We start from the raw sequence: 55,254 nt of genomic DNA, 5'->3' as shown, positions 1-55,254 counted from the left end.
ATGCATGTTATAAATAAAGAAGAAACTACCTTATTAAAGAATAAGCATAATCTATCTTCGGTTGGCACGGATCGTCCACCTAACCAGTAAGATGCGGTACGATCCGTCTTCCCTAGGTATAAATTATCAAATTCTTTAACAGGATACATACAATCAATGAATAAGTGTAACCCATCTTCGGTTGGCACGGACTGTCTACCTAAATTACACTAAATTAGGGTGTAGTACAATCCGTCTTCCCTAGGCACGGCCTATCAAATCCTATTGATCATATGTCAATTAAACCCATTGTATAACCATCATCCTTACAATCACATAAAACAAGAATGATTTGAGATCAACAAAAGTAAAATACTTTCTAAGACAAGAGAAGAATTTCACAAATATTGATTTTGGAATTTAAGAACAATTGCATTTAATAATTAAGAACATAATCAAAAGGTAGCAATTCTCATAGTTATACAATCAACATGCAAAAATTAAAAATCTAGAAATTAAATACAATCAAACCATTGTGCTTAGATAGGGTTACATCAACACCCCACAAAGGGGTTTAGCCGCTCATGATCTTCTAAGGTCCAAAGACAAATTTCTGATTTCTAACTCTAGGAAGCAGTGTGTTTTTTTTCTCAATGCTTAGAGGCAAATTTTTAAGGATTAGGAGAACCCTAGAAGCCCTAAGAATCCTAGAAAAATCGTAATTTAGTCTCCCAGTCGGATTGGGAGACCTAGAAAAGCTTTCCTTATCAATTTTGGAGTCCTTGTTGTCTTTGCCGCTCGTGTGCACTCGAGCGCACTGTAGCTGCGCTCGAGAGTACTGTAGCTACAGTAACATGCTACAGTAACCTGCTATAGTAACTTTGCTATAGTGTGCTACAGTAACTTTGCTATAGTACTTAAAATGCATTTTGAGCCCAAAATCAATGATTTTCTTGTATCTTTATTAAACACCTGAAAACACAAAAACAAAACAAAATCAAACAAATAAAATAGCTAAGGAATTAACATGGGCAAATTAAGGGGCTTGAATGTGCAACATTCGACGCTTATCACACCACCAAACTTACATATTGCTAGTCCCTTAGCAATACAAAACAGAAAATAAACTGAAAAACAAAAAGATAAATCCATCTTTCTTGGGATGTATGATTGCATTTAGCGTACGCAATAAGCCTTTTAAACCCCTAAGCATTCCCTAGAGGATGAGTGAAGTCTTGTGAGGGTTTTCCAAGAATGATACCCATAAACATTGTCATCATTATGTCATTCAAAAGGATAAAGCATCACAAAAATAATGGTTCTCATTCATTAGCAAGCTTAAAATTATAAACTTCATCTTCAAAATTCCAAGGAATTTACAAGTCAAATCACCTACAAATGGTAGATTGAGATACACAAATTTCAATTAGTGCAAAGTGAACTAACACATAATCATGAGGCTTCAAAATAATTTCAATATGAAGAAATCAACATCTCAGAATTCATCGGACTTCATATCAAATGAAACAACCAAGGCATACATTTTTTTTTTTGTAGGCTTTGCAATGCTTAGCTCCATTAAGCTTTCTAGTTGACCCATGTATCGAGTGTTAGGCCAATGTCACCCAAACCAAATGGCTTTAGGGCACTAGGTGTAAAGACACCCCTAAGAACTTACTAACTCGAGTCAAAAAGGCTATGAAGCTAAGCTAGCCATTTTATTAATCAACCCAAAATTTTCACTTTTTGACGCGAACACTCACTGCTTAATGAGGCAAGAGGTTCGGTTACTCAGCGAAAAATTCAAAGTTTATTTTTTTTTTCATGCCAAAGTTATTCATCTAATATGTCACCCAACAGAATTCAAGACATTGAAACAAATATAATTGGTCTCAAAGTTCATACCTCACAGACATGTGCTAGTGTGCTCAAGATAGATTTAAATTGAAACAAGAAGCATCTCATGTTGCCAAAAGTAAGTAACAAGACTCAAAATTCCTAAGTCATATGATCATGTGTTCATAACTTTAAGCCTATCAATGAAATTTAAACCAGAATCAAAGCTCAATCATATGCTTAAGAATGACATAACAACAAAAATGGACCGTGTTTTGTTTTCCCATATCCCCAAACTTGAATCATACATTGTCCCCAATGTATTTATAGAACTCAAAAATAAGTTCAAGAGTATAGGAATACCTGAATGAGCGGATGTGGGAATATCATACCCCCAAATTTGAATGCAAAAACACATGTCCTAAAAAAAAAGGGAAAAATATAAAATGGCCCCCCAAACTACCAGTCATTTTTAATTTAGCCCTCTAATGTTCAAAATGTAATAAAGTAGCCCTCCAAACTACCAACCAGTTGCAATTTGGCAACTCCGTTAGTCATTACCGTCAAAATGGATGGAAAATTCAAAACGACGTCGTTTTGTTAAGATTAAGGTACTAAAATGCCATTTTTGGAAAAAAAAAAAAAATCAATTAAAAAAAGGCCCACAAAACGTTATCGTGTTGCTTTAAAAATCCCTTCTGGTGAAAAGGGAAGAGCGAAAGGAGCAGGGGATTCGCGAGTAATGCTAGGGACCGCGGAAGTTTTCGGGAAAAATCCGGAGTCATCCCAGACAACCCACGAGCTCCTCCCTCTCCTCCCTTCAACCCACAACCCACGAGCTCCTTCCGTCTGACCGACAAGCCAGGCCACAAAAAAATAGGTAAGCTTTTTTTCTCTATTCTTTTCGTCTGTTGATTTTAATTCCCTCTGGCAATTGATTTTCAATTTTAATTCCCTCTGGTAACTGACTTTCTATTTGGTTATTGTTTGGCAATATGGATTTCTGGTTGTTGTTTTACATGTTTGTTTTTGGATGAGAAGTTCCGGCTAAGGGATTTTTTATTGGAATGCTGACAATGGGGTGCCCACCTATCACATGTTTCTGGAGGCTACCAAGATGACGAAGACCATGGAGAGTGGTTTCTGTACATTGGGAGGTTTGTTTTCAGATTACTGCTTGATTGAATGGTTTTGGTTTTTGAAGCAATAGTCTGCATGTGTTTTTTAGATTGTGGGTATGATTTCTAAACCTCAATCTTGTCCCATTTGATGTTTTTGAAGAGATTTAAATCCTAGGGTTTAGAAGTTGGGTTTGCAATTGAAAATTCGAAATTTCTTGTTTTTCTTTGTTATTTCTCTTATTTTCTGTTGTGGTTGAGTTGCAAACTTTGTTTGCTTTGTATCTAGGCTTAATTTTCGAAAGCTAACGAACTCTTCTCTCTTGCCTAAATTGCTATGCACACCTTGTGTTCGGCAAAATGCCTAACCGACATTTTTGAGCTATGTTTTCAAAGAAAGGTAGGCCTTTCTTTCTTCTTGTCATTTTTTCCTTTTGATTCTTCTACTTATAAACCCACATTTTTTCCTTATTCTCTTTGCTTATAAATCCACATTTGAGAATGTTTGACATCCATATATTTCTTTTTTCTTTATGCCTCTTATCTGGGTTTTAAAAGGTTCCGTGATGTGGTTTTATGGGTTTTTTTAGGTTCTTTTCTTGTAGCTTGACCAAGTGATTTTTGTTGAGAAAGAGGAATTCTTGGGTTTGATTTTAGAGGGCAGATTGTGAATTTAGAAGAATTTGATTTTAGTAATATTGTTAATATTTGATTTTATGGTTTAACTAAATTATTCTTCAATTTTATTAAGCTATTTTCCTTGTTATTAACAAAATTCTCCTTGTTTTCCATACAGGAAATGCTTTTGGCAGGTATTGTGTAGGAAATACTTTTGGCAAGCACTTGCTGCATTTGTTGCATTGACTGGACTAGGTTTCTTACTAAGGAGAGAAAGAAGTGAATATGTATTTGTAGTTTAGATCATTCTAATGTAACCCATGAAGTGATGTTTAACTTGGACTTCCAATGTAGAATTATTGTGTAAATATCAGCTGGCTCAAGTTGAACCAAGTGTTTTGTTTAGATTTTTCTTGTTTCTTCTCTTTTTTCAAGCCAAGTATCCATATTGTTAACTTGGCATATTAGGTGGTTATCGACATAAATGAACATTGTTTATGAATATAGAAATCAAATCTTATTGTCAAATTGGTTGTGTTGTTTTACTTGAATAAGGAATAGGCTCCTCTTCATTTCAAATGAAATGGAAATATTTCCTTCTTCATGGAAATAATCCTTCTCCATATACTTATCAAAAAAAAAAAAAAAAATTCCTTCTCCATATATGTACACACATTTTGCCAATACAAGTGCAATCACATCTACACTACTATTTCAAAAAGACCATCAACAATACATGCGTTCCAACCAAATAACATACTACATTACCAACTACATGCTTCTATAATGAAGCATACTACATTACCAACTAGTATGTATCTCCATGATTGGATACAATAGCATAAAAATGTGCTAAAAACATTACATCAGAAAAATTGCATGAACAAAAAGAAAAAAAAAATACATCACAAGGCACTTCAAAAACAGCAACCCAATACGTTGAAATGTAGACGTTCCTTTGATCTTCGAGTAAGTTATCACTTTGGTTCACATTTCAAGGTCATGTTCAATTTGAGCAGGTTTAGCTTCATCCATCCTGAGGCAAACAAGAAACAAGAATCAGCTTCAACTTTGGTTACTTAATAGCATACACAAACAAGAATCATAACTTACTGAAAACATAGCACCCATAAGAATTTCATAAGAATGTTGTATGACATTCTAAATGGCATTTGCTGCATACTATATTGAGGCTTAAAAGTCCAGATACATGCAGCTCATTTTTGTAACAAATGTTAGTCAGCAAGACCAATGAAATTAGTATCAAAACATCTTAAAAAAAAAAAAAAAAAAAAAAAAAAAAAAAAAAAAAAACCACAGTTTAAGAGAACAAGGTATTATCAATTTTAAAACTTCATGTAGGCAACTCATCAAACACATGGTATGCATATAAAATTGAGCATGTTATAACCAAAGTTACTCATGCTAAAAATTCACACTAACACATCCTAAACACCATAGGCATTTAGCAAGAGCATTTTAAAACAGGAAACCAAAAACTTCTTTGGGTGTTTTTTTGGGTCTCGGGTGTACGGCATGGTGTGGGTTGGGAGCGCCGGTGCGCTCGGAGCTCGTGGTGGGCGGAGACGGAGTCCCTAAAATTCTTACTTATATTCGAAATCAAACAAAACAACCACCAATTGTAGATAAACAAACAAATCCAAACCCAAATCAAAACAAAAACCAAAGCCAACCCATTTAGGCAAGTAAATCAGAAATAATGAAAAATCTAATCTTTATATGTAAACAAGTAAACATACTTGTCCAAGCCAGTGCCATGGTGGGTGGGCGTCACCGATTATTTCAGTAGCAAATCCATTTGGGTTCTGGAGGGCGAGAGAGAGAGAGGAGCATTTGAGGAGAGAAGCATCGGATGGTGGGACTGTTGGTCATTGTCCTATGGTGGCATCTCCGATCTAGCTTCCGGTGTGGGTGGGGGAGAGAAATTGTTTCCTAAGGGTTGAAGGGAGAGAGAGAGGGAGACAATGTTTTTTGGGCTTTTTTATTGATTTTTTTTTTCAAAAAGGGCATTTTAGTAACTTAACCTCAACAAAACGACGTCGTTTTCAATTTTCCATCCATTTTGAGGGTAATGACTAATGAAGTGGCCTAATGGCAACTGGTTGATAATTTGGGGGGCTACTTTATTATATTTTGAACATTTGGGGGCTAAAGTGAAAATGAATGGTAGTTTGGGAGGCTATTTTATATTTTTCCCCAAAAAAAAAAAGTGATACTCCAACCAAATACCAATCAAGTGCATACATTGTTGTAAAAATATAATCAAATAATGAAGCAACAATGGATAAAATAAACCTAGATGGAGATTGTAACATCCCCAGCCCGTTAAGGCTGAGTTTGCCACTTTTCTTCTTTTACAACAAAAGTTTTTTTGCAAAGATCTATAAGGTCTATCAGAGTACTTGATTTTAGAGGATACGAAAAATGTATAAAACATTATTCAAGAGATTTTATTACAAGCGAAATTAGAAAACATTAAACTTTAGTTGCGGAATATCATATCATTACAATAACTTATATGAAAAGACTTTGAAAATTAATAATTATTCCCACCCCATTCCGGCCTCCTATTCCAGCATCCTTTCTACCTGAAAACAAGAAATAAAACTGAATGAGCCCAAAGGGGGCCCAGCAAGTAAAATCCACAACCATAAATAGTTTTACTCCTTGTTCTCAGTTTTGAAAATCATTTTCGCAAATAAATATAATTCTAGCCATAATAATATCTGTATGTACGGTTGCATCTCCCGTAACATATACATACTATTACATCTAGTAATAGATCATCGTTGTAAATCATCTTTATAAATCATCATCATAATGCATCATTATAAATAATCTCTGTAAATCATCATAGCATATCATCGTTGAAAATATAGTATCATTTTCTCATAATAAGGCCCATGTACACTATTACCCCTGTGCACGAGGGTTGCGGGTCCTTGTGACCATGGCACTGAACTGTGGCCACAGCCATGCCCGACCGTCAATTAACTCTTTCTTGGTGCACTCAACGGTCTAGTTGATGGAATACCACCTTCTGGCATAGCCTCCTTCAGTGGTTTCGCCTCCATCCGAGTATCGGTACCGAACTCTCATCTTATCTTATCTTGGGGCCAAAAATACTCTCCTCCATACATGTGCCCTCATTTCATAAACATTTATCTCATCTCTTGTACTTTTCTTTGTACTTCTTTTGATGCATCTTAAGGCAACATGTAGGAGGGTTTATCATCATTTTTCTTTCTTATAATCATCATCATTTCTCAACTTTCTTTTCTCAAAATGGAAACCTTTTCAAATATAAACTTGTCGTGCTTAGAAAGCGTTTAAAGAAATAGAAACTTTCTAGATAATTCATTTAGAAATCCTTCATGCATGCAACATAACTTCATAATACGTAAATAAAATAATCATTTACAATTTACTAAAGAATGAATAAATAGCATGACATGAAGTAACTTTAGAAGGGGTAGTGAATTTACTTACCTCTAGACTGAAGCTAGAAGTGGTATGAAGGAATCTAGTTGCTCCAATATGACTAACACCACTAGTATAACTTTTGAAACTAATTTCTAAAGTCCGCTATCTCTTGTGTTCTTTCTTTCTTGTAGCGCTTGGTCTCGCCCTTTCTCTCTCTGTTCTGAGTAAACACTCTTAGAAAGAAGAAAAACCGAGTAAAAAGCGGAAGAAGGAAGAATATATGCAAGAGATGGGAGAGGAGATGAGTGGTGAAAATTCTGAAGGAGAAGAGCTCTATTTATAGGAGAAAATCAAACACTATTCTACCTTCAATTTACAATTATACCCTCATTTTACTATTTCACCAACCCTATACTATTTCACCAACCCTATACTATTTCACCAACCCTCTACTATTCTACCAACCCTATACTATTCTACCTTCAATTTACAATTATACCCTCATTTTACTATTTCACCAACCCTATACTATTTCACCAACCCTATACTATTCTACCAACCCTATACTATTCTACCTTCTTATTCTACCATCCTTATACCTACCATTTACTATCCTATTATTTCACCAATTATTACAATCATACTCCAAATTATACCAATCAATCATCAATTATCATATCTCTTAAATCTCCCAATAAAATAATCAATATAAAATCATCATCATGATATAATAACCTCAAATCAATATTCATTCCAATAATATTTATAAGATCTAATAAATTCCTCAAGAATAAATATTATTACCTAATATCATCAATAAATATCTCAACCTCAAAGTAAATGCCATTACCTAATATGAATATTGATATAATCATAGCATCAATTTAATATCTCTAAAATAAGACTTTAAAAATCTGGGGTGCTACAGAGATCATGTACCCTGGTGAAGTGAGGAGTCGAGTGCATAGGGCCTGTACTCGATCCTATGAGGTATTTCTCAATTGAGGTACGAGTTCTGAAGGATCTTACCTCGATCATTCAGAAGTCCAAGCAAGCTCTTCCATCCCTTCTTCTTTATGATCATGTAGCACTCCACAAGGAAAAGGATTCCTTTTAACATCCCAAAACTGCTTCTCCTAGCTAATAGGTCTTGATGCTTCCCATGATGATGTTTAGGGTGTTTGTCCCAAACTGGTTTCATGATCAACCTCTTGTCTTTATTGGAGTTCTCAAAAACTAGGGTAGCCAGGGAATTTGCCAAAAAATTTTACACCCCAATGAAATTCACTTCAGCAACCTCTGGATGAAATATGTCCCCTGTGGGGTTGTCATCAGGTGGTGTCCAGTAATTGATGCATGCATTGGCTGTAGCGAGGAAAGGACGCCCAAGGATGACAGGAATCTGCTTCTCTGGATTTAAGACCAGTTCTGTGTACGGAACTATAAAATCAACTGGATAGTAGAACGTATCCACCTTGATAATGACATCTTCCACAATCTCATGAGGTTTCTTGATCAAGCAGTCAGCCAATTGCAAGATAGTACTTGTTGGTTTCAATTCCCCTAAGCCCAGTTTTTGATATACCGAGTATGGAAGCAAATTAACACCAGCTCCTAAGTCGAGGAGAGCTCTCTCAATCTCAGTGTTTCTGATGACGCACGAAATTATAGGCATTCCAGGGTCTATGAACTTTGGAGGAGTGTTATTCTGAATCAGAGAGCTTGCTTGCTTGGTGAGAATGACCTTCTTGGGAATGTGCTTCCGATTCTTCCTCTTTTGAGTACACAAGTCCTTGAGAAATTTTGCATAGGCTGAAATTTGCTTGATGGCATCAAGGAGTGGGATGTTGATTTGAACCTACTTGAAGGTTTCCATCATGTCTTGTATCTTCTCTCCTTATTTCCTGAAGTGGGAGGGTGCCTTAAGCCGCTCTGGGAATGGGACCTGAGGCTCATATGGTACCTTAGGAGTGGGGGCAGATGGTGAAGATGCCAATATGCTTACTTGTTTAGCCTTGTCCTGATGCAGATTCTGTGGGGCCTCAATTTGCCCATCCTTCTTTTCTTCCACATGATTGTCAACCAGTCTTCCACTTCGCAATGTGGTGATGGCTTGAACTTGCTCCAGATCAGATATGCTTCTTTCTACCACGTATAGTCCCCTAGGGTTGGTCACTGGCTGACTTGGAAGCTTTCCTTCATCCCTCTTGTTGAGGGCATTGGCAAGTTGTTTGACTTGAGCTTCTAGCTTGGCAATAGATTGGGAGTGTGAGTTCACTGTCTCCTATTGAGATTTCATGGACTGACTCATCTCGCTCACAATTTTCAATAGGTGATCCTGACTTTTCAGTATGTGATCTTGGAAGTCAGAATCCAGTCAAGGAGATGGTACGGCCTGGTGTTGCTGCTGTGGAGGCCAGTAAGTGGAATGAGGTTGGTAGGGATGCCTGTTGGATTGAGCTTGATTGTGTGGCCCTGGGGCTGAGTTGCTCGAATTTGGATTCTTCCACGAGATGTTGGGATGATTTCTCCACCCGGGGTTGTAGGTATTAGAATACGGATCATTACCCGGTCTGGAGAAAGCTGCATTAACCTGGTCATTAGCAACATCAATATAATTTCTAGCAGTAGGGCAGTCATTTACATGATGCATAGGACTAGAACAAAATGAGCATGGTTCATGTGAGCAGTATTAGGAGCAAAACCAGCAGTCATCAAAACTTGATCTAGCTTCATGGTGATAGCCTAACTACTTGGGTGGCCATGTTTGGGGAATGTCTTGCTTCATAAAGACTCTCTGTCTTGGGTGTTTTAGATGCTGGTGCCCTTCGTTTGGTGGAAACCTGCTGAAGAGAATTATTACTCAAATTTTCAAACATAGACCTTGCTTCATCTTCACTTTTCAACATGAATGTTCCCCCACAAGATGCATCTACCATCTTTCTATTGGACTCGGTCAAACCATCATAGAAACTCTGCACAAGCTGCCATTTTAGGACAGCGTGGTGTGGGCATGATCTAAGTAAGTCCTTCAGCCTATCCCAAGTCTTATGGAAATCTTCTTCTTCATAATGGGAGAAGCTAGTGATAGCTCTCCTAGTGCCATTCGTCATTCCTATGGGAAAATACTTCTTAAGAAATTATTGTTGCAATTGAGCTCAAGAAGTGATAGAGTCAGGTGCTAAGGATTGGAACCAATGTTTGGCTTTTTCCACGAGGGAGAAAGAAAAAAGATGCATTCTTAGGGCATCCTCAGTGAATAAATCCCATCATTTTAATGGTAGAACAAATTGCTTCGAAATCACTGAGGAAGTCATAAGGGTTTTCAGTGCTAAGCCCTAGGAAAGAAGGTAAACTCTGCATAGTGCTGGGCTTAATCTCATAGTGGGCTGCCATAATCTCCTGCAGCTAGAGACATGTGGGGGTAATGTAAGTGGTAGGGAGATAGTGATCTCTCAAAGCCACGTGATTAGCTTCGCCCATGGTCTCAGTGGGACACTCTTCCAGCAAATTAGGAGTCCTTTCGGATCTAATTTGTCTAAGAGTGCGTTCAAGTTCAAGGTCGCAAGGAATTAATGGAAAAGACAAAGAACGGCGACCTAGCATAAAAAGAAAAACAGATAGTAAAAAAAAAAAAAACTAAACTAAAACAGAAAATTAAAGCTCACAAACAGCCCTTAGATGCGCTAGGATTTTGGATGCAGGCTGTTGCTGGTGTGCTCGATCGCATGGCAGGGTTCGCTCGAGCGTACTGCCGCAGATGGGTGTGAGTGCAGTAGTGGAGGGCTCGAGCGCAGCTGGCCTAATTCCTGCTGGAGTGCATACGTGCGCTCGATCGCACGCGAGCTGTGCTCGATCGCAGTCATAGAGATGGGCAACTACGAACCTGTTTGAAAGTTCTAAAAAAATTAAAAAGAAAACACAAAAACAGAATTAAAGTTAGCAATGTAAAACAGAAAAATCAATTATTAAGCTAAAATTAATCCTTAAAATTTGATAATGAAACCGTTAAGCAGTCCCCGGCAACGACACCAAAAATTGATGTGGTGTTTTTGGGACCAAAAATATCAATTATAAAATTACCACTCGCAATAAGATGAATCCCGTAGGATAGGGCTATATTGAGGGTGTCGAATCTCAAGGACTACAGGGGTTTGTTATCAAATTCAAAAGATCAAAATTAACTTAATTAAAAAGAGAATTGATTTAATTTTCTTTAAAACTAAAGTGCATGAAAATAAAAGAGATTTAAAATAAGAAAGAGAGTGTAGGGTATTGACTTCACCTCTATCCGCACAACAATGACTAATCATAAATAATCCCAGAAATTCATTCTATGCATGTTATAAATAAACAAGAAACTACCTTACTAAAGAATAAGCATAATCTATCTTCGGTTGGCACAGATCGTCCACCTAACCACTAAGATGCGGTACAACCCGTCTTCCCTAGGTATAAATTATCAAATTCTTTAACAGGATACATACAATTAATGAATAAGTGTAACCCATTTTCGGTTGGCACAGATTGTCTACCTAACTTACACTAAACTTGGGTGTAGTACAATCCGTCTTCCCTAAGCATAACCTATCAAATCCTATTGATCATATGTCAATTAAACCCATTGTATAACCATCATCCTCATAATCACAGAAAACAAGAATTATTTGAGATCGACAAAAGTAAAATACTTTCTACGACAAGAGAAGAATTTCACAAATATTGATTTTGGAATTTAAGAACAATTGTATTTAATAATTAAGAACATAATCAAAAGGTAGCAAATCTCATAGCTATATAATCAACATGCATAAATTGAAAATCTAGAAATTAAATACAATCAAACCATTGTGCTTGGATAGGGTTACATCAACACCCCACGAAGGGGTTTAGTCGCTCATGATCTTCTAAGGTCCAAAGACAAATTTCTGATTTCTAACTCTAGGAAGCGGTGTGTTTTTTTTCTAAATGCTTAGAGGCCTATTTATAAGGATTAGGAGAACCCTAGAAGCCCTAAGAATCTCAGAAAAATGGTAATTCAGTCTCCCAGTCGGATTGGGAGACCTAGAAAAACTTTCCTTATCAACTTCGGACACCTTTTGTCTCTGCCGCCCGTGTGCGCTCAAACGTACTGTAGCCACAGTAACGTGCTACAGTAACTTTGCTATAGTACTTGAAATGCATTTTGAGCCCAAAATCAATGATTTTCTTGTATCTTTATTAAACACTTGAAAACACAAAAACAAAACAAAATCAAATAAATAATAATGCTAAGGAATTAACATATGCAAATTAAGGGGCTTGAATGTGCAACATTCGGCGCTTATCAGTATTCTTTTATTTTGCTTTAAAGATTGGATTTTTATGTGGGTTTGCTGTTTTTGGCTTGTGGGTGTTCTTGTTTTCATTGGGTTTGCTTAATTGCTTCAGAGGGGAAGATTTAGATTGTGGGTGTTCGCATTTATGAGAAGTAGTTGGAAGAAAAGGAAAAATGAGTGACATAGTATTCGTGAAAGAAGAACGAAAAATAGTTGAATAAAATGCTCAAAGTGATTTTTACAGTGGGGGGAGGTAATGTTGTAATATATGTGTTACAAACAAATAGTTTTCTTCTTTTCTTTCTTCATAAACCTTTTTATTCCTTGTTTGATATTTGCTAGTGGTTTTTTTGAGAAATAATTTTTGTGACAGTTTGGTCATTAAGGGCATTGAGTTTCTCCATGCGTTTTGACCCTTAGTCATCAAATCTATTGATTTTCACTTTTATTGTTTCTAACCGTTGGCCATTAACAATTTCATGGGTTTTAATTGTTCAACAGTTTTGACCTTTAGCATTAACAAGGTCTAAAGGTATTTGGCTTTTATGGTTTCCAAGCATTTTTGACCGTTTGGTCAAGAAGTCATTCAAGGCTTTGGATATTAAAAGATTCTCTTTAAGATGGAAACCGTGAGCTTCATTTCTATATATTAAGCCAACCTTCTTGTCAATAAAATATATAAAAAATACAAAAAAGAGCACTTGAGATATATCTATATATTTTTATATATCTTACCTCTATATTTTCAATTATGGAACTGTTATTCTACAATAAAATATTTGGGTTGTTCTATTAGTCTTCGTTCTTGGAAGTGCGTCCTTAACGAAAGTAGACGCTATAGTCTAATCCTGGGAGGTTGCGTGTCAAAGGATCCGATCGCACCGAGTTATACACTCCGGGAGGCACGAATCAACCTTTAAGGACAACGCTCTTGCGTGATTCTATAGCACATTGTGAGATCTTTCCATACTCTACTTTTCATCTCTTGTATTTTATTTATTTTATTGTTAATTTTTAGATTGTAATGATTTTATATCAATGAGAATTTGTGCACCATCCAAAATTATTTCCAACAATCTTAAAGGTTGATTATGATGGTTGCACAAATATTTTGATTAGAGCATAATAATAGTATTTAAACTTATGAGAAGTCAAATATATAAGAGTTTGTAGTATACAATTTGCATATAAGAAAGATGAAATCAAATATTGAGTGGAAAGATTTTATATTCATTTATCAGAAAAAGAATTTAATTACATGTGTAGTTATTGAAAGTGAAAATATTTTGATTGAAAGAGTTTTCAATTATTTGAACTCAATTTATTGATTGTCAAATAATCTTTTATTATTGGGTTACTATTCTTACAATAAAAAGAGTTAAGCCTTTTTATGGATTTTTTAGAACTTAGCATTTTTTTTGTTATGTTGTGCTAAGCTTGGCTGGAAAACATCCATGTAAATTAATAATAATAATTGTGAGTGATTACTCATTTTTGTGATGGAGAAAATACATAGGTATTGCTAATTGTGTACCAAGAATACCACTTTGCTAAAGATTTTTGTAGGTAAGCACATAGTAAGAGGAAGAGATGTGGTGCGCGTATTGAGTTGATTGTTTCTCACAACACCTAATTGGTATGTGGTGACGACAATCTATTTTGGAAGATCTTGGAGTAAAGCTGTTGGCTCCGCTGTGAGTTTTAAACTCTGATTCATAGGTCTTATTTTTTAAGACATAATATACATTTCATTTATTAAAATGAAAGAAAATTGAAGTTATAATGGTGCTCCTTGATTGAATTAAAGCTGATGCAAAATTTTATAATTACATGAAATTTGTATATGATAAGCGGTAGCTTTTATTGATTCATCTATTTCAAAAAAGAAATAATATCTAGCATTTATGTTAGCTATGACATGCTAGATTAGCATGGATACTTTAAAAGTATTTGCTAATTTTTTATCTATATCATTTAGCTTTCCAGTTTTCATGACATGCTGATTATGAATAATATATATGTGATTATTGATGTTCTTATTGAAGCTCAATTGGTATTTGAGAAATTTATTGTATCATAAGATTGATACCAATGACATACTTATGACAATGAGTCAATAATAATTTATTGTTATATGGTTGAGCTTGATACTTTGCATATTTATTGAAGCTTTAGTTAAAATGATTTTATGTTAATATCTTGATATAACTTGTGATATGCAACTCCTATATATAAGAACCATGCATGTTGAAAAATCACAAGCCGTGATTAGTATTTTTTTAAAACAAATAAATGCTTCAGAAAATTGTCAATTGAGAGAAAAGAAATAAAAGAAAATGACATATCATACTTAGAGAAAGATGAGCCCATGGAAGTAATTTCTTAAAGTACTTGTGTGCTATTATTGGAAATATATGTTATTGTGATTAATTGGTCTATTCCATTAATGTTTGGCATTATAGATTTATATATGTAAATCTTGACTACATCAAGAAAATGAAAAGAACTTGTATTTTAAAATAGTAGTCGAAATTAGAATATTGGAATAAATTACGAATGGTATGATTGTCAATTTTGGGCTATCCACCAAAGTGTGGGGGGAAGATATTATTTTGTTTGTCACATTCATAAGCATTGTTTGGAATACCTCGAAGTGTGGGGGTATTTGGCAAATGTTATATTATCCGAGCCTACAAGGAAGAAACTTGGTTTTAAAACCTATGATTGTGATTTTATTAGTTTTACATGTAATAGTTCATGTTATAGATTCCCTACTATCAAGAGTGATGTTTTACATTGCAATGCTATTATTGAATCTAAAAATGCTATTTTCTTTGAGCACGAGTTTCCTTTGAAAAATAAGGAAAAATTATTTCATGAATTTTATGTTGCTTCTAATAAATTGTTGATGATGTGTAAGAATTGAGAAGAAGCAAGCGAACTAGAAGGAAAAGGAATCTCGGTATGAATTTTATTGCTTGTATTGTTGATGATGATCCAACATATTATGATGAAGCAATTAAATCTCTATTTGATGCATTTATTGGTTAGAAGCTATAAATAGTTGAAATCAATTATGTCTAACCATGCTTGGAAACTTGTTGAGTTACCTCCTAAAACCAAATCAATTGGTTATAAATAGGTGGTTAAGAAGAAGCTTAAACCGGATGATATAATAGATAAGTAGATGGTAGACTTGGTAGCTAAAAGCTACAAGTAAATGCAAAATGTTGATTATTTGATACTTATTTTCCGGTTACTAAAATTGCATCTATTGGAATGTTATTTGCCATTGTTTATATTTATAAACTTGTTGTAAATCAAATGGATATCAAAGTTATTTTTCTAAATGATGAAGAGATTTATATGGAGCAGCCCGAGGGACTAGTAATCCCCGGTCAAGAACCTAAAGTGTGCAACTAGTGAAATCCTTGTATGGATTAAAACAAGCTCCTAAACAATGGCGTTTGACAAGGTGATATTGTCTAATTTATATTTGATTAATGATGCAAATAAATGCATAACAAGTTTTACAATAATGAATGTGTCATTATTTGTTTATATTCATGACTTGCTTATTTTGTGAACTAACATTGATGTTGTGCATGAACTTAAAAGATTTCTTGCATCTAATTTTGATATGTAAGACATAGGTAAAATGAATGTCATGTTGGACATTAAGGTTATTAGAGATAATTATTAGATTATTTTATCTCAGATATATTATGCTTGAAAGATGCTTAAAAGATATGAGCACTTTGATTATCCACCTATGTTTACATCATATGATTCAAAAATATATTTGGTTAAAAATCACGGTGATTGTGTTTTGCAAGAAAAATATGCACAAATCATTAATAGCTTGATGTTTTGACAAACTGTATATGCCTTGATATATATTACATATATTGTTAGTAGATTGAGTAGATATACTCATAATCATGGTATTGAGCATTGAGATGCTATCTCTAAATTGTTGAGAAACTTTAAAGGCACAATTAATTTTGGTTTGTCATGTTGTGATTATCCTGTTATATTGAAAGGATATTGTGATGCTAACTGGATTTTTGATTCAGAAAAGCAAAGCCTACTAGTGGTTATGTGTTTACTCTGGCTAAGAGAGTTATCTCTTGGAAGTCCTTAAAAAAGAATTGCTTAGCAAGGTTTACTATGGAGTCAGAGTTAATTGCCTTGGAGAAGGCAGGAACTGAAGATGAATGGCTAAGAACCTATTGGTTAATTTATTTGTCTTTATAAGCTAACACAGTTCCTCCTATGTGTTTATTGTGATTTTCAGGCTGCCAAAGCTCGAGCAAATAATTTATAATAAGAAAGTGCACAATATTGTGAGGCAGCTTATTGAGACCGATATATGTCCATGGACTTTGTGAGGTCATAAAAGAATTCTACAGATTCTTTGACCAAGCCACTAGCAAGAAGGCTAGTGAGAGAAGCATCGAGGGGGATAGGACTGATACCCAAATCATGACACTGTGATTGATACCCAACCTCTGTGATTGGAAATCCCATGAATGAGGTTTAATGGGAAACGAAGTCACAAGTGAAATGAGGTATGGTACTGTCAATTTATGTTTATTAACTATCTTGTTGAAAAGATTAGTTATGAGTCCATCCCTATGGTGTAAGACAGTACAAGATGCAGAGTGATTAAGGATGAGCTTAAAGCTCTTAATGGATCCATAGTCCCTACCTGTTGGGATGGGGTGTTTCCTGCACACACTTTTGATGGATACCACCTATATGAGTGTGGAGGTGCTATCTCCTATGAGACTTGGGTAGGTCTCTAGAGCGCTCATGAAAGCCATTTTATGGTGTAATAACAAAGATGCAGAGTGAGTAAGGATGAGTTTAAAACTCTTAATGGGTCCATAGTCCCTACTTGTTGGGATGGGATGTTCTCTGCACACATTCTTGATGGACACCACCTATGTGAGTGTGGAGGTGGTGCCGCCTCCTATGAGACTTTGGCAAGTCTCTAGAGCACTCATGAAGCCCAGAGGCGCATGGCCTGTATAAGGCGCCAACCCGCTATAGAACAACCCAATTTTCTTTATTTGATTTGATTTGACTTTTGGTTTATTTGATTTGATTTAATTTTTTGTTTTTGGAGAAAGTTATGTGGATAATAAGTTTGTTTAACTTGTGGATTTGGTTAAAAGAGTTTAACTCTACCATGATTCATTAAGTTCCTACTTATTTATCCTAGGTGCGGTTAAAACCTTCGGGTACCACATCGATGCATACTTTCAATCTCATTTATACTATTGTTTGTAACATGTGGGGGATTGTTGTAATATATGTGTTACAAACAAATTGTTTTCTTCTTTTCTTTCTTCATAAACCTTTTTATTCCTTGTTTGATATTTGCTAGTGGTTTTTTTGAGAAATAATTTTTGTGACAGTTTGGTCATTAAGGGCATTGAGTTTCTCCATGCGTTTTGACCCTTAGTCATCAAATCTATTGATTTTCACTTTTATTGTTTCTAACCGTTGGCCATTAACAATTTCATGGGTTTTAATTGTTCAACAGTTTTGACCTTTAGCATTAACAAGGTCTAAAGGTATTTGGCTTTTATGGTTTCCAAGCATTTTTGACCGTTTGGTCAAGAAGTCATTCAAGGCTTTGGATATTAAAAGATTCTCTTTAAGAAGGAAACCGTGAGCTTCATTTCTATATATTAAGCCAACCTTCTTGTCAATAAAATATATAAAAAATACAAAAAAGAGCACTTGAGATATATCTATATATTTTTATATATTTTACCTCTATATTTTCAATTATGGAACTGTTATTCTACAAAAAAAGATTTGGGTTGTTCTATTAGTCTTCGTTCTTAGAAGTGCGTCCTTAACGAAAGTAGACGCTATAGTCTAATCCTGGGAGGTTGCGTGTCAAAGGATCCGATCGCACCGAGTTATACACTCTGGGAGGCACGAATCAACCTTTAAGGACAACGCTCTTGCGTGATTCTATAGCACATTGTGAGATCTTTCCATACTCTACTTTTCATCTCTTGTATTTTATTTATTTTATTGTTAATTTTTAGATTGTAATGATTTTATATCAATGAGAATTTGTACACCATCCAAAATTATTTCCAACAAGGTAATGCTTCTCTGGGTTTTGTAGAACTAAATGGAGTAAGAGTTGCTGATGTTTCTTTGGATTCTGAAGAACTAAATGTAGATGTTGATGTTTCTGACTTTTATTGCAGAATCTGCTGTAAGTTTATTTCTTAGCCCGCGTCAAGAGTTAACGTTCAAATAGAATAAATAATCTTAAAGCAGATTCTGCAATAAGCGTTAGAAGCAGGTTTGGCAATATTACTGTAGCTATTTGTCTTGAGTATCATGAGCTTGCTTGTGCATATGATTTGACAAGTGTTTATTTCCTGTGCAACACATTGCATGTGTACATGACAATATATGGTTGTCTTCACCTTAGAATTGGGATGCCTGTCAAAAAGCAAAGACCAAATGAGGTGGGCTGTCCGTTGAAACATAGTCATGTAGTTTTTCTGGTTGGTTAACGGCATTTGTGGTTTCCTGAAACTACAGCAGCATTGTGCCTTTGGGAATTCCTTTCAAATACACTCTATGGTAATAAGATGTCTATAAAAGTTTATAGGGGTTTGATGGGCATGTATGAAATGCTGGGTTTGGTACTGACATATGTGATGGTTATAAGATGAGAAACACAGAACTTATGTTGAATTGTAAACAAATGAACATTACAAATACACTCTATGGTAGTAAGATGTCTATAAAAGTCTATAGGGGTTTGATGGGCATGTATGAAATGTTGGGTCTGGTACTGACATATATATGATGGTTATGAGATGAGAAACACAAAACTTATCTTGAATTGTAAACAAATGAACATTATTGATGTTTTTCTATCTAAGACACTGTTAATAGGTTAGAAGAAGGGGTGGCTGCCAACCGACAACCACCCTTTGGGGAAGGGGTGGGTTCGCGGCCTCTAGGGTGGCGTGTAGCCCTCCCATGGGCTAGCTAGGGGTGGTTCCCAGGCCACCCTTTCTTTTTATTAAAAAAATAAGTAATTTTTAAGTTTTATATATTTATTTATTTTTATTAAGAGAATCAGGGTATTATATGAATTTAATAATAAAAAAGGGCATTTTTGATACACTTTGGTAGTTTGATGTATCACTTTAGAATACTTGTCACTTCATAGGCTATTTTAAAAACGGTTGTTAGTTTAGGGATTTGTTTTAAAAACAAAATTCACAATTAGTGAGAGGTCCCTCTAGTTGAGATACTCTATTAGCTGATTGTTGGAGACTTGGAGTATGATTAGAAGTACATGTTTCAATATGTATGTCTTTGTACTAGTTATTTGTATTGTTGGACGATGAGACCAAGAGTTTGTAGTTTCTAAGTATATTGGACCTAGATTGTGCTACTAGGAGAATATGTCTTAGAGACGAATTGGGATTTTTGATTTACTGTGTTTGACAATTATGGAGTACTTTAACAAGAAAATGTATTTTGTTATTAAGTTTTGTTGGATTATTTATAGATCTCTAATTGATGTTATGTAAGTAATTTGGTAGTATAAATAATTGGTTCTTGGATAAAATAGAATTGTAAGAAAATGTTACAATTAGCTTGAATGTTAGTTCTAAGTATAAATATTATTTATTCTTCAATACTCTTTACCTTTGGACAGCTTTGTTTGTTTTTCCTAATTTGCTTAGTTTTCAAGGTTGTTATTTTTTGTCTCTTTCTAGCTAGGTGTTTCTTTTGTATAATTTCTATGTATCTGGGCTTCACTTTCGCTTTTTAATGATAGTGCGATTACTTGTAAAAAAGTATATAAATTCTTAGTGGGCATATGTCTTGCCTTTGGCTTGGGGCGTGACAATTAATCCAAATTCTTTTTCTAACTGTGACAATATCATTAACTAGGTGAAGGTCAGAGAGGAATCAATGACAGAAACCGTTGTGACCCTTGTCATCAACGAGCTTGTTCAATTGATCACTCATGAATCAAAACTGTTAAGAGGTGTCTACCAGGAAGTTACTGGAGAGCATCCAATGTTTTCTCAAAGACGCAGATAAAAGAGACCTCCAAGATGGCATCATAATGTGGGTGAAACAAGTGAGAGAAGCAGCCTATCATATAGAAGACATCATAGATGAATACGTTTTTCACATGGCACAATGTTGTCATTTGCAAGGTTTTATTGCTTCCCTCCATAAAATTGGCTGCTTATTTAAAAAAACTAAAACCACATCACGACATAGCTACCAAGATTCAAGATATCAAAATGTCAATTCGTGAAATCAAGGAACGAAGTGAAAGATATGGTTTTAATTCCTCAGAGAAAGGATCAAGTAGTAGTGCAACCAGTGTTACATGGCATGACCCTCGATTGGGTTCACTTTTCATTGAGGAAGATAAAGTTGTAGGCATTGAGTTTATGAGGGATGAACTCATAAGCTGGATGGTTGGGGGTGCATCTAAACTCTATGTGATTTCAGTGGTAGGCATGGGTGGAATTAGTAAGATAACTCTTGCAAAGAAAGTATATGAGAATGAATTAGTGAAAGGACATTTTGGCTGCCGTGTTTGGATCACGGTGTCCCAGTCATACAATGTGCAGAAGATACTCATGTCCATGTCAAAGCAAATCTACCAAGCAAAAGAAACTATTCCTGGGCAAATAGACATGACAGACGAGATTGTACTAATTAGCCAGCTGAGGAAATGTTTACACCAAAAGAGGTATGTTGTGGTCTTTGATGATGTTTGGAAGATAGAGTTTTGGGAAATTGTGAAACATGCTTTACCATGCAATGATAGAGGCAGCATGATTATCTTCACAACATGCTGTGATCTCATTGGTGTATCTTGTAAAGAATCATTATTCAATCAGGTCCACAAGCTATAACCTTTGTCTCAAGACAAGGCTTCAGAATTGTTTTGTAGAAAGGCATTCTAGTCCGAGTTTCAAAGGTGTTGTTCCAGAGAGTTGGTGAGACTGTCGATGGACATTGTCAAAAAATGTGAAGGCCTGCCTGCCACTCGCAATTGTTGCCATAGGTGGTCTTCTATCAACAAAGGAGAAGGTGCCATTAGAATGGCAAAATTTGCATGATAGCTTCAGTTTTTAGCTAGAAAGTAATCCACACCTTACAAGTATAACAAAAATTCTCTCTCTCAGTTATCATGATCTTCCGCCTTACCTAAAGTCTTGCTACTTATACTTTAGGTATGTTTCCGGAGGACTACTCAATCACTAGTGCAAGATTACTTTGGCTATGGGTAGGTGAGGACTTTATGAATGGAAAGAAGGGAAAAGCATTGGAAGAAGTAGCGGAAGAATACTTGATGGATCTCATCCACAGAAACTTGGTTCAAGTTTCATTTGGGGAACTTGATTATGAGAAAGACAAAAAGCACTGAATCCATGATTTGTTGCCTGAAATCATCGTATTGAAGTTTGGAGAGTTGAACTTCTCTCAAGTTCTAAAAGCAGGTGACACCACTTCCCCTGGAAAAAGTCGGTGCCTATCAATCCATTGTGCTAGAGAAGATTTTTTTAGACAAGATAGTATTCTCGGGTTCGTTTTGTTTTTCTTTTCAGCATTAATGTAATGCCCAGGTCTTTCATGGTTAAATTGTTCAAAAAGTTCAAGCTTTTGAAAGTGTTAGATTTTGAAGATGCTCCTAGTGATTGTCTTTCTCAAGAAGTGGAGAATTTATTCCATTTGAAGTACTTAAGTTTGAGGAGAACAAAAGTTAATATACTTCCAAAGTCAATGGGTAGGCTACAAAACCTATAGACTCTGAATGTCATGGAAACCCCAGTGCGTGAGCTACCAATTGAAATATTTAGGCTTTATAAACTGAGACATCTTTTGGCTCATTATCATGACCTTGAAATTGAAAGTAGTTTATATGCAATGAAAGGAGTAAAATTATGTGATGGGGTTGGATGTATAAGGGACTTGCAGACGCTAGCACTTGTAGACGCAAATCATCAAGGTGTTGGTCTATTCACAGAGCTGGGAAAGTTGAGTTAGTTGAGGACGCTTGGCATTTCAAATATGGCAGCAGAAAATGGGAGGGATTTGTGTGCCCCCCTAAATAATATAGTCCAGCTTAAGATTTTGGTTTTAAGCTCAATCAGTGAAGAAGAAATTTTAGATTTACAATCAATTTCATCGCCGCCTCAATTTTTAGAACATGTCTTTCTAAGAGGGCAGTTGAAAAAGTTGCCCAACTGGATTCTTGGGCTTCATAATCTGGTCACATTAGGCTCATGTTTCTCATTTTTAGTGGAAGATCCACTAATTTGTGTCAAGACTTTGCCTAATTTAATTAATCTTACCCTTCGCCAAGGGTATAATGGTGAACGGCTACATTTTGGGGAAGGCGGTTTTCAAAAGCTTAAAAAGGTCAAACTGAAAGAGTTGAACAGATTAAAGATGGTAGAAATAGACAGAGGATCACTACCCATTCGTGAGCAACTAGAGATTGGGCCATGCCCACAAATGAAGGAGGTACCCTCTGGAATCCAGCACCTGAAAAGCTTAAAGATTGTCGACTTCTATGAAATGCAGAGGGAATTTTTGCTACATTTGCATCCAGATAGAGGCAAAGATTATTGGAAAGTCAGGAAGGTAACTATTATCCGTTTCGGCTATAGGATTAAAGGAGAACAATATCAAATATACAAGCTAGGTGAGTCAGACTTGTTAGAGTGTCTGCAAGTGTGAGTGATGCAAGAATATGACAGAGTATAGGCTACAACCACATTGTAGTTCGTTGCTTTTATGATTCTGCAAGGTCTACGAATCTACAATTATCTACCATCTAATTATTCCCCCTTCATCTTTTGTTAGTAGCATTAGGATTATTTACGCTCCTTTATGAATAAGCAGGTAGCTGTATAAGCTGTAAACAAATATCAATTGAATGAAGAGATAATTTTTAAACCATGTGCTTGAGTGAGATGCTTGCTTTTGTTCAAGATGAGATTTCTATGCTTGAGCGGTTTTTGATTTACTTTTTTTTCCCCTGTTTTTGTGTTCCATGCTGAAATGCCATTCTTTTATCAGAAGGTACAAAGAACTTAGTTTTTGACTGTATTTATAAAAGTTATTTTGTAAAAGGTACAGAAAAATACATAGTACAAATCTTCCAAATCTGAAAGGAGTTGCAAATATTAATTGCTTGCGTGCATCCTGGTTCAGTTTTCTTGTGAGCTGATTAGTCTAAGGCTCAGTTTACTTCGACGTAAATTGGCTTCAGTTGGAAAATATTTTCAGGGAAGTCATTTTTCGTGAAAATGTTTTTCACCGAAAATATTTTACGGTGTTTACCGCGCGCACGGAAAATCAATTTTTTCTTTAAATACTTTCATTTATTTATATTAACCTATAAAATATAATTTTTATTCAAAATATAAAAATATTAATGTAAAATAATTTATGTTTGATTGTTAAAATTCGACAAAAACAATCAACCTATTTGAGAATATTTTTAGATTTTCTATTTTTTCAGAAAAAAAAATAGAAAAAGTATTTTGAAAGTACTGTATCTAAAAAGTCCATACATCAATATTACGAATATTCCGCATCTAGGAAGGTTGATATATATGAAAAGGCAAGTAAGTTACTTTTATCTTGCTTGAAAAAAAAAAAAAAAAAAAATTACCATGAATTCTAAAATTCTACCACAAATATTACAATATTTTGGCCAAAGAACTACCATCCAAGTTCATTAGTATCTGACTACATATCGATAATACTACATATAAGTCCCTCTTTCACACTCTCAATTAACATGAGGTTCCCTATGTAATACTCTCCTAGATCTAATATCTTTTAAGATTACAAGCCCAACAGCAAGAACAAATGCAACTGTGGTCGTAACTGTCGAAAGAATTGTTTCATCTATCTACAAACAACATAAAAATAAGCAATAAGCAATAAATCATATATGCATTGTTTCTCTGTGACAAATGATTAACAAATTCCAAAAAATTTAAGTCTCACATGGTGCAATAAGCAGTGCAATAATATGACATGTTGAAAAATGATAGAAGTTCGGCAACCAAGTGCAAAAAGCAGTGCTTGATACTAGAAAAGTCTTTTGATGTATTTTTTAGATCCAACTAAAAAAATGTTATGTCCTGTAATTAGGACGATTTTCAACTTTAACAAATAAAGAAAACTGTAGCTTGATATTTCTTTTAATCTAGGCACACAAAAGACTTTCAGTACAGTTGGATAGCCAAAATTATTCCATCCCAAATAGTCACAATCAATCAAAACACTAGATTATCAATACTATGAACAAACTTAACCAAAAGCTTACAAACAAACTAACCAAAAAGCAGAAACGTGGCTATATAAACTAACAAGCAACTATTAGCATATATATTAAGGGATTTGATTTTAGACATTTGATTGTATTAAAATCTGATATTGATTGTATTCAAATCCCCTAATATATGCTAACAGCAACAACTACAACTTTACAGCATATAGCAGCAGCAACTTGATTTCTCTACTAAAAAACAGAGAGAAACAGAGCAAAAGAAACCTTAACAACCAAGCAGAAAAGACTCAAAAATTGCTTAAACACCCCAGCAAACCACTCCACAACAACCAAAATCAACCCCAGAGAACCTATATATGTTGGAGATCCCACATGAAAGAATGAATGTTAATAGTTTATGATTGATTGGAGTTGCTCTTCGTGTACTTTTGAGTTATGAAGCTAACAACAAACACTTGGAGTCTTGGACAATGATCATTAATTATCACCAAACCATTTTTAAATTGCTAGTAAATTAAGAAGCAAAGACAAAAGTGATCTAAAACCAATGACAAACTGTTAAGATTAGAGTTACATAACAGAGCTCCCTTTGTTGTATAGAGACAAACCAATTAACAATCTCATTGTAAACTCAGATTTTAAATTTATAAACTTTAAAACTGGAATATGAAAGTCAAAAGTAAGTAAAGCATAGGGAAGTTTCATAATTATTAGAATTCAATAGTTTCATAATTATTAGAATTCAATGTTTTTGGTACCATATCTTTAATGTCAATCCTAAGGTGGAACTTCAAGACTAACATGGAGAAGGCAATGTCTTCTTCAGATAATGGGCAAATTATGCTGGTTGGCTTTATTGCAGGGTATGACCAAAAAAGCATATGACTATCCCTTTGGATGTTCATAATCCTGGCTGGGGGACCAGGTGTACGTTAAAGGGTCAATTAATCTCGTAATCTTGCTTTATTGCTAAACTAAATCTCCCTTTTTCAACCAAGACTACATGAATGCTGATGATAGTAAAACGAAAATCCAACCAAAACCTCACATAGCAAAACACCAAGCAAAGAGCCAAGAGCCACCGAAAACCCACCCCAATCTGCCATCACACAACCAAAAAATCAAAAGGAAACAAAAACCCATTCGGTTGAGGTTCATCTCAAAGTCAGAACTTCCAAGAATCAACAACAAAAACAGCCCATAACAACAAAGATTGCAGAAGTTCATATTTTCCAAAATCCACACCCTAGACCCAAAACCAAAACCGCAAATTTGATACATTAATAGGGAAAGAAACCAAATTCAAAATCGCTTCACGATTTCCAGTTGTCCAACAGAGAAAGAAACCAAAATCAAACGAAAATTACCAAGAGAAATTCGTAGATTTGAATCGCTCCATACATACGGTTCAACAAAGAAAGAGAAAGATGAGAGTACCTACGTCGGGTTTGAAGAGTGAAACTCGGCCGAGAGAGAGATGAGCTATGCAGGTGAAGGAGAAGCTGCAGCTGTAGCTGTGCGTGAAGGTGAAGGTGAAGGTGAAGGTGAAGGAGAAGCTGTGCATGAAGGTGAGGAGTCGGGGTTTTTTTTTTCTAATCAGAAAAGCGTTGGGTTTTTTTTGGGTGGAGCAGGGAAAATGGTTTACCAAATTAAAAAGTGGACAACTCTAAATTGGATTTGAGAAATTTCTTTCAACTTACTATATAAAAGTGACATGTATCTATTTTTTAAAACTCATGTGAGATACACATGAGTTTTTAATAAAATTTATTCCAACTTTGTCTCTGCTATTAAAAAAAACATGTGCGTTTCACATGTTCAAAGGACACATGTCACTTTCATATAGTTGGTTGAAAGAAATTCTTCAAACCCAGTTTGAAGGAAAACTTTGTCCTTAAAAAGTGGGAGTGTAAACAATTTTCCTAGAAATGTAAAGGTTTTTTTTTATCAAACCAAAATTATTTTCTATTTGACCACTATTTTACGTCATAGTAAACATCGTAAAAAGTAAAAAATATTTTTTGAAAATTATATTACGTCGAAGTAAAGCCTAAGAGTAATCCGGATGTTCTCACTGCACACTGCAGCTAGACTTCTCGTACTTATTGGACAGAAATTTCCTCCTCCAACGTACTCTCTAAAGCATCATACAAATATGGAAAAGAAAACTAGTTAAGAGTCAATAGAAGAGCAAATCAGAAGCCTATATAATAATACTCTTATGTGTGGTTAAGCTAGCATCACTTGATCACCATATAGTTATGTAAAGCCAAGACTCCCTGTATTTTGTCTGTAACCTTTCCATATTTTTAACTGAAACTGAAGCTAATTTTTCCATCGTTTGGGCTAACCACACAAGTTAAAAACAGAAGCCATCTTACCATCATAGGAAAAGTTAAAAGGCAAGTAGATCCTCTAAATTTCAATGCAGACTGCATATGAAAATATCTTACCTACATCGTTAACCTTTGCATATTTGCATCTATATTGCGTCCAAAACCATCATCCAAACTGTTAAAACAAGCTCGTACTCTAGATTTCAATGTTGACTCATCGGAAAATACTTTACCTAGGTTGTTAAACTTAGAATATTAATTTGCTTCTATATTGCATTCAAAACCATCATAGGAAAAGCTAAGACAAGTAAATCCTCTAAATTCCAATGCAAACTCCATCTGAAAATATCTTACCCATATTGTTAAATAAGTTAATTAAAGTTTATCATATTTTTAGATGACCATGACGTGAAACTAACATTCAAACATCAATTGCTTACCATGCCATGGACAAAACAGCAGCCACCGGCCAAGTCTCCAAATCTTCAACGGTCTTGGAACCACGTTAGTTGGGCCCATACGTCAAGATCACCGTCTCCTTTACGATCAGTAGTGGAAAGAACGCGTGGTTATGCGATGGCTTTTGACTCTTTTGGTTTTGTTTTTTCTTTGTGAAGGACTCGCGTTGTCTCTGCCACCACAAAGCCCAAACCAAACCAAACGGAGCTTGACCTTATTACTTAGCCGACCATTTTTATCTTGTTTGACGGTCAACCGAATAATATTGGACCAGACTTTTGGTTGGTCGAAGGAAAAGAGGAGATTGTAATGCTTATTTGCTGTTGAAGACTATGATAGACCAGAAAAATACAGCTTAGTATTCTCTTTACCCTCTTCCAAATCTTAAATCTCTTGCGTGTATCCTGGTTCAAGTGACTTTTGAAGAATATGAGAGACTAGAAAAATACAGTGTAACACATGGAGCATTCACATAATTGGCTTCAGCAAATTGGCTTTTTGGCTATTTTTAACTAGCAATGTTAAAAAAAGTATTTCACATCTGGCTCAATGAAATGATTAAGGATTTGTTGACTTGCTAATTTGCTGAACGCTGTAGCTTAACAAATCCTTATTTATATTAATAATAAAAGTAATCTTGCTCTTTGGAATAGGAAAAATACATAAATAAATAATATTTTAAATAGAAAAGTGAAAGTAAATAGCTAAAATGTTAAGCCGATGTAGGTCATTTAAAAAAGTGGATAGCTAAATATTTGTTAGGCTGGAAGTAAATGCTCTTAAAAAAATCCTAGCAGCCAGAGAATTCAATCTAGGAGGAAGGAAGGAAGAAACCTCTCCCAACTTTTTTTGTTTTGAATAATATAGTGATGAGACTGTTGATGTTCAGGCTCTACAACAATTATTGTTTGTCTTCTTTCTATATATGTTTTCAATAGTGATCTATGGGGTGAAGTTGTTTTTTTTTTTTTTCAACCTGTCTTTAGTTTTTTATTTGCTTCTTTTCTGGGAGCAAATCATTAACCGATGGTGAAAGAATTATCAAGCATATAGAATAAATATATGTCACTAATGGTATAGGCATCGAAGGAGATTGTGTTTGGGAATGCACTTATAGCAGACATGAAAAAGGCAATAAATACTTTTTAGTTGAGAAAGTTGTGATGTACTGGGCATCAGCCAAAGACATGATTTGCCATAATATGCTGCAGATTTGGAAATTGATTGGGACGGTGACATTCAAAGAATTAAACAAAGAGAGATTAAGTTGTAGCCTCTCAAAAATCTCAAAAGAGTTGCAAACATTAGTTACGTGTATTCTGGTTCAATGGGCTTGTGTGCTGATTAGTCAAGAGCAAGAAATGGTTAAGTGGGAATGAGTTTAATTTCCAAGGAGAATTCCTTAATTGGACAGAAATTTCCTGAGTGGACTAAATTTCTCCAACCCACTCTCTAAGGCATCAATATGGAAAAAGGAAGTAGTTGCATGAGCCACTAGAAGGCCAATAATTCAGAAGCCTATATAATAATACTCTTATCATCACACCACCGTATAGTTGTGTAAAGCCAAGACCCCTTGTTTTGTGTCTCTAACTATTCCATACTTTTAACTGAAACTGAAGCTAATTTCTCCATCGTTTGGGCTACCACACAAGTTAAAAACAGCGGCCGGCCATTTGTCAAACTCAATCGGCCATACCCAAAGTAATTCAAGGTAAAAGCTTCAAATTCCCCTAGTTTCTGCAGTGTTCCTTTTTTAAGCATAGATTTTTTTTTTTCGGGGGTGTGTTGAACATGACTCTTCTTTTTGGGAATTCTTTTCTTTTGCTTTAAAGATTGGATTTTTATATGGGGTTTCTTTTTTTGGTTTGTGGGTGTTCTTGTTTTCATTGTGTTTGCTTGAGAGGGGAAGATTTAAATTGTGGGTGTTCTTGATGCTTTTCTGGGCTTTGTAGAAGTAAATGGAGTAGAAGTTTCTGATGTTTCTGACGCTTATTGCAGAATCTGCTGTAAGATTATTTCTTCTATTTGGACGCCAACTCTTGACGGAAGCTAAGAAGAAGGCTTGGCAATATTATTGCTGCTATTTTGCTCAAGTATCATGGGCTTGCTACTACATATGATGGGAGCTGGCTTAATAGATTTTGAAGTCTAAAGCGACAAACAATAAGGTATGACCTTTTTTTTTTTCTTTTCTCCTTTTATTTTTTTATTTTATTTTACATTATTCTTTCTTGCTTTTTGGCCTTAATGTTTTTTCAAACAACTTGCAAAATTCATATTTGTTATGAGACATTTAATTTCAACAGATGTCATATTTTGTGTTAAGTTACATTTAATTCCTTTTATGTATAATTTAATTTGCACAAAACGAAATTTACTTTATTTTAAAAATCATTTTATTGAACGAACTTAGCCAATTCGTTGGTTTTAAGTTGAGGTGAAATTATGAATTTAGTAATTACTTTAGGAGTACAATTAAATAGGGCTGGCAAAACGGGTAATCGGGTAGACCCGATTAGGACCCGTTAAGACCCGCGACCCGATTACCCGAAACACGAACACGACCCGTTTAGCTAAACGGGTTAGCGGGTTTGACACGATTATAACACGAAAAATATCCGGGTAACCCGACACGACCCGCTTAACCCGTTTAGCATAACCGGGTCATATCGGGTAAACACGACACGACCCGACACGACCCGTTAAAAAAAAAAAAACCTTAATCAAAATTGGAAAAAATAATTTAATAAAGGGATCTCTTAGGCCAAAGAACTAGTCAAATTTATCCTAACCATCCAAGAAAAATAAAAAATTTTAAAAGAGAATGTTTTAATATATAAATAATGATTTAAAATATAATGTTTTAATATATAAACTCACATATAAAAAGTAACGGAAAAACAAGGAATATGCCAGTGAAGTGAAAACTGTGAAGTCGTGAAATGAAGCCGAGAGTGAGTCAGTAAGTGTTAGGGTTAATTTAGTTAGAATTTAGACATAGGCTTTTTTATAAAAAAAATATAATAATAATAATAAAAAAAATAATAAAAAATTAAATGGGTCTGGCGGGTCACCCGAGACCCGCCAGACCCGATTGACCCGTTAGACTCGGTTGACCCGCCAAACCCGATTGACACGCCAGACCCGGTTGACCTGACTGACCCGCCAGACCCATTTATTAAACGTGTCTAGCGGGTCGACCCGCAGACCCGACGGGTCGACCCGCCAGACACGAATTTAATCGTGTCTTAATCGGGTAGACCCGATTAAGACCCGAACCCGATAAGCCCAAACCCAATACCTGTTAACTTCGTGTCGTGTTCGTGTCGGGTTCGTGGGTCGTGTCAAAATTGCCAGCCCTACAATTAAAGTGACTTTCTGTTTTTCTCTTTCTTTTATTTTAAAGTCTTAATATTTTGGATTTCAATTCTTTATGTATATGTTTTGGAATGGATAAGATTTTTGTTGAGCTGCTATAATGATTGGCTATATGAATAAAAAAAGTAATCTGGTTCTCTTTCTTGTTTGGGAATAAGAAAAGTTGACAAAGAAATAATATTTTAAATGAAAAAGTAGGTAGCTTAAATAGAAAAATACAATCCAACTCTTAGAGCATTCCTAATTTTTAAACTTGTGTATTTTAAAAAATACACAAGTTTATAAAGGTTAAAAGTTGGCTAACTTTTTAGTAAAAGAAACTGAGCTGCTCAGAAGAAGAAGAAAAAAACACAAGAAATTGAGCCACTTATAAAGCATTCAGAGTTGTCATTGTGGCTTGTGTACTGTTGTTAAGGGTGGTGAAGGATTGGGAACTGGGAAGAAATGGGGTGTTTTGAAAGAATTTGTAGGAAGTTTGCTTGGAGGGGGATTTATTCAGCTGAGCTGATCATTTCCGTAGCTCAATTGAGGACTTCTTCTATCATCAATTATCTACCATCTAATTATTCCACCTTCATCATCTGTTAGTAGTATTAGGATTATTTACGCTCCTTTACGAATAAGCAGATTGCTCAATAAGCTGTAATGTACTCCCGAAAATATCAATTGAGTGAAGAGTTATAATTTTTATACTATGTGCTTGAGTAAGATGCTTGCTTTTTTGTTCAGACTTGCTGTTATGGTTTCTGTGCAGGCTGCTTGTTCTATTTCTACCTTGCTCTTCTTCTTGAAGGCTGTTTTCCTTTTTGGAGAGGTTTTTTAGTGTTGCTAATGGTGTTGAGTAGTGCTTTCTGTTCTCTGTTTCTGCAGTTGGTTTGGTTTGTTATTTGGTTTTAGACCCTGTGTGGTTGTTTTGCCGCAGGTTTGGTTTTGTTTGTTGTTTCTTTGTAGAACAGTCCTGTTTTGGACTTCTTTTGGTAGTGTTGGCTTGCCAATTGTATGTTGTATGCATTTGGCTTGCTTGGAGTATGCTTGAAGCCCTGCGTGGCTAAGTTTTAGACATTTTGAGAAGGCTTGTAATTGGAATATCTTTGTAGTTTGGATTGTTTGTTTTTGAATGAAATTCCTTATTCATCAAAGAAAAAAAAAAAAAGAAAGATGCTTGCTTTTGTTTGAGATGAGATTTCTATGGTTGAGGTGTTTTTGTGTTCCATGCTGAGATGTCATTCTTTTATTGGAAGGCAGAAAGAACTTAGTTTGTAACGGTCTTTATAGAAGTTATTTCCTTTTCTTTCGGGTCTCTGTCACCTCAAAGCACAAACCAAACGGAATCATGACCTGTGTAGCCGACCCTTTTTTCCTTGTTTGGTGGCCTACTGAATAATGGACCAGCCTTTTCCTTGTTTGTCAGAGGAAAAGTGGAGGTTGTATGCTTAATTTGCTTTTGAAGAGTATGATAGACCAGAAAAATACAGCATGCTATTCTTCAAAGTTACCCTCTTCCAAATCTCAAAAGAGTTGGCAAACATTAAATTGTTTGCGTATATAGACCCCTGTTTTTGTGCCTATAACTTTTCCATACTTCTAACTGAAACTGAAGCTAATTTCTCCATCGTTTGGGCTACAGCACAAGTTAAAAACAGAAGCCATCTCACCACCCGCAAGCTACCTTCCTCTGCCAACATTTTTGTCAAACTCAATGCAGCCATACCCAACGTAATTCAAGGTAAAAGCTTCAAATTCCTCTAGTTTCTGCAACGTTCTTTTGAGCATAGATATTTTTTTTTGTTTTGGGTGTCTTGAGCGTGACTCTTCTTTCTGGGCATTCTTTTCTTTTGCTTTAAAGATTGGATTTTTATGTGGGTTTGGTTTGTGGGTATTCATGTTTTCGTTGGGTTTGCTTAAGAGGGGAAGATTTAGATTGTGGGTGTTTTGAGTTTATGAGAAGTAGTTGGAAGAAGGAAATATGAATGACATAATACTGGTGAATAAAGGATGAAAAATAGTTGAATAAAATGGTCAAAGTGATTCTTACAATAGGGGGAAGTGATACTTCTCTGGTCTTCGTAGAACTAAATGGAGTAGAATTTTTTGATGTTTGTTTGTTGCAGAATCTGAACGCTTAACTCTTGACGCAGGCTAAGATGCAGGTTTGACAATATGGTTGTCTCCGCCTTAGAATTGGTATGCCTGTCAAAAGCAGAGACCAAATGTGTGACTGCTGAAATAGAGTCATGTAGTTTATAGGGGTTTGATGGGCATGTATAAAATGCTGGGTCTGGTAATTAAAGAATGAGACTTCCATTGGCTGGTGAGTTTCCAACCTAAGCTACAAATTGAAATGTTACCACAACCATTTACACTTTAAATTGTGTTCCTTGTTATTTTTTAACATCTATTTATTTGATATTTTAATTTTTAATCACTAAAAATAGTTTGATACTAATCTATGTTCCAACAAGGATCTAGCAAGTGTAATTAGACTTGGGCCATCACCGAGTGTTAGTATTTTTGTTTCCTCAATTCGGTTCCAAAATGCAGAGGCTATTGTTCACGGGCTCAAACACTGATATAAAATGCTCAAAATCAAACCTCCATAGTTCATAATGTAGATTCATGTGTCGTGAACGTCCCTGCAAAGTTTCAGCTCAATCGGACCACAAACACCCATTGATCGAAGCTGTTGATCAAGGACCGATGGAATTTTCAAATTGTTGATGATTGCTGATTTTCACCCTTTGTAGTCCCTGTCCAGACAGGTCCTCCCCCTATCCAGACAGCAGTTTCAGAAACTCTGTTTCTGCTCCACTACCCTGCCCGGATATATATATCATTATAGAAGAGAGAGTCACGAATTTTAGAACCCTAGAATTTGTGTGAGGCTGTGCTTGAGTGATTATTTTGTTGTGAGCCAAATTGATTCCTCTTAGAGGATTTTTGTTAGTTTTGATTATGTGCTTAATTGAAGTCTATCGGAAAGGTCGGATAAAGGAGAATCACGTTGGAGAAAATTGTGAGCGAGGAGACAAGTTGGAAGCTTGTCGATCTTACAAAGCCAAGGTCTTGCAAAGGATTGTAAGTGCTCCTAGTGTCTATAATCTCTGTATAATCTTTTGATAGTGATTTCTTAGGTTTAGCTGCCCCGGAGAGGTTTTACTTTTAGAACATTTTCTAAAAGATTTTTTCTTCGTCACCAAAATCTTTGTGTTTGATTTTACTTGTTTTTTGTGGTTGTTTGCTTAGATTTAAATATCCGTTAATTCCGCATAAAATTGTTATATTTTCTCTCTTAAGCATCTTTCACATAGGATCTCTTATAATAAAAGCTTAATTATTCTAGGGATTTTGATGTCATATGTAACGGGTCATGTGGGCTTTGAAAGTAAGGTGTTATAATGCATAGTTTATTAAGTACAAAAAAATGTAACTTGTATGTCACAATATGATATTAGAGTATTTCATAGAAGAATAATATTTTTGATGTATTTCCCCATAAATTGGAAATATTAGAATGAGATTACTCAAAACAATATTACATTATAATATAATTGCAGGTTTAATAACCAGGATGAGGAACTTGAAATGCATTCTAATGTACAAATTTTTTTTCCTTATTTCTCTTTTTCCACTTGTTCTTATTGGTTCCTTGGTTTGACAACAAATCTTTAGTTCATGGCGGGGGAAGCAGATCACTGATGTTGTTCAAAATCTATTTCTCTGATTTCATGAACCACGAAACAATTGCAATTTTCGTTATACTCTGTTATGTGGCACAAATCATACAACAAGGGAAAGTAAGACGTAATCATGCAGTTGAAGGGCTCTTGGAATAAGAGGATATCTCCTTAGTAGAATTCTAGAGTAAAAGGGTGTCTGCTCAACAGTTACTAGGAGTAGTAGTTATCAATATATGTAGTCGTAATTCATCTAGTTTGTTCTTATTGTAATGCTTATGGGATTGGAATCGACGAATCATATTATCAAGTATTACTATTATAGTTATTCAGTTTTTTGGGAGATTGACATAGCGAAATCGATAAATCAAAAATGTGAAAAGAGAAACTGTGTTCTAAATACACAAAATCAGCACACACATTGAGAAAGAAAATTGATAATGTTACTCACAAGTCACAGCAAAAGATCTGATTATGCCAATACAATTGAACCAAATTTACAGTGTAGTATTCTCTTTACCCTCTAAAAAATCTCGAAAGAGTTGCAAACATTAGTTGCGTGTATTCTGGTTCAATTGACTTGTGTGATGGTTAGTCAAGAGCAAGAAATGGTCAAGTGGGAATGAGTTTAATTTCCAAGGAGCAAGAAATGGTCAAGTGGGAATGAGTTTAATTTCCAAGGAGAATTCCTTAATTGGACAGAAATTTCCTGAGTGGACTAAATTTCTCCAACCCACTCTCTAAGGCATCATAGGAATATGGAAAAAGGAAACTAGTTGCGTGAGCCACTACAAGGTAAATCAGAAGCCTATATACTAATACTCTTATCATCACACCACCATATATATATATATATATATATATAGTTGTGTAAAGCCAAGACCCCCTGTTTTTTGTCTCTAACTTTTCCATACTTTCTAACTGAAACTGAAGCTAATTTCTCCATCGTTTGGGCTAACCACACAAGTTAAAAATAGCAGCCATTTGTCAAACTCAATGCAGCCATACCCAAAGTAATTCAACGTAGAAGCTTCAAATTCCCCTAGTTTCTGAATTATTCTTTTTTTAAGCATAGATTTTTTATTTATTTTTTATTTATTTTTTATTTTTTATTTTTTTATTTTTTGGGTTTGTTGAACAGGACTCTTCTCTTTGGGAATTCTTTTCTTTTGCATTAAAGATTGGATTTTTATATGGGGTTTCCGCTTTTGGTTTGTGGGTGTTCTTGTTTTCATTGGGTTTGCTTATCTGGGCTTTGTAGAAGTAAAAGGGTAGAAGTTTCTAATCGAAAGATTTGATGTCGAATCAAAGCGCTAAGAAGAACAACTGCAAAAGACACAAGGAAAAACTATTATACATGAGAATGCATTGCAAGCTCCTCACCATGATTAAACATTGTCTACTCAAGATGCCAGTTTAGCCAAATACATAACCCTTTTTTTAAAAGCATTTCAGCGTTGTTTTAACATTTTAGTCTCTGTAGTTATACTATAATTAATCCAATGTTATTTTAAGGAAATTTTGTTCTATTATAATGAATTGGATAATGGATGGTGCGAGTTTGAAGGTCATGAATATTTTCAATTTATGGGGAAATATATCATAAGTATTACTCTTTTACAAAAATACTCCAATGTCCTATTGTGGCATACAAGTAACAGTTTCTTATACTAAATAAACTATCCGTTATAACACATTGGTTTCAAAGCCCTCAAAATGGTTACATATGAGAATAAACCACCCCAAAGAATTAGTCTTTTAATTATAAAAGGTCATTTGTGTTGGCCCAAGTCTAATTACCACTGCTAGATCCTTGTTGTAACATAGATTAGAATCAAACTCTTTTTAGTGATGACAGATTAAAATATCAAATAAATAGAAGTATGATAAGTGCTAGAATATTCATATTTTCAGCCCTTAACTTGCATGTTTTAATCCTTTGGTTTTGGTTAATTAAGACATTTTACTGCATTTTTGTATTTTCTTTGTTTTATAGGCTTTTGGAAGAAAAGAAAACATTTCTGGAAAAATTCCAAGCTTAAAGGGGCAAATTGGGAAGACCTAGAGGATATGGTTAAGCTTAACCAATCATGGTTAAAGTTTAATCAAATAAAGGAAATGATTAATTCGGAATTTCTCAATTTGAAGTCAAATCGGATTGGATGCAAAATTGGATTCTGAATACGTCTCGGTATTTTGACCATAACTTTCATCTCCGATATCCGATTGAGGTGATTCAAGCGGAATTGGAAAGCTAACTCAAACTACTACAATTCATTGTGAAATAGCATTTTCCCAATTCGGAGCGCCGCAAGGCCAAAATCACGCCGCAAGATAGGACCGCAATTCTGGGCGAATCCTATTCCGATTTGGGCTTAGGTTTTCTTTATCCTAATTGGGCTTGGACTTAAATCTCCGAAATTTTTAGGATTACTAGGGCTTCTAGGGCTCTCCTAAGCCATATAAATAGACCTCTAAGCCTCACAATTGGAAGAGGCTGTTTTAAGCTGAATTACGACGTATTGCCGTGGGGAAGCTTTTGCTTTGTTTTCCATTGTAAGTTTTATTCTTTCGATGATGACAATTCAATTGGTGATTATTTTTGTTATCATGAGAGGCTAAATCTTTCAACTAAGGTTGAAGATGAAGCTTCGTCATTGACAAACTCATGTATTCTCGTATTTTGTTTATACAATTTTGACTTCGAATAAGGATGTTGTAGATTTTCATTCAATTGCTTGATTTATATCTTTTAATTGAATGTGATGAACTATTATGTGTTGGAGTTGGATATTTGATGTGTTTCATCCTTCGGATACATCAAATCATTTGATTGAAATCGGATATCCGTTGTGATTCGTTAACCAAATGGATACATAGGATGATTTAATTTCGAATCGGATATTTGTTGTGATTTGTAAAAATGGGTGGATTCATTGAATGATTTAAACTTGATATTTGTAAAACATCGAATATAGTTTTTCGATTGTAGGAACAAATACGAGAATATAGAGTTAAGATTTGGCGAAGTGAATTCTAAAACCTTAGTGTTCTTTACCATTTTATTTCATTATTTTCTTTAGTTTATGTTTTATTTTGCACGACAAAAATCACAAAATTCGGAACTAGGTTAAAATAGAGTTGGTTTAAATAGAAATTGGTTTACACAACACAAATCCCTGTGGATCGACCTCGCACTTGCACACACGCTATATTGCACACGACTCGTGCACTTGCGAGTACAATTAAATTTGTACATCAAAGTACAAAAAACAACGAACACAATTTAGTGAGCAAAAGGAGTTGGTAGCATTTCAAACTGTAGCTTAGGTGGGAACTCATAGCGCGGCCAATGTAAGACTTTCTTAGAGCTCGTTTGGGATTGCGTTTGAGAAATAGAGCTTTTAAGTAAAAAAGAAAACATTTTTTGGCAAAAGTTTCATTTTTAAAATTTTGGCAAAAGTGGGTTTTTGACATTTTTTAGGCTTTTTGGATCTTTGAAAGCACTGTTAATTTTTTTTACTAAAGTAGTACTTTTTTCTTCAAACGGACTTTTTGAGTGTTAAAAGCACTTTTAGGCCCCTCAAACACAATCCCAAACAGGCCCTTCGTCAGCCACATAACGTGAAGAATTTGATCATTACATATAAAAAATATATATAAAAAGAAAAATTCATGGAAATCTGGTGGCTAATTAGACGTGTATACCTTGTTCATCACTAAAATTCTACATGGCAGTTTGATCCTCCAAGGTTGACCCTTGCAGACGCTCCAATAAGTCCGAGTCACCGAGCTTGTATATTTGATATCGCTCTCCTTTAATCCTATACCTGAGACGGATAGTAGTTACCTTCTTGATTTTCCAATAATCTTCGCCTCCATTAGATTGCATACATAGCACAAATTCTCTTTGCATTTCATAGAAGTCGATAATCTTTAGGCTTTCAAGGTGCTCGTTTCCAGAGGGTACCTCTTTCATTTGTGGGCAGAGCCCAATCTCTAGTTGCTCAAGACGGGGCAATGATCCTCTATCTATTTCCACCATCTTTAATTCGTTCATCTCTCTAAGTGTGAGCCTCTTGAGTTTTCGAAAACCACCACCTTCAAAATGCAACTGCTCCCCATCATACGCATAAGTGAGGGAAAGGGTAATTAGATTTGGCAAAGCTTGGACACACGACAGTGGATATTCCTCTAATGATGAGAAAAATAAGACTAGTGTGACCAGATTTTGAAGCTCTAGAATCCAGTTTGGCAACTTCTTCAATCGCCCTCTTAGATAGATAAGCTTTAGAGATGCTTTAGAAATTGATTCTAAGTCTATAATTTCATCTTCACTAATTGAGCGTACAACCAAAATGTTAAGGTGGACCATTTTTTGTATGGAGGTACATAGGGCCCTCCCACGTTCCTCACTCATATTTGAAACGCCCAACACCCTCAACTGACTCCACTTTCTGAGCTCTTCAAATAAACCAACCCCATGATGATTTGCCTCAATCATTGATAGTTCTTGCAATTCATTTAAACATCAACACCTTCATGTACTCTTACTCCTCGCACCGAATAAAGGCTACTTTTAATTTTGAAGTCATGAGAATGAGCCATAATCTATCTTAGCTTATCAAGCCTAAATATCTCAATTGGAAGCTCATGCACTAAGGTTTCCATGACATTTAGTGTCTATAGATTATGTAGCCTACCCACAGAATTTGGAAGTATTTTCACTTATGTTCTCCTCAAACTTAAGTACTTCAAATGGAATAAAGTACCCACTTCTTGAAGAAGATAATCAATAGGAGCATCTTCAAAATCTAACACTTTCAAAAGCTTGAACTTTTTGAACAATCTAACTATGAAAGGCCTACGCATTTCATTAATGTTGAAGAGAAAAATAGAACGAACATGAGAGTACTCACTTGTCTAAAAAACATTTTCTCTAGCATTGTGAATTGATAGGCTCCGACTTTTACAATGGAAAGTAGTATCACCTGCTTCAAGAACCTTGAAAGAAATTCAACTTTCCAGCCTTCGATAGGATGGTTTCATGCAGCAGATCATGGATTCTATACTTTCTGAATATCTCATAATTGAGGTCCCCAAATGAAACTTGAACCAAGTTTCTGTGGATGAGCTCCATTAAGTATTCTTCAGCTATGTCTTGCAATGCTTTTCCCTTCTTTCCTTTTATGAAGCCCCCAGCTACCCATAGCCAAAGTAATCTTGTACTTGTGATTGAGTAGTCCTCTGGAAAAATGCCAAAGTGCAAGTAGCAAGACTTTAGGTAGCACGGAAGATCATGATAACCAAGAGAGAATTTTTGTTACACTTGTAAGGTGTGGATTACATTCTAGCTCAGAACTGAGGGTATCATGGCACATTTTCCATTCAAATGGCACATTTTCCTTTGTTGACAAAAGACCACCTATGGCAACAATTGCAAGTGCCAGGCCTTCACATTTTTTGACAGTGTCCATCGACAGTTTCACCAACTCTTTGGGACAACACCTTTGAAACTCGGACTAGAATGCCTTTCTACAAAACAATTCCCAAGCCTTGTCTTGAGACAGAGGTTGTAGCTTATGGACCTGATCGAATAAAGTTTCTTTACAAGATACACCAATGAGATCACTGCGTGTTGTGATAATAATCATGCGTCCTCTGTCATTGCATGGTAAAGCATGTTTCACAATTTCCCAAAACTCTGACTTCCAAACATCATCAAAAACCACAACATACCTCTTTTGCAGTAAATATTTCCTCAGTTGGCTGATTAGTGTGATCTCATCCGTCATGTCTATTTGCCCTAGAGCCGTTTCATTTTCACAGTAGACTTTCTTTGTCATGTACATGAGTATCTTCTGGACGTTGTATGACTGAGACACTGTGATCCAAACATGGCAGTCAAAATGTTCTTTCACTAATTCATTATCATATACTTGCTTAGCAAGAGTTGTCTACTTGTCTTACCAATTCCGCCCATGCCTACAACTGAAATAACATATCATTTAGATACTCCCCCCACCAACCATCTTACGAGCTCATCCCTTGTAGACTCAATGCCTACAACTTCATCTTCCTCAATGAAAAGTGCACCCAGTCTAGGGTCATGGCATGTAACACTAGATTCACTACTAGTTGATCCTTGCTCTAAGGAACTAAAACCATATCTTTCACTTCTTTCCTTGATTTCACGAATTGATATTTTGATATCTTGGATCTTTGTAGCTATGTCATGACGTGGTTTTAATTTTTTGAATAAGTGGCCAATTTTATGGAGGAAAGCAATAAAGCTTTGCTGATGACGATATTGTGCCACATGAAGAACGTATTCATCAATTACATCTTCTATTCGATAGGCTACTTCTCTCACTTGTTTCACCCATGTTTTGACGCCATCTTGGAGGTCTTCTCTATCTGCATCTTTGAGGAAACACTGGATGCTCTCAAGTTCATCTCTAACATCCACAACATCTCGGTGGACACCCTTAGCAATTTTGATTCATGATTGATCAATTGAACTAGCTCATTGATGACAAGGGTCACAACAGTTTCTGTCATGGTTTCCTCTCTAATATTGTCACAATCATAAATGAATTTGGGTTAATTGTCACGCCCCAAGCGCAAAGCAAGACATGACACCTACTTAGAACTTGTATTGTGTTTTTTTTTAAGAAGTAATAGAAATATCATTAAAAAAAGAAAACTCAATGCATGAACACATGAACTATACCTGAGAAACACATAACTAGGAGAAAAAAGAACAAGAAATTTTGAAAACTAAGCAAATTAGTAAAGACAAACGTTGTTGTCCAAAGATAAAGAGTAATGAAAAGCAAATACAATTTATACTAAGCACTGATATTAAATCTATTTGAAACATTTTTTTAAGTTATATTTCATCCAATAACCAACTACTTATACTACCAAATTACTTATAAAACATCAATTAGAGATCAATAAATAATCCAAACACAATAAATAAAAAATCTCATTTCGTCTCTAAGATATATTCTCCCACCAGCATAATATGGGTACATTATAGTTAGAAAGTACAAACTCCAAGTCTCATCTTCCAATAGTGCAATAACTGATACAAAGACATACTTAGGGCGGTAAACGAGTTAATACTCTTACTTTGGTGTATCAAACTTTTATTTCGTTCCCAATTCCACACTCCGTTAGGATTTAACAGTAAATCCTAACAAAAGAGTGTAAAATTCCTAAAATTCCTAAAAGATTTTTTTTTTTTTTTTTTTGTAAAAAAAAAAACTCCTAACCCGTGGGTTTACTGGTGGATCTAACCCACTCGTCTTATGGCCCATGGGTCATATTGTTATTAACTTATTATTATTATTTTTTTTTTTTAAAAAAAAAAAAACCATCATGGGTGACCCTCCGTTGGTCACAAGGTTACCCACGGGGTTGGTGTGTTTGTTAAAGGGTTTTAGTTCGATACTGTTGCAAAAATTGATTTATGTGGAAAAACAAAGTGAGAATTTTTTTATTTTTTATTTTAAAAAGTAAGAATGTTTGGTATGGAGTAATGAAAAACTTTTGTTTTTTAGTGATTTTTTTTTTTATTTAAATAGTAATAAAAAGTAATTACTTTGTTATGCCCCAGATTTAAAATCCTCATTTAAAGAGATTACTTTGAATCATCATATCTCTTAGTAGAGAGAATTAGTAGGCGTACGATTGATTGCTTAGAATTAATATCCTTGTACCACTCCTTATTTGCTTAGAAAAAAAAATAGACGATTGATTAGTAGAGAGAATTATAATTCTCAAAAAAAAAAAAAAAAGTAGAGAGAATTATATGGATTATTTCAATTTTTCTTCCCTTCCCATATTTAGAACACCTTGCCGACACCACCTTCTGAATCATTTTATTATTTTTATTTTATATTATTTTTTCCTTTTCATCCCCTCAATCAACGCACCTTTGTCATCTTTATATTTCTTTTTACCCTAAGCCGAGAACCCTTATCACTTCTCAATCTCCATTATTTTCTTTCCTTATTTTATAATCACAGCCGCCCTTCTTTTTATCATTTCTCCTTTTCCCTTCTTCTTTTCCTTTCTTTTTCCTTTCCTGTTAATTTTTTTTTTTACAGGTCCACACAAGAGGAGGAAGGGGATTCGAGTTAGTAACCTTCGCTTCATTAGGCATGGTCCAACCGATTGAGCTACCTCTTGGGAACCCTTTCTTATTAATTTACTCCTTCTCCTTGTCTTCAACGGCAAAACAAAGACAGTGAAATTGTGAGAAGAGAGTTCAAGGGAGACAGAGAGGGTTGGGCGATAGACCTTAAGGAGAAAAGAGAGAGAGAGAGAGAGAGGGAGAGAAAGTTACTGAAAGAGAGAGGGAGGGGTGAAATTGAGAATGGGTTAGAGTGTTGGATCAAACTTTCACACGGTCAATTCACTTTTATTTAAATTAAATATTTTACGTGTTGAGTCTTTACCTATTAAAAGAGAGTTTGAGCCTATATGTGAGGAGGAGTGGTAGTAATAATTGAGTGACTAATTTTACTTCTTCCTATCAATTTAAGCTTTTGGAATAACTGATAATTTAACAGGGTACCTTCTGTTTGGTTTGGGCTTTGAGGTGGTGGAGACATCTTGAGTCATTCACAAAAAAAAAAAAAAATTAAAAAATTAAAAAATTAAAAAGTAAAAAGGATTAAAAAAAAATTAAAAAAATTAAAAAAATCAAATTAAGCCATTGTATAACCACGCATTCTTTTCACTACTGATCGTAAAGGAGACGATGATCTTGAAGTATGTGCCCAACTACGTGGTTCCAGCCAAGATTGTTGAAGATCTGGAGAGTTGACCAATGGCTGCTGCTTTGTCCAAGGCATGGCATGGTGGGTAATTGATGTTTGAGTGTTAAGTTCACGTCATGGTCATGTCAAAATATGATAAACATTAATTTAATTTATTTAATTAAATAAGTTAGATTTTTAATTTCAATTCAGTAATTTCACATGAAATTTACAGTTCGTATAAAAAATTAACAACCTAAAAATTGCATGTGGAGTTTAAATTGTGTCGAGATTTAAGTACTAACTCGCTAAATTCATTTTAAATTCGAGTTAATTCACAAGTCAAATCAAAAATCTAGTCCGCAGCTTTGCTGGGTTACTAGCTCAACATGAGTCATTAAGAAGATAAGCAAAGGCTTTACTAAATTCGATTATCTAGGTGCTATCAAATTCTCATTTGTTTATAGATTTTGAATTGTTATCTTAATTTTGGGTTTTGGTGATTGTTCTAATGGAAGTCATGATTGACCTTTCACGCGGATTCAAATAGCAGGGGATGCCAAGACGGTAGTTGACGCTGTTAAGGCTGTCGATCCGGACTGGAGCCGAATAGGCCATCTGGTGGAAGATATTCGGATAGCACTCCATTTTTTCCACGATTGGTCGATGGTCTATGTGCAACGTGCAGCAAACCAGGCTGCCCACACGGTGGCTCAGATGGCAACGGATCAACTGTGGGACAACACATGGAGCTCAGATTTCCCTGAAGAGTTAAGTTGGATCTGTGATTACGAGAGGAGTGCCCTGTATATGTGTTGATTATGTTTTTGAGAATGCAATAATATCAGCAATTTTACAAAAAAAAAAAAGTATTGGTACTTTTTATTAGCATTTAATGCTTTTTATTGTCTCGGCTGGAGAACGAAAATCTTGCAAGGGATTCTAGAAAAAATTTCAAAATACTAAGAAAAATTACAGTTTACCCCTATAAAATTGACAGTATTTTTCAATTCGAACACTAAAGTTTTAATTTTTGCAATTCACCCCCAAAGTTCCAAATTTTTACAATTTGACCAATTGTATCCAAAGCTTCCCATACTACCCCTAATTTTTATTTTTTTTTATTTTTTATTAAAAAAATTTAAAAAAATTCGGGGCCATCTAGTCATTTTTGCACTCCCAAATTTGTTATTTTCTTTATAAAAAAATAAAAATTAGAGGTAATATAGAAATTTTGGGATAATATTGGTCGAATTGAAAAAAATTGGAACTTTGTAGGAGTGGATTACAAAAATTGAAACTTTGGTGTTCGAATTGAAAAACACTATCAACTTTGGAAGGGTAAATTGTAATTTTCTCATACTAAAAATTAAAATGAACAAAGAACATATTAAGAGCTCACTTGTAAAGTACTTCAACAGGTATAGCATATTGAAACCCTATAGAATTATAACAACGAAAATTGCAATTGTCTCCTAGTTCATGAAATAAGCGAAAAATGGATTTTGTACAACCTCAGTGATTCTGTTGCTGCTACCATCAACTAAGATTTGTTGTCAAACCAAAGCACTAATAATCATAACCGGAAAACGAAGGAAGGAAAACTTTTATATATACATTACTACATTAGATTGAATTTCAAGCTCAATTTTTAATAAGGTAAAAATATTCTTATAAATTCGAAAATAATAATAATAATAATAATTAAAAAAAAAAAAAAAAGCACCCCACCCTTGGTTTTTCATTTTTCCTTTTATTAATTCTTTTTTAAAAAAAAATTAGAAAAGATTTATAATATCATTATTTTATGAAAATGCTCCAACAAGGTAATATTGTGGCATACAAGTCACAGTTTCTTATACTTACTAAACCATGCCATAAACATTATACTTAATAATGTGGATAATTTTATCATTACATAAAAAATAAATAAATAAATAAATCAAGTATTGTGGCTTAGAGGTTCATGCCTTGTCCATCACAGAAATTGCATGGCAGTTTGATCCTCCAAGATTGACCCTTGCAAATGCTCCAACAACTTTGAGTCACCAAACTTGTATTTTTGATATCGTTCTCCTTTAATCTTATACCTAAAACAGATAGTAGTTACTTTATTGACTTTCCAATAATCTTTTCCTCCATTTGGCTGCGCGTATACGTAGCACAAATTCTCCCTGCATTTAATAGAAGTTGAGAATCTTTAGGCTTTTCAGGTGTTGGATTCCAGAGGGTAACTCCTCCATCTGTGAGCACAGACCCATCTCTAGTTGCTCAAGACTGGGCGGTGATCCCTTATCTATTTCTATCATCTTTAATTTTCTCATCTTGACACGTCACTAATCATGGAATTTTTTTGTAGTGAAGTGCAGTGCTTGCTCCCCATCATATGCATGATTGAGGGAAAGGGTAACTAGATTAGGCAAAGCCTGGACAGATGATAGTAGATCTTCCTCAAATATTGATGAGAAACATAAGATTAGTGATACCACTCCATCACTCTCTTGAGAAACCAAAATAAAACAACGTGGATTTAAATTCTGAACTAAAATGATTTGGAAGAATTATGAAAAGTATATTCTTTTTTCTTACTTAAATTTATAGATATAATTAGATGTCATATTTTGTGTTAAGTGTACGTATAACTTGATTATATAATTCTATCAAAGCAAGCAATAAAATTATTTCTCCCTTGCAGGGTTGTAAACTGCCCGAACTGTTAATGAACAGTTCAAACTCAGACTTATCTAAACTCAATTAATTGAATCAAACTTGAATAAAAATTGAGTTCATTTATTCAACTACGTACTCCAACTTATTCCCAAGAAAGTTGAGAGAGAGAGATCACCTGGAGACGAGGTTATAGATGAAAGAATTAGGGTCACTAGATCTTAAAGACTAGGTTATAGATGAAAGACAACATGTTCCCAAGAAAAACCCATGCATCCACTCAATAAATTAAGCTGCAACTATCAACCACACAAAATTCAACTCCATCTTCATCAATTTCTTCTCTTTTTTTTTTTTTTTTTTTTTTGGGATTAATAAGTGACTTTATTAGCAAACAAACCAATAAACAAAGTAACACCAATTACAAGCCTTTTCAACAGGCTGAAAACACGACCTCATAGAGTCCTAACTAGGGCTGTTAAGTGAGCGAAGCGTCTCGTAAGCAAGCTCGGGCTCGGCTCGTGCTCGACTCGAATATTAAATGAAGCGCTTCATAAACACAAATTCTGGCTCGAATATTAAACGAAGCAAGCTCAACTCGACTCGACTAAGCTCGTGAACAGCTCGTATAAGCTCATGTATATATATATATATATATATATATATATATATATATATATATATATATAAATCTCATAATTATTAAAACCTTAAAATTGCATTTATATTTAAGCGTTAGAGAATGAAAAATTCTAGACCCTTCGTGATCAAAGAGAGAGAGCAATCATTAAAAAGACATCGATTCAATTAGAGCAGACCCAAAAGAAAGGAAAGAAGAATCAAGCAGAAACTATTGAGGGAGATTGCGAAAGGCATAAACTATTGAAAAATCAAACAGACCCAAACACTATCACTACCTGTCTGGTGAGCGAGAGTGAGAGAGTGGGAAATGAGAGTTCAAGTGGAAGATCCGTTGTGACTGGTGAGGGGGATTGAGAGAAAGACGTTAAAAAAAATATTTTTTTGTAGGGGGCGTTGTCCCAATGCAATCTGAATGCAACCTATTAACTTGTCCCACATTGTTCAGAAAACATCAATCTCCAAGTTTGCTTATTTATAAAAGGATGCATATCCCCTCTCTTTAAAACCAAATGCCTTGCTGTATTGACTCAGGTTCCATACTCGACTAACTAGGCTAAGCAAATACTCATATGCAAACTAACTTCTTAAGCCATTTAAGAGTACTTGAAGTTAAAAAAAAAATTAAAAACAAAAACATTAAATATAAGAGCTAGCTCGCGAGCTGGCTCGGCTTGACTTATTATTAGCTCGAGCTCGATTTTTTTGGCTCGCCCTTGAGCTCGAGCTCGAGCTCGAGTAAAATTTAAACGAGCCAAGCCTGAACAAGGGAAGCACACTCAAGCTCGACTCGTTTACACCCCTGGTCCTAACCAAACCAACTCAAAAAAACCAAAAAGAACACCAAACTGCAAAATAGCTGGCAGACAACAAAAAACTACAAGCAAACCCAAACTACATCACCATCATGCCTCCCCAAAGGCCGAGAAACCCTCACATAGTACTAAACTCTACCCACAAACCAAACCAGGCACCACAAACTGCAAAACAGCTTACAATAGCAAATCTGCAGGTAAATTCCACAAAGAAGCTAAGACCAAATTCTCTCTAGTCTTAGGAAATTTTCCCTTCCCAGCGATTCTAGTTCTCACTTCCCAAAGAACTTTCTTCAAAATCTGCTCCTCAGAGCTAGGCTGACTAGAGTGCTTGATTTCATTCCTTGTGCGCCATAAATTGCAGATTACAGAACCTAAAACAAAGCAGCAGAGGAGACCTATGAAAGCCTTATTTCCCCATTTGTTGATTCCTAGCTGCAAGACCTCATCCCAGATAACAGAAGAATTGGTTACTTGACAACGATGCATACAAAACTTCCAAATTGGAAGTTTGATTATGACAGAAAAGGCACTTAACCTCAACTTTATATCCCCACTTAATCAAACAATTCCCTGTGAGAAGCCTATCCTGCATAGCAAGCCACAAAATGAAAGCATGCTTGGGAATAGCATGTGGAAACCACACCAACTTCCACCAAACATCCTCATCCTTCTTTTCTCTAAGAAAATCCCAAGTTTCTGAGCTAACATAGGTGCCTTTCCTAGAGACAGTCCACAAAGGTTTATCATGAGGACCAAAACTTATCTCATGAAGCCTAGCTTGAATCTCAACTAGAGCCTCAGACCTAGCTGGTCTCCAAAACTAGTCTCCATTAAGAATGACAGAAGAAAACTTAGCCTCCACACTATGGGCATTATAAACAGCCCTGTGCCCAAAAACCTCAAACAAAATTCCAGAAGGATGCCAAGAATCCAGCCAAATAAAAATATTCTATCCATTACCAACCTCAAACTTCAAGATTCTTTTAGCAATATCCCTCAACTTTAGGATCTTCCTCCAGCTCCAAGAACAATTTTGAGGAATACTCACACTCCAGAAACTCTTCCTTTTCCACAGATTTTCTTTCGCCCAGGCTACCCACAAAGAGCCAGACCTAGCGAAAAGACTCCAAACATGTCTTAGCATAGAAGTTTGGTTCCAAACTTCCAGTCTTTTCAGCCCCAATCCTCCTTCCTTCTTAGGAAAGCACAAAGCAAGCCAAGAGACTTTAGCCTTTGTAGACTCTTGAATCTTTCCATTCCAAAGAAACCTATTGAATTTCTATTCAATAGCCTTGATGACCCTCTTAGGAAGAATAAAAATGCTAGTCAATAAACTTGCAGACTATACACGACAAATGACAACAATTGGAGCCTGCCTGCATAGGAGAGATTCCTAGAAAGCCAAAAGTCAATGCGTCCAGTAATTCTGTCCAACAAAGCTCCACAATCTGCTGCAGAAAGTCTAGCAGATATAAGGAGAACCCCAAGATACCTAATCGAAAGATGACCTTCATTCATCTTTAATTCACCCAGCAGCAAGTGTTTCACTCGATTTGAAATACCACAACAAAAGAAAGAACTCTTTGAGGGATTAGCTTTCAAACCAGATAACTCTTCAAATTCAAGCAAAGCATCTTGAATGATGTTTATAGACCTCAAACTGGCTTCAGAAAAGATAAGGAGGTCATTTGCAAAACATAGATGAGTAAGTTTATGTTTCAATCATTTAGGATGAAACTTGAAACCTAAACTACCACCAATATGATCAGCCATAATCCTAGAGAAAACCTATGTGGCTAGAACAAACAAATAAGGAGATAAGGGATCCCCTTGCCTCAGCCCCTTCTTTCCTTCAAAATAGCCAACCAAAGTACCATTTAGGCATATAGAAAACCTAAGAGATGTAATACACTCCTTGATCCAGCTGAGGAACTTCATTGGGAAACCAAAGCAATGGAGGCAATGATTCATGAAATCCCAATGAACAGAATCATATGCCTTCATAAGATCAATTTTCAAGGTGCAACAAAGAACCCCTTTCTCTTTGTGATAATTTCTAACAAGTTCCTGGGCCAGCAGAACATTTTCAGAGATACTTCTGTAAGAAATTCCATTTAAAGTATGTCCTTTATGTCACATATATTATTGTGATTATAAAATATACATAATTACGGTGTTCAGTGATTTATTCCAATTAAAGCTTATTTTGTGAAATCAAATATTCTGAATTAAATTATTGATTTAATTCTTGTGGAAACAAATATTTGAATTTATTATTGATTTTATTTTGAGGAATCAAATAATCTGTATTGATTATTTATTTTATTTTTATTTCTTGATGAAATGAATAATTAAGGTAACAACTTTAATTGAGGGTCATTGACCTACCTATAAATAAGACTTGTGTATTCCATCAATTGGCACTCACTGGAAGGCATAAGTCAAAAGAACCTCTCAATTTTTTTTATTTTTTATTTTTTAGTTTTTCAGATTTTGTTGCTGAATAGTCTTTTTCACATTGCTTGAGCAAAGCAATGACAGGAGGTACTTACATAATTAAATTATTTCCGCTGCTAATTTATATTGATTAGCATTTAATTATATATTGAATTATTACATGTGGTATCAGAGCATTCTCTAGGCCATATTTGCTCGGTCTAATCTTTAGATATGCCTGCTGTAAATTTTTATTTTTGTTTCCATAATATTGATTTTGTTTATTTAATTATTGAAACAAAATATGGTGGGCAGCATGAAACCCACTAAATATGCGTGTTTAGTTTTGGTCCATTTGGATACACTGATTTGTTTATTTTTTTGAGACTTGACCATATTGCCCTTGTGCCGGAGAACCATTTGTACACACCATCGTGAACCTGAGCCGTGGAAGCAAGAGCAGTTGGTGGTGGCCAATTCTTTGGCCATCAGCGCAGAGGACACCGACGAGCTCCGGGGAATCCACTGGGCACCTGTTCCCTTTGCCGTCAGCAGCGGTCTCTGGCCATAAAGGTGACGACGATGAAGCCGGTTTGGATGACACCATAGCGCCACGGCTTCTTGCCGGTCGGCGTTGTCTGGGGCTGATGTGCTCGTTTGGGCAGCTGTGCTGGACTGCCACGTAAGAATCTGCTCTTTGGCTATGAACGGGTGGGACAGCTAATACCCCTACTCAGGTTACAGGCGGTTTGCTGCATATAGTGAGGAGCGGTCCATCACGGACCACCCAAAAGGATTAACAGTGGCGACCAAACGGCTGATGTGGGAGGATCTGTGGTGGAGTGCACCGTTTCAGGTCCGGCATTAGGACGCCACTGCAGGGTGAGAACGACAGTGGAATCGTCTCGATCTCCACCGTTTGCTCGCGTAAGGATGTGCCAGGATGGCAGCTCTTCGTCGAGGGTCACCTCTGGCCTTTTGTCATCTGGCCAGAGCACCATCCCTTGGTGGCCGACGCATGAGGAAGGCGGTGGCGGCGGCAAGCATAAGGAAGAAGAAAAACTGGGCTGCGGCTAGGGTTTGCGTATTTCTGGGTTGGGGAGTTAAGGATCCGGGTAGGGTTTTTTAACCCATAAGGAAACCGGGTCTAGTGTTTTTTGGGCCACTGCATATGGGTTTATTTTAATCCAAGCCCGATACAATTAAAAAAAAATAAAAATTGGGTAATTAAGTGGGCTGACCCTTAACCTAATAAGGTGGCCCAACCCGATAAAGAAAGCAAACCCAATACAATAGCCCGTACGGATTCAAAAAAAAAAAAAAAAAAAAAAAAATTGGGCCTTGTGCTCTTGTGGGATTAGAACTTGAGCTCTCAAGGTAAAAGGGCCTAAGACACTAGGCCATACATTTTCATATGCTTTTGTATTGCAATTTAATATATGTTATTATTTAAATTGTTTAGCATTGAAATTGTTATTTCTTTAATGCATGAACTTAAGATTAAATATATTCTTTTTATTTATATTGTTTAAATATAAATTGCTTGATGCCTGGACTTGAGAATAATTAAGTAAGCCAATATGTTGGTGAATGTTTATGGTATTATCCAAAGATTGCAATCGGAAAGCTCTGGCAAGGAAAGTCTTGGGATTTAAGTGTGCCATTGTGCGCCCCCTCACTTTTCTGAGACACTATCCGGTTGTACTTTGGAAAAATAATGTTTATCTACTGACATGTTGATTTTGTCTTTGATTCCTTGGAACTTTATTTTGGCATATATACAGTTATTGGATGTAAATGAAGTCGTGATTATCATAATAATTTTGAGAGAGCCATAGCATCCCTATATTATAATGATAATTGCATCAAGATTATATATGTGAACTTCATAAAGAAAATTAACATCATGCTGTAATTAATTCATAAATTTAATTACTAATCCCGATAGGGACGTTTTTATTTTTATGACTTAATTAGAATAAGATAGAAAATTTAACATTGAAAATAAAATTTCTCTTAGGCCCACAGGTATGGAAAATTTTATTTTTTAATGCTAAATTTATTAGTCTTATTAATAAAGAGTAAATTTCATGCGTGATGCACCTTTGCCTATAGGTAGGTTGAAATTTACTATTAAATTAACATTGGTTAATTTAAATAAAGTAATTTCATAGCAATAAGTATATTATTTTTCTTGGTTATTGGATGTATTCCTATTGCTTTAATTATTAGTATTTTATGTTCCAATAATTCCTAGTGGTAATTTTTTCTAACTCAAAAGAAAATGTGCTTTTCACTTTGGGGTATTTAGAGATTAAATTGGCGTTTCATGTGGATGAAATCTAGTACGCCACATGAGATTATTAAACATGAACGATTATAGTGATTTAAATCGCTTAAGTTTCAACGTTCATGAAATCTCATATCAAGGAAAGTATTAGGGTTTTATTCCTTAATGTTTTAGGGCCAAAGAAAGGTCGTTGAGGAACATTTAGTGAGTTCCAGTAAGGCTTTGGCCAGCACCCTAATTTTGATTGTAGGCTCAATTAGTGAAGATGAGATTGTAGACTTAGAATCAATTTCTTCGCCACCTCCATTTCTAAAGCATATCTATCTAATAGGGTGATTGAAGAAGTTGCTGAATTGGATTCCAAAGCTTCAAAATCTGGTCACATTAATCTTATTTTTCTCATCATTAGAGGAATATCCACTGTCGTATGTCCAAGCTTTGCCAAATCTAATTACCCTTTCCCTTAATCATGCGTATGATGGGGAGCAACTGCATTTTGAGAAAGGCAGTTTTCGAAGACTCAAGAGGCTCACCCTCAGAGATATGAAAAAATTAAAGATGGTGGAAATGGACAAAGGATCACTGCCCAGTCTTGAGCAACTAGAGATTGGGCCATACCCGCAAATGAAGGAGGTACCCTCTAGAATACAGCACCTTGAAAGCCTAAAGCTTATCGACTTTTATGAAATGCAGAGAGAATTTGTGCTACGTATGCAGCCTGATGGAGGCAAAGATTATTGAGAAGTCCAGAAGGTAACTACTATACGTCTTAGGTATAAGATTAAAGGAGAACGATATCAAATATACAAGCTTAGTGACTCGGACTTATTAGAGCATCTGCAAGGGTGAGTCTTTGAGAATCAAACTACCATATAGAATTTCAGTGATGAACAAGGTATGCACCGCTAATTGGCCACAAGATTTCCATGATTATATATATATATAAAATTCTTCACATTATGTGGCTGACTAAGAAAGTCTTACATTGGCCGCGCGATGAGTTCCCACTTAAGCTACAGTTAGAAATGCTACCAACTCCTTTTGCTCTCTAAATTGTGTTCCTTGTTTTTTGTACTTCTATTTATTTGATATTTTAATCTGTCATCAGTAAAAATAGTTTGATACTACTAATCTATGTAACGACAAGGATCTAGCAGTTGTAATTAGACTTGGGCCATGGGGGGTGGGGGTTTATTCTCATATGTAACAGTTTTGAGGGCTTTGAAACCAATGTGTTATAATGGATAGTTTATTTAGTATAAGAAATTGTTACTCTTATTTCACAATAGGACATTGGAGTATTTTCATAAAAGAGTTATATTTTTGTGTATTTCCCCATAAATTGGAAATATTCAAGACCTTCGAACTCGCACCATCCATTATCGAACAAAATTGCCTTAAAATAACATGGCATTATAGTATAACTACAAAGACTAAAATGTTAAAACAACGCTGAAATGCCTTAAAAAAAAAAAGGGTTATGTATTTGGCTAAACTGGCATCTTGAGTGGACAATGTTTAATCAGGGAGGAGCTTGAAATGCATTCTCATGTACAATAGTTTTTCCTTGTGTCTTCTGCAGTTGTTCTTCTTGGCGCTTTGATTCGACATCAAATCTTTCAGTTCATGGCTTGGCTTCGACAACAGATCAATGGAATAAGAGGCCATTGAAAGCAATAAAAAAAATGAGTATTATAAGGCACTACTACTGTTCAGTGAGAAGAGGGACTACTTTCTTAATGGATGGCTTTTGCGTGGATACTAATGTGTGCTATTCCCATCACGAAAGCTATAGTCGTTATTCCTAGCTATTTCTCATTTTGAAGAATAACTATTCAACATAGATTGTTATCCTGTGAATAATAAAATAACCAAATGAATGGAATAACTATTCTCCAATATAGCTATTCTATTTTGAGCTCTAACCCGCATACCAACCATACCCTTAATGAGTTCCTTAGTGAGTAGAAAGAAGTCTCATTCTCAACCTACACAGCTAGCTCAAACAATGGGGTACGGTATACATCTCGTGCAAAAGAAAGAGTGGTAGAATTTCATGTACGATGGAATATTACCTTAAATAAGAATGGTGAAAGTGATTAGTATCACATTAGTGATAATAAGTTTAAAATTGTCTCAACATGTTAATGCGGACAAAGCAACAGTGACACAACTCTCCAAATCTTCAACAAAATAAAGCATGTTTAAAATTTGCAGTTGAGCCAAGTTAAATGCTACCATCTTTGTATTCAAATTTGCTGAGATTTGAAAATGAATTGATTAGAAAATTAGAATGGAGGAATTAAGATACTGACATGCATAATTGGATTAGAAAACTTCGGGTTTGAGGGTGATTTTGTTGTGTCAATCCACGTGTCCTCAGTGGCTAACGATCGAGGGAGGTCTAAGAAGTGCCATTTCTCTTCTTATGCCATTTGTTTCAAGTACTTCTCAAGACAAGAGTGTCCCATTCTTCATAACCGAAACAGTTGCAAGTTGCCAAAATTACAACGAAAGATCTGTTGGCAAGAAAGGTCTTGGCGCAGCCTCTTAGACGGCGAGAGATAGAGAGGAAACTCCTCCACAGAGATAGAGAGAGAGAGATAGACTCCAAAACACGACGACGATGGCAGGCAAGCTTAGAGAGGCCAAGAAGGCCATTGCTCCGGATAAGCAAGCCAAGAGGTTGGGTTTTTTGTTTCGTTTTTGGTTATGATGAATATTGAATTTATGAATTATCATGTTTCATATAGCTGCATATATTGATCTTTTGGTTTTCTTTCTTGGGATGTTTTGGTGGAAGATTTTTATGTTTTTTGATTAACTTTGAGACAGGCAACGCAAGTAGAATTGTTTATGATATGATTTGGTAGTACAAATAGTTTGTTCTTGGATGAAATAGAATTGTAACAAAATGTTTCAATTTCCTTGAATATCAGTTCTTAGTATAAATAGTCTTTAATCTTCGATAATCTTTATCTTTGGACAGTTGCGTTTGTCTTTTCTAATTTGCTTATTTTTTAGAATTTTTTTTTTTACCCTTCTACTAATTAGTGTAAGTGTATCTCTTGTATAGATCCTATTTACTTGGGTTACATTTTTTATTTTTAATGATATTTTGATTATTTATATA

The 55,254-nt window shown here is 35.2% G+C and overlaps 2 pseudogenes; one reads left to right on the top strand and one right to left on the bottom strand.

The window, feature by feature from the left end:
- The first annotated feature begins 20,287 nt into the window (after positions 1-20,287).
- Positions 20,288-52,970, top strand: LOC132171612 (disease resistance protein RPM1-like; annotated as a pseudogene).
- Positions 38,228-41,061, bottom strand: LOC148588002 (disease resistance protein RPM1-like; annotated as a pseudogene).
- Positions 52,971-55,254: the final 2,284 nt, after the last annotated feature.

Source organism: Corylus avellana, chromosome 1 (genome assembly GCF_965113065.1).
Source record: "Corylus avellana chromosome 1, dhCorAvel1.hap1.2, whole genome shotgun sequence".
Classification (NCBI taxonomy): domain Eukaryota; kingdom Viridiplantae; phylum Streptophyta; class Magnoliopsida; order Fagales; family Betulaceae; genus Corylus; species Corylus avellana.
The sequence above is the reverse complement of the archived record's forward strand: the minus strand, read 5'-3'. Positions and strand labels throughout refer to the sequence as shown.